Here is a 72,089-nt window from a genome sequence, read left to right on the forward strand (position 1 = left end):
TAAGATTGGCGTGTGTGAGTAGGGGGACCCTCTTAAACTTCTATCATAGTATTGTGGAAAGTATCCTGACTTATGGGATTGTTGTTTGGTATGGGAACTGTACTGCAGCTGAAAAGGCTCCTGAAGAAATCTAGATCTATTTTAGTGGATCCCACTCATCTTATCCATGCTCTTTTTGAGAAATTGTCTTCTAATAGGCGTTTTAGAGCTGTGCTCTCTCACACAAAAAGATTGCACAATAGTTTTTTCCCAACTGCGGTGTGTATGTTAAACAACTGAAATAATTTTAATCGATTAATGCTGTTATGATGTTTTCCTCTTTTACTATTTTAATAGTAGTGTAACTGCTGCCTGTTTTACTATGCGGTATAGTGGTGCTTGTTTTTTTCATTTACATCACTTGTGCTGTTAATGGCATTAAAGTATTATTATTATTATTATTATTATTATTATTCGTAAGCAGCTGCATTAGCGTCCATTTCTTAATCAGGCCATATTAGTGCTGTCCACACTAACAAAACTCTTTAATACAAACATGATTCAGATGGTCCATGGCGTGATTGTGTCTGTGCATGACCCCATTTTGTAGGATCGAAAGTGAATTTAAACCTGCAGCATGATTGACATGCATCTTAAAATCCCAATGTTGGGATAGGTATAAATAATATTATGTGCCAGTATTAAAAAATTGAAAAATAGAAACTGTAACAAAATTAAAATAATATACAATAACATATTAAAATATTTACCTGAATAACATCTTACTCATCATCATCAACGAAACGTCTTGAGGCTTGTGCTTAGTCTTCATTGTCATCTTTTTCAGTGCTTACTTTCTCTTTAGACACTTATTTATGCATGATATCTCCAAGGTCCTTTTTTACCACATCCTTCAAAAAGATCTTTTTGGCTCCATGCTTTTTTGGAGATTCACACCGTTATACTGAGTATTTTTTAATTTCTGTTATATTTTTCAAAATTTCTTCAAAACAAATTATTTGGATTTTCAAGATATGGTTTTCCAAAATTGAGAAAAAACTTCTGAAGCTTTCAAGCTATTTTTGAATAATCTCAAACTCAGTGCTGACCTGACTTTCACTGGTATCCAATGTTGTAGTTAGCAAACTGTTTATTTCTGTAGAGGAATGTAGAGAAGGTGGCAAATAACTATTTGACCTGGAATTTAGGTTTTCAAACTGTGTAGCCCCTGAGCATTGAGTAGCTTTTCTTTAATCTCTTGTTTTCTTTGGTTGAATTTTGATGGATTACTTACTTTTGTTGTTTCGGCTCCTTGGTTTAGAGTGTCAGTATTTTCTTGAATGGAGAAATCAGATTCTTCACTTACAACAGTGTTTCCCAAAGTTTTTCGAATCGCAGCACCCTAGAGTATCGGCATTTTTGCCACGGCACCCCTGGGCCAAACGTTTCTTATAGAGAAATTCAGCAAAAATTATATGAAGTAAATTGTGCTTATATGTCACCCTTATGTTCAGTTATGCGGTGGTTCACAGGGCTGCACTTCTTTTTGTCCACATAATATTGGATTGGCAGCCATTACCACTGATTTTTCCTATCACGCTGACTAAAAATCATTTTATTTGGTACTGGACCACCAAACCGAGGCACCCCTGCAAGTGCCCTGAGGCACCCCAGGGTGCCACGGCACACAGTTTGGGAAGCCACTGACTTACAACATGAGTAGTCAGCGGTGGAACTTTTTTGATTTTTGCATCTCTGCAAACAAAACAACATCCTAGCTTTATTTATTTTTGTATATGCCATTTAAAATTAGATAAATTGACACTAAAATGTATGTATATATATATATATATACACATACATATTTTTATATATATATATATATATATATATATATATATATATATATATATATATAAATAGATTTACATAAAAAACCCTTAGGATTCATAATCCCAACAAAAATAACCAATTTAAACACATATCATTTGAAACATGTCAAAATAGTGTAAAAAAAAATTGCAGATGCAAATGAGATTACAAACACTTCACTTGCACATGATCAATTAAACTTATTTTGGAAAATTGCTGAAACAAAGTATGCATTGGGTTGCAATTAAAAAACATTAACACTGGAAACAAATTGACTACCCTAATAAATAAAGTAATTTGGATAAAATTATTAAAGAAGGCTAGCAAGAAATTAAGTCACAACACGTACGAAATTTAAAATAGAATGAAAACCCTAAAGGCATCTGGGAGACAAATTTTATATATAACTTTATTAGTTGAAAAATGCAGCAAAAAAGTTCTATATAATACTTCCTTCGGGCTTCTCTCAATAATTAGACAATTTGTTAATCTATATCAATGATAATAATTACAAAAATTATAGGAAATGTTAAAGAAAATTAGCTTTTCCCTGAAGGTAAACTTTAACTCCAAATTCTTCTAATGCACCTTTCGTAATTTTTGGAACAACATCAGCTTCATTTTTTCTATTTTTCTGACCAAGTTTTTTTTAGAATATCTGTTTTCTGGATTTTTTGGGAATTTCTTAGACAGTACAAACATAAAAAAATTAAAAATCGGGGGGCGTGGCCTAGCAAGCAATGAGGGAAGACGCGTTCTGAGTGAGCTCCTTCCTGGCCTTCTTTAAAAGCTCCGTTCCTGCGGTCACTGACACCCCTGCTTGCTCCCACATTGGTTCTGAACTTGCCTGTACTGAGGGGGAAGGTCCGCGGAATCGGAAGGCATTTTTAAATGCGTTTGCGGGTTGCGGCCTTCCCGCCCTCCTGAAGCCGGGGGCTGGATTTCCGGACCTGGTGCGGCGGTGCCTCTACGTCCGCGGCGCCTGACCCTGCCGCTACACAGGGGATCGGCTGACCCTCCCTCCGTGTGAGTGATATCAGGTGGTCTCCTTACCTCCGCTGGCTTGAACTGCTGCAGACACCCGCCGGGAAGCCCGTGCTGCGCTCCAGCTCTGACGCGCTCGGCGCGACCTCCCTGGAGCCGGGTGTGGATCTTGGCCTTCTCTTCCTCCTGACGCCGGAAACTATACCTACGGGCAGGTAACGGAGGTGTCTCTGGGTCCGCATCACCTGATTTTACCGCTGCATTCGGGGATTACTGAGGCTGGTTTTCCCTTTAACACCTGCTGGGGACCCTGTCCTACGCCCTTACCCTGCTCCCCCTGGTGTGGCCCTCCTGTGGCCCTGTGGAATCCTGATACCTATTAGATCCTGATTTGGGCTGTGGATCTGCAGAAATTGGCTGTGCCCCCAGTAGTGCCGAGGTGTTTGCTCTGGAGGCAATATTCCGGATAGTGGTAGCTCATATCTCTCCTTTACCAGCTTAGTCCCCTTAGCACTGCTTTTATTGTATATGCCTTGGGGGCTTGTATATCATCCTCTTCCCCATTCTGCCTATGGGCTGTTATACTACCATCTTGGCTAGCCTTCACCTGCTCACCAAACGCTTCCTAGGTATTCTATCCCCTTTTTCAGTGGAACTATAGTATGAGCCCGGTGGCTCTATGTGATCGTTTCCGGCTTGCTATGTGGTCTTACTAACAGGGGAATGTGCCACACGCCATCCATCTATCTAACACACTGCATGCACTTATGATTCCTCCTCAAGTCTTTTCCTGATGGGCAGGACCAAGAGTTTCGCAGAAAAAAGATCCTCGGACACCGAAGGTCGATTCTTCTCAACCTAAGCTTCGCTCATATCTATCAATTTCACATATTGCGGATTCACCTGTTGCCGATTCCATACCTGTGCAGATTCCCTCCCCTACCATGGCTCGTTCTCCCGCACCCAGTGACCTCCATGCTCAATTGTCTCAACTGCAAGGGGAAATCACAGAAGTATTAACACATGTCCGTTCTCTACCCTCTAAACAAGACATGCAGGCATTGGAGTCTCGAATCCAGGACTCAATGCAAACAGATCTCGTTAGTACAAGCTGATGTTAAACATCTTGGATCCCGCATGGTTACTCTTGAAGAGGAGAAAGAGTCAGTTGACAACCAGTTATCTCATCTTCACGATTTAGTCTCCCAACAAGCCTCAGACATGAGGACAATGCAAATCAGATTGGATGACCTGGACAACAGAGGTCGCAGAAATAATATTCGTGTCCAGGGGCTTCCTGAGGATGTCCCTCCATCTGGTCTGATTGATGCCCTAAATAAAATTTTTGGAGAAATACTGGAACTTGACCCTAATGATCCTGTGGAATTTGATCGTGCTCACAGAGCTCTGCGTCCGAAGGGTCTTGCAACTGACCGTCCGAGAGACGTTATTTGCCGTGTCCACTACTTCTCACAAAAAGAAGAGATTATACGTAAAGTCCGTAATCTGGAAGGTGTGGAATTTAATGGTACACATCTACAAATTTTTCAAGACCTCTCATGGAGGACTCTCCAACAGCGGCGGTACCTCTTACAGATTCTTTGCGTAAACAAGAAATTAAATATAGATGGGGATTTCCGTTCTCTCTACAGGTCACTCATGCCGGTAAACATCTAATTCTCCAGTCTCCTGAGGATTTACCTGATTTCTGTTCTGCTTTAGGCGTGGAGCTTATTACACTTCCTGATTGGCAGGCTTTTTCACTTCCTCTACTTGCTCCTCCTGGACGTCCGAGAAGAGACCGTTGGCAACAAGTTCAGCATCATAAAAAGAAACCTAAAGGTCCTGATTCCCCTCCAGCATCGGGCCCCACCTGATCTATGTTCAGCTTATTAGAGGGTTCCCCTTCATTGAGACGATACTCATTTTTGGCTCTTCATTTTAATTATTTTTTGTAGAAGTGTTATTACAGAAATGTTTAGAGTTGGGCCGTCCGGCCTCTTTTGTTATTAGAGGCTTAATAGAGCTCTTTCATTTATGTGTTTCTTTCTCCTTCTTCCCAAGGTTCGTTTGTAGTCAGATATGTCAGAGTAACTGAGTGATATATCTTTTTTCAAATTAATATGTTAGCATATGTCTTTTCTCTACATACCTGTTTTAAAAAAAAAAGAGGGAGGGAGAAGAGAGGGAAAACAGAAAAAATATATATTCTGACTACATTTAATTCTTTTTTTTGAGGAGTTTTATGAGTGTGTTTATTTAATTTATACTGATAATGTTGTGTGTTTCTATTTGATTGTGAGTTTTGTTTTTTTATTGGATGGCGTGGGCACTCCGCCCCTGTGTGCCCCCTACCGCTAATTCTTTCCCGTGACAAGGGTTCCCTGGCGGTCCCCTTATTGTCCGGTAGCGGTTTTGTTTTTTTTTCTTTTTCATCTCATAAATGTATTGCTATACTAACGCAATTTTAGTTTTTTGTGTCTCCCCATCATTCCTGCATGTTCTTTCCCTTTTTCCCTTTCTCTCCCTCCTCTCTTATTTAGTCCCTCTACTAAATTTTTTGTTTTATCTGATGTCTTCCTCTCGGTCATGTTGCCTTAGCCCTATTCTCCACATATGGCTGCTTCATTACGTATAGTCTCTATTAATGCCAGGGGATTGAATATCCCAGAGAAGAGAACCCAAGCCCTTCGTTCTTTTCATGCAGATAAAGCAGATATCGTTTTTGTACAGGAGATCCACTTCCGTCAATCCTCCTCCGCTCCTAGACTTAATAATCAATTTTACCCCATAACATATTATAGTAATTATTCCCAATCAAAATCTAAGGGTGTTGCTATTCTTTTCGCTAAACATCTACCTGTTACCAATGCTGAAGTACATGACTTGGAGGAGGGGAGATGCTTACTGGTTAAGTGCTCTATTTTTAATCAACCTTTTACATTTGTTAATATTTACGCACCGAACCAGGGCCAGCCATCCTTTCTTGAGAGGGTTCTGGATAAAATTGATTCACTCCAACAGGGGATCTTGATGGTAGGTGGAGACTTTAATTGGGTTCTGGATCATCTACTAGACACCTCGTCGGGTTCCTCATCAGTCCCTTGCCAAACTTCAAGGAAGGTAAGACGGTTGCTTTACACTCATCAGCTGTCTGACATTTGGCGTATCTCACATCCATTAGATAGAGACTACTCATATTATTCTAGTCCCCACCAATCCTATTCCAGGATAGATTACATATTAGTTGGCCATAGATTTTTACATTTGATTCAAGACACTTTTATAGGAGTGACAACCTGGTCTGACCATGCTCCGGTAGGGGTGGACATCTCCCTTGGATTTTCTGATCCAATCACTAGATCTTGGCGTTTCAATGAGTTCCTTTTGTCTGACCCTTACTGTAGATCCCAGTTAGAAGAGGCCATTGATACATATCTGGATTGTAACATCACCCCAGATGTATCTGGCCTCACTATATGATAAGCCCACAAATGCGTCCTTAGAGGAAAATGCATCCAACTCGGTTCCAATTTAAAGAAACAAAGGTTGGGGCAGATAGATCATTTATTGCAGAGAATACAGGTTTTAGAATCTACTCATAAAACTTCCCTTTCCTCTGATGTGTATGTGGACTTAGTTCGAGCTCGTTCAGCCTTAAATAAACTTCTACTCGAAAAGGTCAAACATTCTTTCCGAAAATGCCGTAATCGATACTATCGTTGGTGTAATAAACCCGGAAAGATGTTGGCTAGAGCTTTGCGAGCTCGGAGAGCTCGTTCCTTTATCCCTTCTATCAAAGATGGGAGGGGAATAGTTTTACATGATACTCATAAGATTGCAGAAGCTTTCTGCTCATATTATTCTGCGTTATATAATTTGCCTGCCCCTTCTGCATTTCCTGATGTCCTTGGGAAACAACAGGCCATAGAGGCCTACCTCAATAGAATTGGATTTCCCAAGCTGGACGACCTTGCCAGTGGAGACTTAGAGAGACCTTTTACTTTAACTGAGTTGTTGGAAGCTATTAAATCCACCCCTTCCGGGAAAAGTCCTGGCCCTGATGGTTTTTCTATCAATTACTACAAAGCCTTTAAGGACAAACTTGCTCCCCCATTGTTGGAGGCTTTCAATTCGGTTTCTGATAAGACCCCCTTTTCAGGCCAATCCCTAGAATCCCACATTACGGTCATTCCTAAGGAAGGCAAGGACCCCTCCCTCTGTCCCAGTTACCGTCCAATCTCCCTCCTTAACATAGATATTAAACTATATGCGAAACTTTTATCAAACAGATTAAAACACTTTTTACCTTCTCTCATTCACAATGACCAGGTGGGGTTTGTACCGGGTCGGGAAGCTAAGGACAATACATCCAAAATTATAGCCCTTATTCATTATATCTTGTCTTCTAGCACTCCAGCAATCCTACTGTCTACTGATGCCGAGAAGGCATTCGATAGAATAGATTGGAGTTTTATGTCTGGAATATTAAGACACTTGGGACTCGGTCCTATTTGCCTTCAACGCGTTCTTGCTCTTTATCATTCTCCCTCTGCCCGCATTAGGGTTAACGGCTCCCTCTCTAACTCCTTTTTCATTAATAATGGTACTAGGCAGGGCTGTCCTTTGTCCCCCCTGATTTTTGTTGTGTGTATGGAGGCTCTGGCAAGGTCGATCAGAATGAATCCAAATGTATCGGGCTTTAGATTACATAACGATGAATATAAATTAGCTCTATTTGCTGATGACTTATTGGCCACGATTACTAATCCTGTTATTTCTCTACCAAATTTGGTGGAGGAATCTAGGATATTTGGTGATCTCTCCAACTTTAAAGTCAACTATTCTAAATCGGTGGCCTTAAATATTACGGCTTCCCCACAGATGGTTTCAGGCCTTAAATAAGCGTTCCCTTTCACCTGGCACCCCTCCCAACTTACATATCTAGGAGTTAATATTACTAGAGATCTTTCCCGCCTATTTGAGGCCAATTTCACTCCCCTTCTGAGCAGGATACGCTCGGATTTGAGACTATGGAAATCAGGTCCCTTCTCATGGTTTGGGAGGCTGGGCATTCTCAAAATGAATTCGCTCCCCAAGATCCTTTAATTATTACAAACCCTTCCAATTAAATTACCTCCGCGATGGTTCCTGGAAGTCCAGGCTCTTATTAGAGATTTTGTATGGGGTGGCGGCAGGCCGCGGTTGAAATTAGATGTTATGTCCCGCCATAAAGAACGGGGTGGCCTACGCCTCCCAAATATTAAAGGTTATCATCAGGCCTGTATCCTACAAAGAATTTTGTCCTGGTCCAGATCAGGCACCTCTAAACAATGGGTGCACATTGAGAATCAGACGCTGAAGATCCCTCTTTCAATAGCCCCTTGGCTCTCTGTCCTTCCCAAAATCTCCCACCCGACCATTGGCCCTACGTTAAGCTCTTGGAAAACACTGCGTAAATCCCCCTCTATATCATCACCTCACTCCCCCCTCGCCTCATTCCTGTTTAATGAACAATTCCTCCCGGGCCTTGACATTAGGATTTTTCATCCATGGTTAGCGGTGGGACTTTTTAGGTTCGGACAGCTGGTGAGTGGTGGTAGCTTTGTACCTTTTGATGAGGTCTGTGGGAAGTGGAATTTATCCTCTCGGGAATATTGGCGCTACCTCCAGGTACGGCATTTTCTGCAGTCTCTTGGTCCCCTCAAATCTTTATGCTTACCCGGTAAGCCGTTTGAGCAATTATGTATTAGCCCTATCCCTCCAATTCACACTATCTCGCTGATTTATAATTTTCTTTTAGCAGATGCTAGCCGCTCTTTCCCCAATTTTACCAAGGTATGGGAACGAGAGCTCTGAGTCGACCTAACTGACGATGAGTGGGAGAAAATATTTAAGTTGGCTCACGCGTGCTCTCCTAGTGTTGGTGTTAGGGAGACTCAATATAAGCTGTTATCACGTTGGTATAGATGCCCAGATATTCTCTCTAAGATGGGAATTGGGGTCCCGAATATATGCTGGCGCTGCTCTGGGGCTCTAGGCAATCCATTCCATATATGGTGGCAGTGCCCTATCCTTCAGCCTTTCTGGACTGAAGTTCTCAGCCTTTCCGCAAAAATTTTAGACGAACCGGTCCCTACAGAGCCAACATTTTGGTTGTTTCACCTATCATCAAGGCCCCTTTCACAGTACAAGAAAACTTTATTATGTCATTTGAATAATGCTGCTAAAGCAGTTATTCCGGTGAAATGGCGCTCCTCCTCTCCTCCAACAGTCATGGACTGGTTTACTAGGCTGGATCTATATATGGATATGGATGACATAATGTCCTCTGTTGATGGTGATTATGAGTCTTTTAGAGATACTTGGGGTCGCTGGATGGATTTCAAGGACTCAGTGTTCTTCAAAAGTATCTTTTCCGCTTCCCGCCCTCCAGTGTCCTAGATTAGTATCAAATATTATTTGATAACATATTCTGATAATCCTTGTGTATCTTCACATGGTTTAGACATTAATTAACAGCTATACCTCTCATTACATTTCTCTTAATTCCCTCCCATTAAGTACTGATAAATTTGAGACTATATTATATGATATGAGGTGACTGCTATTTTTTGTTTTACTATATTGATTCCCCTTCTTTCCTCCCCCCTCTCCCCTTGTTGTCTTGTTTTGTCTGTCTATTTGTGTTATGTCTTTTTTATGTTTCTTTTTTCTATATAAATGGGTCTTATGTTGTGATATTTCATGATGCCACTGGCACTTTTTGTGATTGAGGTTTGCCGTTCTCCAGTGTCGTATCTCTACTATAGTGTCTCTCCCGGCAACGACCCGGATACTGTATCTATGTAATTGTATTGTTATTTTATTGACTTTTCTACAATAAATACAATTTGCACTAAAAAAATAAAAAATCAGAAAAACTAAAGGAAAAAAAATTGTACTACAAAAGATTTTATATATATATAGATATATATATTGTGACACAGTCAGATTAGGGGCCCCCTCTCCTGGGTAGAAGGACTCCTTTCTTACACACACACACAGCAGCAGGGAAGCAGCACACCAGTCTGGATGCGAGTGCAAGCTGGTCGGCGCCAGTCTTTATTGTCCAATGTCAGAAATAACATAAAGAAAACAAACATAAATCCTAGCCCTGTCGGGGCACTAACTTCACAAGTGACTTCCCTCACTACAAGAACCTGGCAGGGCCTAATGCCCTCGCCAGCAACAAAGGCACAGCACAGCACTTACAAATAGGTTTTCAAGTGTCTCTGAGCAAACTCCCTGCCTGCTCTTCCAGGTGAGACACTTAGCCTTCAACAAACTAGGCTTATATTGGCCACTCTCAGGTGGGAACCCTAACAAGCCTGTTACCAGGCTGCGAGAACCAAAACCTGGAGTGGCCGTGGGTGGAGCCCTCCCTCTCCTCTCACCCACAACCCCCAGGTCCCAAACCGGCATTGCAAAAAGCCGAGACTCAAGCCTGTTACACAGCAGACTTTCTCCTGGGGGTTTAAAACACATAAGACAGGAATCTGGGACAAATGTACCTGCCACAGACCACTTTACCAGTGATCCTATCACATATCCCCCTCTTTGTTTCGACCTGTGGGCCGGAACAACTGAAGCCCCCAAACAGTGAACGCGTGACAACGCGTCTGCATTGGCCAGCTGGCTTCCTGGCCTGTGTTCCACTGAAAACTTAAAAGTTTGTAACGCCAAGAACCACCTCGTAATTCTCGCATTACTGTCCTTATTTTCGGACATCCACTTCAAAGGGGCATGATCAGTGATCAATTTGAACTTTCTTCCAACCAAGTAGTACCTGAGAGCCTCTAACGCCCACTTTATGGTCAACGCCTCCTTCTCCACTGTGGCATAGTTTCTCTCATGTACATTCAACTTTCTACTTAGATAGAAAATAGGGTGTTCCTCACCCTCCTTGTTCTGGGACAGGACCGCTCCTATACCTACTTCTGATGCATCGGTTTGTACTATGAATTCCCTGTCAAAATTAGGAGTCATCAGGACTGGTTGGGAACACAACGCTACTTTCAACTCCTGAAAAGCTTTTTCTGCCTCAGGACTCCATTCTACCATGACTTTTTGTTTGCCTTTGGTCAGGTCAGTCAGTGGGACTGCCATGGTGGCAAAGTTGGGTATAAACCTCCTGTAGTACCCCGTAATTCCCAAGAAGGCTCTCACCTGCTTCTTATTCAGAGGCCGTGGCCAGTTTTGTATGGCATCAACCTTATTGAGCTGAGGCTTTATCAGGCCTCTGCCAATGGTGTATCCCAGATATTTTACTTCCTCCATGCCTAGACAACACTTTTTTGGGTTGGCTGTCAAACCTGCCTTATAGATGGAGTCCAACACTGCTTGTACCCTGGGTGAGACTGCCAATCAGGACTATGAATGACCACGTCATCCAGATAAGCAGCCGCATACCGTCTATGGGGCCTTAGAATCCTGTCCATCATTCTTTGGAAGGTAGCAGGTGCCCCATGTAGCCCGAAGGGCAACATCTTGTACTGAAACAAGCCCTCTGGCGCTGAAAAAGCTGTCTTTTGTTTGGCACTCTCGGTTAACGGTACTTGCCAATACCCTTTGGTCAGGTCAAGAGTGGTTAAATACCTTGCCGTCCCAAGTCTCTCAATCAGTTCATCCACTCTTGGCATCGGGTAGGCATCGGTGTTTCAACTTTCGGAAGTCATTGCAGAAACGCACACTCCCGTCGGGCTTTGGAATCAACACAATGGGACTTGACCATTCACTATGTGATTCTTCAATAACCCGTAACTCTAGCATATTTTTAATTTCTTTCGACACCGATTCTCTTTGTGCTTCTGGTAACCTATAGGGCTTTAGATTAACTTTAACCCCTGGGTCAGTGATGATGTCATGTTTAATGACCGAGGTTTTCCCAGGTACGTCAGAGAACAGCACCCTATTTCTGATCAGAAACTCCTTGACCTCTTGTTGTTGAATTGCCGACAGGGTTTTTGCCACTGTCACTTCGGGAACTAAGGGCCCTGGATTTACTGGAGGGGCTCGTACCGTTCTATCTTTCCAGGGCTTTAACAGATTTATATGGTATATCTGTTCCGGCTTTCTTTTCCCCGGCTGGTAAACTTTGTAATTGACCTGCCCCACTCTTTCTAAGATTTCAAAGGGCCCTTGCCATTTAGCCAAAAGTTTATTTTCCACAGTGGGAACCAATACTAACACTCTGTCCAGAGGAGCAAAGCTGCGTAACCGAGCATTGCGGTTGTATACCCTCTGCTGTGCCTGTTGAGCCTGTTCCAGGTGCTCTCTCACTATCGGCACTACCGCAGCAATTCTCTCCTGCATTTGAGAAACATACTCAATCACGGTTTTGTAAGGACTAGACTGCCCCTCCCATGTCTCTTTGGCAATGTCTAGTAACCCCCTTGGGTGTCTCCCATACAACAAGTCGAAGGGTGAAAACCCGGTGGAGGACTGGGGAACTTCTCTTATGGCCAACAATAAATACGGCAATAAGTAATCCCAATCCCTACCATCCTTGTCGACCACTTTCCTAAGCATGTGTTTTAACGTCTTGTTAAACCTCTCGACCAGCCCATCGGTTTGGGGGTGATAAACTGAAGTTCTTAACTGTTCAATTTTGAACAGGCGACATAACTCTTTCATGACTTTTGACATAAACGGTGTACCCTGGTCAGTTAGTATCTCCTTAGGTATACCCAGCCTGCTAAAGACATGAACTAGCTCTCTGGCAATGGTCTTGGTTGACGTATTGCGCAACGGGATCGCTTCCGGGTACCTGGTAGCGTAATCCATTATGACCAGAATATACTGGTGTCCCCTGGCAGACTTCATTAAGGGTCCAACCAAATCCATCGCTATTCTTTCAAACGGCACCTCTATAATAGGCAATGGAACTAGTGGACCCTTAAAATGTGGCCTGGGAGCATGATACTGACACTCAGGGCAGGATGCGCAAAAGTCAGATACCTCTTTATGAAGCCCGGGCCAGAAAAACCTCTGCATTATTCGCTCAGTGGTTTTCTCTACCCCTAGATGGCCTGCCGTTATATATAACCATGGGCCAGATCCAACACTGTTCTTCTGTAGGCTTTGGGAACTATTAGTTGTTCCACAATATCTTCCCCCTTCTTAGTCACCTGATATAACAAATCCTGACACATTGCCATGTGGGGATAGGACAAAGGACTATCAGGGTCTACGGGTTTACCATCAACTACTTTTACATTCTCCCTGGCTTTTACCAAAGTAGGGTCATTCAACTGCTCCACGGCAAAGACCTCTCTTCTGACCTCTAAATCAGGCAGACGATCACCTGGCCCAACAAAACTTCCCACCTCAATGGGAGGCACATCAGTTGGCGGGCCACCGTCACGCTCCGCATTCTCTAGTTCGCCAATCATAGTAGAAAAAGGGAATATCTCTGACTCAGAAGAAACTCCCTCCTCCACTACATCGACAACCTTCTCAAATGGATCGGGGTTGTTCACCTCTGGAACAAAACGGCTTTCCCACAACTTCCAGAAGTGAGCAAAGTCTCTCCCCAATATTGCATCGTACATCAGACCATGCACCAAACCCACAGAAACTATAGCAGAACCACATGGTGTCTCGATGTTCACCTCGGCAGTAACATAATATCGAGTATCCCCATGTATGCAGGTCACACCAACAGTTTTCCCCTCACGCCGCAAGGGGTTCACCAGCTCAGCTTTTATAAGTGTCACCAAGCTACCAGAGTCTAACAGTGCCTCTACTCGGTTGCCATCTACAGTGAGTACACACATGTGCTTATCAGTCTCAGCCTGCCGGTCAGCCGTACAGACTATCTGTGCAAAGAAAGACCCCCTGCGGTAGACATGAGCAGTATCACATTGCATAGGTTCAGTTGTAAGTGAACAATTAGCGGCAATATGGCCGAAGCCACCACATCAGAAACACTGAGTCATATTAATGTCTAGTCGTTTACGGGGCAAGAACCTTCCCGGCCTGGCAGGCCTGTCTCCAGGTTCTACACCCTCAGTCTTAGGTACATTCCACCGCCCAGCACCCTTCTCCCCTGGAACAGTCTTACCAGTGTCTGTGGGAGTTCGCCGGTGCGCCATCGGGGCTCGGTGGGGCATACTCATTAGCTCCTCAGCCGCCACGTACCTCTCCACCAGCTCGACCAACTGGTCCGCGGACTTAGGGTCTGCATGGCTCACCCACTTGCGCAGAGTCACAGGTAATGATCGCAGGTACCGGTCCATCATGACCCTTTCCACGATCTGTGGTCCCGTCAGCGTCTCGGGCTGTAGCCATTTTGAGGACAGATGGACGAGGTCATGCATCTGTGAACGGGGAGGCTTGTCCATATGGAACTCCCAGCGGTGGACCCGTTGGGCACGAACAAAGGTGGTGACTCCCAAGCAAGTTAGGATCTAATGTTTTAGTTTTTTATAGTCCTTGGCATCAGCCAGGCTTAAGTCGAAATAGGCCTTTTGTGGCTCCCCAGACAGAAAAGGTGCCACCAGACTTGCCCACTGCTCCTTGGGCCAACTCTCCCTTCCGGCCGTTCTTTCAAATGCGGTGAGATAGGCCTCCACATCATCGCCCGAAGTAATCTTTTGGAGGAAGTGACTGGCTCGTATGGAGTGAGTGGTGGTGGGAGGACCAGTAATAACATCTCTGGGCTGGGCGACCAGGTGCTGTACCACCTCTTTTATGGCCTGGCAGGTTTCCTCAATGGCAACCTGTTGTTGCCTCTGGGCTCTCTCCAAGGCCAACAGTTGCACCCTGGTGGATTCCTGCTGAAGTTTGTTCGTCTCCTGCTGAGCTGCTGTAGCTTGGAGCAAGGCCTTAATAATGTCCTCCATTTTGTCCTGGGGTGTAGGTTGGAAGCTGAACCTTGCCTCTCTGAGCATGGGCTGACGCCTCCTCTATGGGACTCCAAGGACACAGCGTTATTTCCACACTCACAAATTGGGTGTCTGTCCCTTTAATTTTTAAATGGAAAGTTTTCCTCTCGCTGCAACTTCAGTGTGTGTGGGTGCCCGCATTCTCCACCATATTGTGACACAGTCAGATTAGGGGCCCCCTCTCCTGGGTAGAAGGACTCCTTTCTTACACACACACACAGCAGCAGGGAAGCAGCACACCAGTCTGGATGCGAGTGCAAGCTGGTCGGCGCCAGTCTTTATTGTCCAATGTCAGAAATAACATAAAGAAAACAAACATAAATCCTAGCCCTGTCGGGGCACTAACTTCACAAGTGACTTCCCTCACTTCAAGAACCTGGCAGGGCCTAATGCCCTCGCAAGCAACAAAGGCACAGCACTTACAAATAGGTTTTCAAGTGTCTCTGAGCAAACTCCCTGCCTGCTCTCCCAGGTGAGACACTTAGCCTTCAACAAACTAGGCTTATATTGGCCACTCTCAGGTGGGAACCCTAACAAGCCTGTTACCAGGCTGCGAGAACCAAAACCTGGAGTGGCCGTGGGTGGAGCCCTCCCTCTCCTCTCACCCACAACCCCCAGGTCCCAAACCGGCTTTTCAAAAAGCCGAGACTCAAGCCTGCTACACTGCAGACTTTCTCCTGGGGGTTTAAAACACATAAGACAGGAATCTGGGACAAATGTACCTGCCACAGACCACTTTACCAATGATCCTATCACAATATATATATATATATATTAATGACTTACTTACCTGAATAATGAGCTTGCAATTCTGTGTCAATGCCAACAACAGAATTGGGTGAATTTATTTCCCAATCACACATCTTTAGAAACAATGAACGTCCACCGCCGAATCTTTTGGAATGCAAATGCACACAATTTTTTTTTTATTTACAACACCCCCAATTAAAGCTTCATTTTCTAAGTTACTAAAGTGCAGAGGTTTTCCTTAAATTTTGTTGGGGTATGAATCTTCAACATCAGATTCTTCCCCATCAAGGGATGATTCTTTGGGATGGTAGTGAGATGTAGTACTGGACAAAACTTCATCAATAAATGATGAATCTGAAATCATAATCTATAGATAAAAATTATAAAAAGTTAAATTTTTTGAACAAAAAAAAGGGAGAGGTGGGAATAGGGGGAGAGGGTAGAGGAAGGAAGGGGAGAGGAGGTTGATGGAGGGTACAGGAAAAGGTGGAGAAAGGGGGAATCAAAAGATGATGGGGTAAGAATAGGTAAAAATGAGAGGGTTATAATCGTGGAAGGGGAAAAGGGGGAGATTACAACAGGGAACAGGGAGAGGGGGGTTATAGAGGGGATGGGATGAAGAAGGAGATGGAAGGGGGAAGGGCTGAAGACAGGTTAAAAGGGGGAGGGGGGAGATAAGGAGTGTGAAGCTAAAGGGGAGCAGGGGGGAAGGGATGGGCAAGGTAGTTGGGAGGAGAGGAAAGGAAAAGAAGGGGGGAGGGAAAGGGAAGAAGGTGAAGGAATGAGAAGGGAAAAGGGGAAGAAAGGAGAAGGAAAAAGGGGATGGAAAGAGAAGGAAAACATGGGAAGGAAGGAGGGTAAGAAAGGAGCGGAGGGGGAAATAGGGGAGGGGGAGAGAGGGAAGGCAAGAAGACAGGGAGGATAGAGGTATGATGGGGGAAGGAAGTGGAAGAGGGGATAGTGGAAGTGAAGTGGTGGGAAGCAGGGAAAAGGAAGGGAAGTGGGTGGATAGAAAGGGAAAGGGGGAGTAAAAGTGTAGAGGAAGGGGAGGGATGTGATAGGAAGGGGAGAGGAGGGGTAGAAAGAGGGAAGGGAGAGGGATAAGTTGACAGGGGAGGTTTCAGGATGATAGCTCCCAAAAAAAAAGCCCATGCATAACTACAATAATAAAAATGCAATGAATTAAACTGTAAAAATCAATAATTAGATACATAAAAACTCTGCCATACTACTCTTCTAATTTATCCAAAAATATTGCAAATACTACAATAAACTTAAACAAATACAGCACCAATTAACTTTGAAAATATGAAGGAAGGGAAGGAGGGGAAGGAAAGGAGGGGGAAGGGGAGGAGAAGAAAGGGGAAAAGGACGAGAAGGTAGAGGAAGGACAGGAGGGGAAGGGAAAGAGGAGAGGAATGGAATGAAAAGAAAGAGGGGGTGAGGAAGTGAAAGGAAGGAAAGAGGTGAGGGGAAGGGAAAGAGGTGAGGGAAAAAGGACAGGAAGGGGTGGGGGGAGGATAGGAGGAGGGAAAAAAGGGGAGGGGAAACGGGGCCGGTAACAGAAATCATTGGGCCTGGCACACCCATTTTTTTAGGGGCCCTCATCCCTGGGAGGTACAGGCCAGTTGCTTGACAATCTGTCTTACCTATATGTGGTTTCTCTGGGGAACTTCTGAGCCTTATTCTATGTCTGCCTGCCACGGCTCCTCTGCTTGGGTGTCATTCCGTGGTGCGGTGCGTGTGACGTCATGACATCACGTGCACTGTGCCACAGCAAACAGAAACTTTATTACACTGCCCAGTGCTGGTGCAATACAGCAGCTCCCTGCCCAGGGGCTGGCTGGCGACTTTCAGTCTGGGGGGGGCAAACACAAGCATGTGGCCCCGGCTTTTCTACTAGTGAACTGTGATGAGAAAAAATTCAGACTCCAAGGGGTTAATTTACTAATCGATAAGTTCTAAAACCTGGAGCTTTTTTATCATTTTAATGCCCAAAAACTAAAAAAGCAATGCTTTTACTAGCAAAACACAAAAAATTGTCCATTAACGTGATAAAAAACACCGGGTTTTAGAACCCGACGCTTAGTAAATAAACCCCCAATTCTGATCATCTTGCCTCGCTTATTAAAATGCATATGCCATATCTAACCTCCCTCTTGTTTAAAATCAGCCCCCAGATTTCAGACTCAAACCTTTCTTATAAAAAAAATGAATACCCCAGATATGACCCCCAACTCACCTGATTAAAAGCTATACCTTAAATTTGACCCCCCCCCGCACTTTCTCCGTCATGAAAAATCAAAGATTTGCCCCCACCCCAAACAACAATTTCCTCATTAAAAAATTATGCATTAGATCTGCCCCTCCCCTCACATAAGCAAACAACTCCATAATGGAAAATAATGCCGCAGATCCCCTCTCATTTGAACTCTTATGCAAAATGCGCCTCGTCTTTTTATTAGACGTCCTCCCTATCTCATTACAAATAGTGCCTAGACCTGAAAGAAATGCTGCCCCAGCTTAATAAATGGAACCTCTGATCTACATTATGTGGTGACACAACCATATCACATCGTTACCCTGCTGCCATCAGTCCCTCTAGAATAGGGGTGGGCTGTCTCTTCCTGCAGTTTTCTGAACTCTGATTGGTGGACAGCTCCAGCAAATCAGTGTGGGGAGACATCCCACCAATGTGACTGGCAGATGGCTGGAGCCAAGAACTAATCAGCATTTAGCCAAACACAACCGGACACTGCGGCTGCAGGACAGGTGTGAGACAGACGGCCGGGAGATAGATAGAAGATACTGCCTGGTCGCTCTGACTGCATTAATTACATAACTGTGGTGGGGAATGGGAGGTGGAGGGGAATGGGAGGTGGAGGGAAACAGAAGTGGAAAAGGGAGGTTTGAGGATGATACCCCAGGCATAAAACTATCAGTTTAGCTTGTTAATAATAATCCACAGTGCGGTAGCAGGGCTATGTCACGCAGAAGGGACAGGAAGTGCAGCACTGCCAAGGAGCATCCTCAGGACACTCAGAACGGCTGTACTTACAGGCAGCAGGGTGCAGGACATGTTTGGAGCAGTATTGCCCCAGTGACATTGGCTGCAGGGTACCGTTCCAGGCACAGTGCTATCCAAAGTCAAGGACCATACGGGCAGGGATAGTACCCCCCACAAAGCCTTCATTCTGTGTGGTGGCACCGGTCGTACAGCCCTAGTTACGGGTCTGATAATCCAGTTTGTTGACAGTATCCCACATACACGCACATTAAATAGCGAGCTGCAAGAACAAGGGGTGCGTATAAAACCAAAGTGGTGGACAACAATGTAATTATAAAATAAATGTATTTATACACCAAGAGGTACAGGCAGCCTGGCTCCTGCTTTCATGCTTTTAATGGGGCTGAAGTTTAAACAGTTTAGACTGCAGCAATGAGAAGCAGGAATGATTTGGATTATGAGGGGTCAACCTTATCCAGCCCTCTCCACCCTGTGCCACCCTCTCCATCCTATGCCGTCCTCACCCTGCCCCTCTCCACCCTGTGCCGCCTTCACCCTGCCCCTCTCCACCCTGTGACATCTTTACCCCACCTCTCTATGCCCATAGCACACTGTATGCTGCCCGCCATGTCACTGCTAAGATTCCACCCAGAGTGGAGGGCACACTGACTGATGTCAACAGCTGCCTTGCCCAGGCCTGCAGTGCTTTGTGATTAATCTGATGGTCAGTGCCAGCAAGTCCCGATCAGAGACTCACACCGACTGCCAGCCCATAACACACACAGACTCTTGTCAGTGAGTGTCTTAAAAGTTACACGACTCACACCTCGGTGATCCCGGCGGGCAGCGTCGGAGACTGCCAGATTCACTACAGCGCAAGTTGTGCAACTTTTGCGTGACACACATTGATAACATTCAGTGTATAGTGCGGACAGACAGTGCCGAGTTTCAGGTGTAAAGATCCTGTACTTGCTATTTCATGCTTTGCTCCTAACTTTATGTTTTAAAGGGAGAGACATATGTAACATATACTGTCCTATATAGGCCCGTATTCAATTTGGAGCGAAAGTCAGTTTCCGCGTGTTTTGGTCGAAAACTTTTCGCCGATTACGTCATTTTCGCCTGTTTTGATTTTATTCCGTATTCAATTTGAAAGACTTTCCGCCTAGGCAGTCAATGCAATGTAATAGGAGAAATAGTTTCGCCTATGAATACGGGGCGGAAAAAGTGCAGAATTGGGTTTTTGGGGTGCAACGTTGCGGGAACCCCCATGCAGCCTTCAGACAGTCCCCCCAAAGGTAAACTGTGTCAAAAAAATAAAAAAAAAACACTTAAGGACACAATCACTTTTTTTTTTTTCATTGCAGGGGCTTGCGGCAGGGGGATTTTTCACGATTTTTTCAACTTGACTTTAGCAACTTTTAAAGATGCTGACCCCCATTTTCAAGTACCCCAAATTTGCTGGGATAAGTTATTTTATCCAAAAAATACTTCTGAATACTATTCTGCATCACTTATACAAAAACGCTATTTAGCAGCTATTGAGCCCGTTTAAAAACACCAAATACCTTCAGCAAGCCAAATCGGGGGGTACCATAGGGAACACCCATGTCAGAGCATCTTTTGGGGGGTGTCAGGCTGATTTCCCCAAATCTGACAGGACTTTCCGCTTGTTTAAGTTTCGCCGGGTCCTGTTTTCGCCTACTTTCAAATTGAATACAGCGATACGCGGGCACGCATGCGATACTTTTCCGCCTGCAAAACACACGATTTAGGCGAAAAGTCCAGGAGGCGAAAAAGTATCGCGGCTCGGCTCAAATTGAATACGGGCCATAGTGAGAAGTGACGCTGTAATGTCACATGTCCCAGGACTCATCTGGATATAAAGATCATCTTCTGCGAGAACATTTTTCTATGTACTTACAGGAAGTATATCATAATTCCCCAAGGAGTTTATGGCCTGTGTATAAACTCTGCCTGCACCCTTGTTCCTTAATGTGATAATGACCCATGACTCTGTGAATTCCTCACTTTTTATAGATCAGGGCACATAATTATTAGAGGGAGAGAGATTATTTGGGAGGGACCATCCTGTCTGGGCAGCAGTGTATTCAGTTCTAAATCCCATCCTAAAAGGCCCAATCTGACTATTGTCACAGATGCTCTAAGAATGGAACAGAGCCCGGAGTCAATCTCTGTCATGGTTAGAGAGCTCCCAGCAATTTGCATAAAATATAGAAGGCTTTATACACACACAATCCTATTTACTGAGCGACTCGGAGCCAGGAAATTGCTGCAGAGTTTTCCCTCATAATGATATTCATCCTTTTATAACCTGAAAATAAATTGAAGAGCGCAATTTGCCAGCAAATTGTTAACAAATTGACCTTTCTGAACCTCAGACTAAATAGTCCCTGGGAAATGAAGAGCTGCAGGTTGTTACTGCTGCAAATCTAAAGGGAGGTCGCAGCCCAGGGTTAACCCTGTAAATCCTTTAATAACACTCTTAGCTGTGACTCCTGTCCTCACAGGATAATTATGCAGCTACTGCCTCAGAGGAATTAAGATCCTTTCATCAATTAACAAAAGATCTTATACTGGCTCCTACTGATGGGGACTTGACTAAATGACTCTGGTGGATGTTCACTGTGATAGAACAAATGCTAAAATTACATCTTATAGAGAAGTGGGAGTAATGTTGTGGGGTCGCATAACGTGAGATAAGACGGGCAGGAATATCTAACGCTACACTATGGCGTATAAAAGACTGTAGCTTTCTGCTCTGCTGCTGCTGCTATTCTGCACCGTATTGTAAAACTAAACTATAACTATAAGTGTAGCATTCGTCAGACTCCAATTAGCTTAATTAGAAAAGGAATCTATATTAACTGGTAGGAGTCATTCCCTGGAGCTGACAGGTTCCCTAATAGCGGAAGTACAGAGATGTACGACCTTTGTAGGGTCTGAGGACAGCCATATGATAAGTGACGGAGCTGCAATGTAACGTAACCTGCTGAGACATGACAAATACTTACGATCGCATCCCTAGATAGTAACACATACCAGCATCTCTGTAGTAACAAATAACCCCATTGCCTCTGTAGTAATGTCTCCCTATCACCTATGTAATAAGACATCTCCCCATCCTCTCTGTAATAAGACATCTCCCCATCTCCTCTGTAGTAACACATCTCCCCATCCCCTCTGTAGTAACACATCTCCCCATCCCCTCTGTAATAACGCATCTCCCCATACCCTCTGTAATAACACATCTCCCCATCCCCTCTGTAATAACGCATCTCCCCATACCCTCTGTAATAACATCACCCCATCCCCTCTGTAATAACACATCTCCCCATCTCCTCTGTAATAACACATCCCCCCATCTCCTCTGTAATAACACATCCCCCCATCCCATCTGTAATAACATCTCCCCATACCCTCTGTAATAACACATCTCCCCATCTCCTCTGTAGTAACACATCTCCCCATCCCCTCTGTAATAACACATCTCCCTATCCCCTCTGTAGTAACACATCTCCCCATCCCCTCTGTAGTAACACATCTCCCCATCCCCTCTGTAATAACACATATCCCCATCCCCTCTGTAATAACACATCTCCCCATCCCCTCTGTAATAACGCATCTCCCCATCCCCTCTGTAATAACGCATCTCCCCATACCCTCTGTAATAACATCACCCCATCCCCTCTGTAATAACACATCTCCCCATCTCCTCTGTAATAACACATCCCCCCATCCCATCTGTAATAACATCTCCCCATCCCATCTGTAATAACACATCTCCCCATCCCCTCTGTAATAACATCTCCCCATCCCCTCTGTAATAACACATCTCCCCATCTCCTCTGTAGTAACACATCTCCCCATCCCCTCTGTAATAACACATCTCCCCATCCCCTCTGTAATAACACATCTCCCCATCTCCTCTGTAATAACACATCTCCCCATCCCCTCTGTAATAACACATCTCCCCATCCCCTCTGTAGTAACACATCTCCCCATCCCCTCTGTAGTAACACATCTCCCCATCCCCTCTGTAATAACACATCTCCCCATCCCCTCTGTAATAACACATCTCCCCATCTCCTCTGTAGTAAAACATCTTCCCATCCCCTCTGTAATAACACATTTCCCCATCCCCTCTGTAATAACACATCTCCCCATCCACTCTGTAATAACACATCTCCCCATCCCCTCTGTAATAACATCTCCCCATCCTCACTGTAATAACACATCTCCCTATCCCCTCTGTAATAACACATCTCCCCATCTCCTCTGTAATAACACATCTCCCCATCCCCTCTGTAATAACACATCTCCCCATCCCCTCTGTAATAACACATCTCCCAATCCCCTCTGTAATAACATCTCCCCATTCCCTCTGTAATAACACATCTCCCTATCCCCTCTGTAATAACACATCTCCCCATCTCCTCTGTAGTAACACATCTCCCCATCCTCACTGTAATAACACATCTCCCCATCCCCTCTGTAATAACACATCTCCCCATCCCCTCTGTAATAACACATCTCCCCATCCCCTCTGTAGTAACACATCTCCCCATCCCCTCTGTAGTAACACATCTCCCCATCCCCTCTGTAATAACACATCTCCCCATCCCCTCTGTAATAACACATCTCCCCATCTCCTCTGTAGTAAAACATCTCCCCATCCCCTCTGTAATAACACATTTCCCCATCCCCTCTGTAATACCACATCTCCCCATCCACTCTGTAATAACACATCTCCCCATCCCCCCTGTAATAACATCTCCCCATCCTCACTATAATAACACATTTCCCTATCCCCTCTGTAATAACACATCTCCCCATCTCCTCTGTAATAACACATCTCCCCATCCCCTCTGTAATAACACATCTCCCCATCCCCTCTGTAATAACACATCTCCCCATTCCCTCTGTAATAACACATCTCCCTATCCCCTCTGTAGTAACACATCTATATGCCTCTAACTTCTGTAATAACACATCTCCCCATCCCCTCTGTAATAACACATCTCCCCATCCTCTCTGTAATAACACATCTCCCCATCTCCTCTGTAATAACACATCTCCCCAACTCCTCTGTAGTAACACATCTCCCAATCTCCTCTGTAATAACAAATCTCCCCATCCCCCCTGTAATAACACATCTCCCCATCCCCCCTGTAATAACACATCTCCCCATGTCCTCTGTAGTAACACATCTATACGCCTCTAACTTCTGTAATAACACATCTCCCCATCCCCTCTGTAATAACACATCTCCCCATCCTCTCTGTAATAACACATCTCCCCATCTCCTCTGTAATAACACATCTCCCCATCTCCTCTGTAATAACACAATTCCCCATCTCCTCTGTAGTAACACATCTCCCTATCTCCTCTGTAATAACACATCTCCCCATCTCCTCTGTAGTAAAACATCTCCCCATCCCCTCTGTAATAACACATCTCCCCATCCCCTCTGTAATAACACATCTCCCCATCTTCTCTGTTGTAACACATCTCCCCATCCCCTCTGTAATAACATCTCCCCATCCTCACTGTAATAACACATCTCCCTATCCCCTCTGTAATAACACATCTCCCCATCCCCTCTGTAATAACACATCTACCCATCTCCTCTGTAGTAACACATCTCCCCATTCCCTCTGTAGTAACACATCTCCCCATCCCCTCTGTAATAACACATCTCCCCATCTCCTCTGTAATAACACATCTCCCCATCCCCTCTGTAATAACACATCTCCCCATCCCCTCTGTAATAACACATCTCCCCATCCTCTCTGTAGTAACACATCTCCCCATCTCCTCTGTCGTAACACATCTCCCCATCTCCTCTGTCGTAACACATCTCCCCATCTCCTATGTAGTAACACATCTTCCCATCCCCTCTGTATTAAAACATCTCCCCATCTCCTCTGTAATAACACATCTCCCCATCCTCTCTGTAATAACACATCTCCCCATCCCCTCTGTAATAACACATCTCCCCATCTCCTCTGTAATAACATCTCCCCATCCCCTCTGTAATAACACATCTCTCCATCTCCTCTGTAATAACACATCTCCCCATCCCCTCTGTAATAACACATCTCCCCATCCTCTCTGTAATAACACATCTCCCCATCCCCTCTGTAATAACACATCTCCCCATCCTCTCCGTAATAACACATCTCCCCGTCCCCTCCGAAATAACACATCTCCCCATCTCCTCCGTATTACCGCATCTCCCCATCTCCTCCGTAATAACACAACTCCCCATCTCCTCCGTAATAACACATCTCCCCATCTCCTCCGTAGTAACACATCTCCCCACCACCTCTGTAATAACACATCTCCCCATCCTCTCTGTAATAACACATCTCCCCATCTCCTCCGTAATAACACATCTCCCCATCTCCTCCGTAGTAACACATCTCTCTATCTCCTCTGTAGTAAAACATCTCCCCATCCCCTCAGTATTAACATCTCCCCATCCCCTCTGTAATAACACATCTCCCCATCCTCTCTGTAATAACACATCTCTCCATTTCCTCTGTAAGAACACATCTCCCCATCCCCTCTGTAATAACACATCTCCCCATCCCCTCTGTAATAACACATCTCTCCATCTCCTCTGTAATAACACATCTCCCCATCCCCTTTGTAATAACACATCTCCCCATCCTCTCTATAATAACACATCTCCCCATCCCCTCCGTAATAACACATCTCCCCATCCTCTCCGTAATAACACATCTCCCCGTCCCCTCCGAAATAACACATCTCCCCATCTCCTCCGTATTACCGCATCTCCCCATCTCCTCCGTAATAACACAACTCCCCATCTCCTCCGTAATAACACATCTCCCATCTCCTCCGTAGTAACACATCTCCCCACCACCTCTGTAATAACACATCGCCCCATCCCCTCTGTAATAACACATCTCCCCATCCCCTCTGTAGTAACACATCTCCCCATCCCCTCTGTAGTAACACATCTCCCCATCCCCTCTGTAATAACACATCTCCCCATCCCCTCTGTAATAACACATCTCCCCATCTCCTCTGTAGTAAAACATCTCCCCATCCCCTCTGTAATAACACATTTCCCCATCCCCTCTGTAATACCACATCTCCCCATCCACTCTGTAATAACACATCTCCCCATCCCCTCTGTAATAACATCTCCCCATCCTCACTATAATAACACATCTCGCTATCCCCTCTGTAATAACACATCTCCCCATCTCCTCTGTAATAACACATCTCCCCATCCCCTCTGTAATAACACATCTCCCCATCCCCTCTGTAATAACACATCTCCTCATTCCCTCTGTAATAACACATCTCCCTATCCCCTCTGTAGTAACACATCTATATGCCTCTAACTTCTGTAATAACACATCTCCCCATCCCCTCTGTAATAACACATCTCCCCATCCTCTCTGTAATAACACATCTCCCCATCTCCTCTGTAATAACACATCTCCCCATCTCCTCTGTAGTAACACATCTCCCCATCTCCTCTGTAATAACACATCTCCCCATCCCCCCTGTAATAACACATCTCCCCATGTCCTCTGTAGTAACACATCTATACGCCTCTAACTTCTGTAATAACACATCTCCCCATCCCCTCTGTAATAACACATCTCCCCATCCTCTCTGTAATAACACATCTCCCCATCTCCTCTATAATAACACATCTCCCCATCTCCTCTGTAATAACACAATTCCCCATCTCCTCTGTAGTAACACATCTCCCCATCTCCTCTGTAATAACACATCTCCCCATCTCCTCTGTAGTAAAACATCTCCCCATCCCCTCTGTAATAACACATCTAGCCATCCCCTCTGTAATAACACATCTCCCCATCTCCTCTGTTGTAACACATCTCCCCATCCCCTCTGTAATAACATCTCCCCATCCTCACTATAATAACACATCTCCCTATCCCCTCTGCAATAACACATCTCCCCATCCCCTCTGTAATAACACATCTACCCATCTCCTCTGTAGTAACACATCTACCCATCTCCTCTGTAGTAACACATCTCCCCATTCCCTCTGTAGTAACACATCTCCCCATCCCCTCTGTAATAACACATCTCCCCATCTCCTCTGTAATAACACATCTCCCCATCCCCTCTGTAATAACACATCTCCCCATCCCCTCTGTAATAACACATCTCCCCATCCTCTCTGTAGTGACACATCTCCCCATCTCCTCTGTCGTAACACATCTCCCCATCTCCTCTGTCGTAACACATCTCCCCATCTCCTCTGTAGTAACACATCTTCCCATCCCCTCTGTATTAAAACATCTCCCCATCTCCTCTGTAATAACACATCTCCCCATCCTCTCTGTAATAACACATCTCCCCATCCCCTCTGTAATAACACATCTCCCCATCTCCTCTGTAATAACATCTCCCCATCCCCTCTGTAATAACACATCTCTCCATCTCCTCTGTAATAACACATCTCCCCATCCCCTTTGTAATAACACATCTCCCCATCCTCTCTGTAATAACACATCTCCCCATCCCCTCTGTAATAACACATCTCCCCATCCTCTCCGTAATAACACATCTCCCCGTCCCCTCCGAAATAACACATCTCCCCATCTCCTCCGTATTACCGCATCTCCCCATCTCCTCCGTAATAACACAACTCCCCATCTCCTCCGTAATAACACATCTCCAAATCTCCGTAGTAACACATCTCCCCACCACCTCTGTAATAACACATCTCCCCATCCTCTCCGTAATAACACATCTCCCCATCTCCTCCGTAATAACACATCTCCCCATCTCCTCCGTAGTAACACATCTCCCTATCTCCTCTGTAGTAAAACATCTCCCCATCCCCTCAGTATTAACATCTCCCCATCCCCTCTGTAATAACACATCTCCCCATCCTCTCTGTAATAACACATCTCTCCATTTCCTCTGTAAGAACACATCTCCCCATCCCCTCTGTAATAACACATCTCCCCTTCCCCTCTGTAATAACACATCCCACCTTCCTCTCTGTAATAACACATCTCTCCATCTCCTCTGTAATAACACATCTCCCCATCCCCTCTGTAATAACACATCTCCCCATCTCTTCCGTAATAACATCTCCCCATCCCCTCCGTAATAAGACATCTCCCCATCCCCTCTGTAATAACACATCTCCCCATCCCCCCTGTAATAACACATCTCCCCATCTCCTCTGTAGTAACACATCTCCTCTGTAATAACACATCTCCCCATCCCCCCTGTAATAACACATCTCCCCATCTCCTCTGTAGTAACACATCTCCCCATCCTCTCTGTAGTAACACATCTCCCATCCTCTCTGTAATAACACATCTCCCCATCCCCTCTGTAATAACACATCTCCCCATCTACTCTGTAATAACACATCTACCCATCTCCTCTGTAATAACACATCTCCCCATCCCCTCTGTAATAACACATCTCCCCATCCCCTCTGTAATAACACATCTCCCCATCCTCTCTGTAGTAACACATCTCCCCATCTCCTCTGTCGTAACACATCTCCCCATCTCCTCTGTCGTAACACATCTCCCCATCTCCTATGTAGTAACACATCTTCACATCCCCTCTGTAATAAAACATCTCCCCATCTCCTCTGTAATAACACATCTCCCCATCCTCTCTGTAATAACACATCTCCCCATCCCCTCTGTAATAACACATCTCCCCATCCCCTCTGTAATAACATCTCCCCATCCTCACTGTAATAACACATCTCCCCATGTCCTCTGTAGTAACACATCTATACGCCTCTAACTTCAGTAATAACACATCTCCCCATCTCCTCTGTAATAACACATCTCCCCATCCTCTCTGTAATAACACATCTCCCCATCTCCTCTGTAATAACACATCTCGCCATCCCCCCTGCAATAACACATCTCCCCATCTCCTCTGTAATAACACATCTCGCCATCTCCTCTGTAGTAACACATCTCCCAATCTCCTCTGTAAAAACACATCTCCCCATCCCCTCTGTAATAAAACATCTCCCCATCTCCTCTGTAATAACACATCTCCCCATCTCCTCTGTAATAACACAATTCCCCATCTCCTCTGTAGTAACACATCTCCCTATCTCCTCTGTAGTAACACATCTCCCTATCTCCTCTGTAATAACACATCTCCCCATCTCCTCTGTAGTAAAACATGTCCCCATCCCCTCTGTAATAACACATCTACCCATCCCCTCTGTAATAACACATCTCCCCATCTCCTCTGTAGTAAAACATCTCCCCATCCCCTCTGTAATAACACATCTCCCCATCCCCTCTGTAATAACATCTCCCCATCCCCTCTGTAATAACACATCTCCCCATCTCCTCTGTCGTAACACATCTCCCCATCCCCTCTGTATTAACATCTCCCCATCTCCTCTGTAATAACACATCTCCCCATCCTCTCTGTAATAACACATCTCCCCATCCCCTCTGTAATAACACATCTCCCCATCTCCTCTGTAATAACATCTCCCCATCCCCTCTGTAATAACACATCTCTCCATCTCCTCTGTAATAACACATCTCCCCATCCCCTTTGTAATAACACATCTCCCCATCCTCTCTGTAATAACACATCTCCCCATCCCCTCTGTAATAACACATCTCCCCATCCTCTCCGTAATAACACATCTCCCCGTCCCCTCCGAAATAACACATCTCCCCATCTCCTCCGTATTACCGCATCTCCCCATCTCCTCCGTAATAACACAACTCCCCATCTCCTCCGTAATAACACATCTCCAAATCTCCTCCGTAGTAACACATCTCCCTACCACCTCTGTAATAACACATCTCCCCATCCTCTCCGTAATAACACATCTCCCCATCTCCTCCGTAATAACACATCTCCCCATCTCCTCCGTAGTAACACATCTCCCTATCTCCTCTGTAGTAAAACATCTCCCCATCCCCTCAGTATTAACATCTCCCCATCCCCTCTGTAATAACACATCTCCCCATCCTCTCTGTAATAACACATCTCTCCATTTCCTCTGTAAGAACACATCTCCCCATCCCCTCTGTAATAACACATCTCCCCTTCCCCTTTGTAATAACACATCCCACCTTCCTCTCTGTAATAACACATCTCTCCATCTCCTCTGTAATAACACATCTCCCCATCCCCTCTGTAATAACACATCTCCCCATCTCTTCCGTAATAACATCTCCCCATCCCCTCCGTAATAAGACATCTCCCCATCCCCTCTGTAATAACACATCTCCCCATCCCCCCTGTAATAACACATCTCCCCATCTCCTCTGTAGTAACACATCTCCTCTGTAATAACACATCTTCCCATCACCCTGTAATAACACATCTCCCCATCTCCTCTGTAGTAACACATCTCCTCTGTAATAACACATCTCCCCATCCCCCCTGTAATAACACATCTCCCCATCTCCTCTGTAGTAACACATCTCCCCATCCTCTCTGTAGTAACACATCTCCCATCCTCTCTGTAATAACACATCTCCCCATCCCCTCTGTAATAACACATCTCCCCATCTACTCTGTAATAACACATCTACCCATCTCCTCTGTAATAACACATCTCCCCATCCCCTCTGTAATAACACATCTCCCCATCCCCTCTGTAATAACACATCTCCCCATCCTCTCTGTAGTAACACATCTCCCCATCTCCTCTGTCGTAACACATCTCCCCATCTCCTCTGTCGTAACACATCTCCCCATCTCCTATGTAGTAACACATCTTCACATCCCCTCTGTAATAAAACATCTCCCCATCTCCTCTGTAATAACACATCTCCCCATCCTCTCTGTAATAACACATCTCCCCATCCCCTCTGTAATAACACATCTCCCCATCCCCTCTGTAATAACATCTCCCCATCCTCACTGTAATAACACATCTCCCCATGTCCTCTGTAGTAACACATCTATACGCCTCTAACTTCAGTAATAACACATCTCCCCATCTCCTCTGTAATAACACATCTCCCCATCCTCTCTGTAATAACACATCTCCCCATCTCCTCTGTAATAACACATCTCGCCATCCCCCCTGCAATAACACATCTCCCCATCTCCTCTGTAATAACACATCTCGCCATCTCCTCTGTAGTAACACATCTCCCAATCTCCTCTGTAAAAACACATCTCCCCATCCCCTCTGTAATAAAACATCTCCCCATCTCCTCTGTAATAACACATCTCCCCATCTCCTCTGTAATAACACAATTCCCCATCTCCTCTGTAGTAACACATCTCCCTATCTCCTCTGTAGTAACACATCTCCCTATCTCCTCTGTAATAACACATCTCCCCATCTCCTCTGTAGTAAAACATGTCCCCATCCCCTCTGTAATAACACATCTACCCATCCCCTCTGTAATAACACATCTCCCCATCTCCTCTGTAGTAAAACATCTCCCCATCCCCTCTGTAATAACACATCTCCCCATCCCCTCTGTAATAACATCTCCCCATCCCCTCTGTAATAACACATCTCCCCATCTCCTCTGTCGTAACACATCTCCCCATCCCCTCTGTATTAACATCTCCCCATCCCCTCTGTAATAACACATCTCCCCATCTCCTCTGTAATAACACATCTCCCCACCCCCTCTGTAATAACACATCTCCCCATCCCCTCTGTAACAACACATCTCCCCATCCTCTCTGTAATAACACATCTCTCCATCTCCTCTGTAATAACACATCTCCCCATCCCCTCTGTAATAACACATCTCCCTATCTCCTCTGTAGTAACATCTCCCCATCCCCTCTGTAATAACACATCTCCATATCCCCTCTGTAATAACACATCTCTCCATCTCCTCTGTAATAACACATCTCCCCATCCCCTCTGTAAAAACATCTCCCCATCCCCTCTGTAATAACACATCTCCCCATCTCCTCTGTTATAACACATCTCCCCATCCTCACTGTAATAACACATCTCCCCATCCCCTCTGTAATAACACATCTCCCCATCTCCTCTGTAATAACACATCTCCCCAACCCCTCTGAAATAACACATCTCCCCATCCCCTCTGTAATAACACATCTCCCCATCCCCTCTGTAATAACACATCTCCCCATCCTCTCTGTAGTAACACATCTCCCCATCTCCTCTGTCGTAACACATCTCCCCATCTCCTCTGTCGTAACACATCTACCCATCTCCTATGTAGTAACACATCTTCCCATCCCCTATGTAATAAAACATCTCCCCATCTCCTCTGTAATAACACATCTCCCCATCCTCTCTGTAATAACACATCTCTCCATCTCCTCTGTAATAACACATCTCCCCATCCCCTCTGTAATAACATCTCCCCATCCCCTCTGTAATAACACATCTCCCCATCCTCTCTGTAATAACACATCTCCCCATCTCCTCTGTAATAACACATCTCCCCATCTCCTCTGTAATAACACAATTCCCCATCTCCTCTGTAGTAACACATCTCCCCATCTCCTCTGTAGTAACACATCTCCCCATCTCCTCTGTAGTAACACATCTCCCCATCTCCTCTGTAGTAAAACATGTCCCCATCCCCTCTGTAATAACACATCTACCCATCCCCTCTCTAATAACACATCTCCCCATCTCCTCTGTAGTAAAACATCTCCCCATCCCTTCTGTAATAACACATCTCCCCATCCCCTCTGTAATAACATCTCCCCATCCCCTCTGTAATAACACATCTCCCCATCTCCTCTGTAATAACACATCTCCCCATCCCCTCTGTAATAACACATCTCCCCATCCTCTCTGTAATAACACATCTCTCCATCTCCTCTGTAATAACACATCTCCCCATCCCCTCTGTAATAACACATCTCCCTATCTCCTCTGTAGTAACATCTCCCCATCCCCTCTGTAATAACACATCTCCCTATCCCCTCTGTAATAACACATCTCTCCATCTCCTCTGTAATAACACATCTCCCCATCCCCTCTGTAAAAACATCTCCCCATCCCCTCTGTAATAACACATCTCCCCATCTCCTCTGTTATAACACATCTCCCCATCCTCACTGTAATAACACATCTCCCCATCTCCTCTGTAATAACACATCTATCCAACCCCTCTGTAATAACACATCTCCCCATCCCCTCTGTAATAACACATCTCCCCATCCCCTCTGTAATAACAAATCTCCCCATCCTCTCTGTAGTAACACATCTCCCCATCTCCTCTGTCGTAACACATCTCCCCATCTCCTCTGTCGTAACACATCTACCCATCTCCTATGTAGTAACACATCTTCCCATCCCCTATGTAATAAAACATCTCCCCATCCCCTCTGTAATAACACATCTCCCCATCTCCTCTGTAATAACACATCTCCCCATCCCCTCTGTAATAACACATCTCCCCATCCCCTCTGTAATAACACATCTCCCCATCCTCTCTGTAGTAACACATCTCCCCATCTCCTCTGTCATAACACATCTCCCCATCTCCTCTGTCGTAACACATCTCCCCATCTCCTATGTAGTAACACATCTTCCCATCCCCTCTGTATTAAAACATCTCCCCATCTCCTCTGTAATAACACATCTCCCCATCCCCTCTGTAATAACACATCTCCCCATCTCCTCTGTAGTAACACATCTCCCCATCCCCTCTGTAATAACACATCTCCCCATCCCCTCTGTAATAACACATCTCCCCATCTCCTCTGTAATAACACATCTCCCCATCCCCTCTGTAATAACACATCTCCCCATCCCCTCTGTAGTAACACATCTCCCCATCCCCTCTGTAGTAACACATCTCCCCATCCCCTCTGTAATAACACATCTCCCCATCCCCTCTGTAATAACACATCTCCCCATCTCCTCTGTAGTAAAACATCTTCCCATCCCCTCTGTAATAACACATTTCCCCATCCCCTCTGTAATAACACATCTCCCCATCCACTCTGTAATAACACATCTCCCCATCCCCTCTGTAATAACATCTCCCCATCCTCACTGTAATAACACATCTCCCTATCCCCTCTGTAATAACACATCTCCCCATCTCCTCTGTAATAACACATCTCCCCATCCCCTCTGTAATAACACATCTCCCCATCCCCTCTGTAATAACACATCTCCCAATCCCCTCTGTAATAACATCTCCCCATTCCCTCTGTAATAACACATCTCCCTATCCCCTCTGTAATAACACATCTCCCCATCTCCTCTGTAGTAACACATCTCCCCATCCTCACTGTAATAACACATCTCCCCATCCCCTCTGTAATAACACATCTCCCCATCCCCTCTGTAATAACACATCTCCCCATCCCCTCTGTAGTAACACATCTCCCCATCCCCTCTGTAGTAACACATCTCCCCATCCCCTCTGTAATAACACATCTCCCCATCCCCTCTGTAATAACACATCTCCCCATCTCCTCTGTAGTAAAACATCTCCCCATCCCCTCTGTAATAACACATCTCTCCATCTCCTCTGTAATAACACATCTCCCCATCCCCTCTGTAAAAACATCTCCCCATCCCCTCTGTAATAACACATCTCCCCATCTCCTCTGTTATAACACATCTCCCCATCCTCACTGTAATAACACATCTCCCCATCTCCTCTGTAATAACACATCTATCCAACCCCTCTGTAATAACACATCTCCCCATCCCCTCTGTAATAACACATCTCCCCATCCCCTCTGTAATAACAAATCTCCCCATCCTCTCTGTAGTAACACATCTCCCCATCTCCTCTGTCGTAACACATCTCCCCATCTCCTCTGTCGTAACACATCTACCCATCTCCTATGTAGTAACACATCTTCCCATCCCCTATGTAATAAAACATCTCCCCATCCCCTCTGTAATAACACATCTCCCCATCTCCTCTGTAATAACACATCTCCCCATCCCCTCTGTAATAACACATCTCCCCATCCCCTCTGTAATAACACATCTCCCCATCCTCTCTGTAGTAACACATCTCCCCATCTCCTCTGTCATAACACATCTCCCCATCTCCTCTGTCGTAACACATCTCCCCATCTCCTATGTAGTAACACATCTTCCCATCCCCTCTGTATTAAAACATCTCCCCATCTCCTCTGTAATAACACATCTCCCCATCCCCTCTGTAATAACACATCTCCCCATCTCCTCTGTAGTAACACATCTCCCCATCCCCTCTGTAATAACACATCTCCCCATCCCCTCTGTAATAACACATCTCCCCATCTCCTCTGTAATAACACATCTCCCCATCCCCTCTGTAATAACACATCTCCCCATCCCCTCTGTAGTAACACATCTCCCCATCCCCTCTGTAGTAACACATCTCCCCATCCCCTCTGTAATAACACATCTCCCCATCCCCTCTGTAATAACACATCTCCCCATCTCCTCTGTAGTAAAACATCTTCCCATCCCCTCTGTAATAACACATTTCCCCATCCCCTCTGTAATAACACATCTCCCCATCCACTCTGTAATAACACATCTCCCCATCCCCTCTGTAATAACATCTCCCCATCCTCACTGTAATAACACATCTCCCTATCCCCTCTGTAATAACACATCTCCCCATCTCCTCTGTAATAACACATCTCCCCATCCCCTCTGTAATAACACATCTCCCCATCCCCTCTGTAATAACACATCTCCCAATCCCCTCTGTAATAACATCTCCCCATTCCCTCTGTAATAACACATCTCCCTATCCCCTCTGTAATAACACATCTCCCCATCTCCTCTGTAGTAACACATCTCCCCATCCTCACTGTAATAACACATCTCCCCATCCCCTCTGTAATAACACATCTCCCCATCCCCTCTGTAATAACACATCTCCCCATCCCCTCTGTAGTAACACATCTCCCCATCCCCTCTGTAGTAACACATCTCCCCATCCCCTCTGTAATAACACATCTCCCCATCCCCTCTGTAATAACACATCTCCCCATCTCCTCTGTAGTAAAACATCTCCCCATCCCCTCTGTAATAACACATTTCCCCATCCCCTCTGTAATACCACATCTCCCCATCCACTCTGTAATAACACATCTCCCCATCCCCCCTGTAATAACATCTCCCCATCCTCACTATAATAACACATTTCCCTATCCCCTCTGTAATAACACATCTCCCCATCTCCTCTGTAATAACACATCTCCCCATCCCCTCTGTAATAACACATCTCCCCATCCCCTCTGTAATAACACATCTCCCCATTCCCTCTGTAATAACACATCTCCCTATCCCCTCTGTAGTAACACATCTATATGCCTCTAACTTCTGTAATAACACATCTCCCCATCCCCTCTGTAATAACACATCTCCCCATCCTCTCTGTAATAACACATCTCCCCATCTCCTCTGTAATAACACATCTCCCCAACTCCTCTGTAGTAACACATCTCCCAATCTCCTCTGTAATAACAAATCTCCCCATCCCCCCTGTAATAACACATCTCCCCATCCCCCCTGTAATAACACATCTCCCCATGTCCTCTGTAGTAACACATCTATACGCCTCTAACTTCTGTAATAACACATCTCCCCATCCCCTCTGTAATAACACATCTCCCCATCCTCTCTGTAATAACACATCTCCCCATCTCCTCTGTAATAACACATCTCCCCATCTCCTCTGTAATAACACAATTCCCCATCTCCTCTGTAGTAACACATCTCCCTATCTCCTCTGTAATAACACATCTCCCCATCTCCTCTGTAGTAAAACATCTCCCCATCCCCTCTGTAATAACACATCTCCCCATCCCCTCTGTAATAACACATCTCCCCATCTTCTCTGTTGTAACACATCTCCCCATCCCCTCTGTAATAACATCTCCCCATCCTCACTGTAATAACACATCTCCCTATCCCCTCTGTAATAACACATCTCCCCATCCCCTCTGTAATAACACATCTACCCATCTCCTCTGTAGTAACACATCTCCCCATTCCCTCTGTAGTAACACATCTCCCCATCCCCTCTGTAATAACACATCTCCCCATCTCCTCTGTAATAACACATCTCCCCATCCCCTCTGTAATAACACATCTCCCCATCCCCTCTGTAATAACACATCTCCCCATCCTCTCTGTAGTAACACATCTCCCCATCTCCTCTGTCGTAACACATCTCCCCATCTCCTCTGTCTTAACACATCTCCCCATCTCCTATGTAGTAACACATCTTCCCATCCCCTCTGTATTAAAACATCTCCCCATCTCCTCTGTAATAACACATCTCCCCATCCTCTCTGTAATAACACATCTCCCCATCCCCTCTGTAATAACACATCTCCCCATCTCCTCTGTAATAACATCTCCCCATCCCCTCTGTAATAACACATCTCTCCATCTCCTCTGTAATAACACATCTCCCCATCCCCTCTGTAATAACACATCTCCCCATCCTCTCTGTAATAACACATCTCCCCATCCCCTCTGTAATAACACATCTCCCCATCCTCTCCGTAATAACACATCTCCCCGTCCCCTCCGAAATAACACATCTCCCCATCTCCTCCGTATTACCGCATCTCCCCATCTCCTCCGTAATAACACAACTCCCCATCTCCTCCGTAATAACACATCTCCCCATCTCCTCCGTAGTAACACATCTCCCCACCACCTCTGTAATAACACATCTCCCCATCCTCTCTGTAATAACACATCTCCCCATCTCCTCCGTAATAACACATCTCCCCATCTCCTCCGTAGTAACACATCTCTCTATCTCCTCTGTAGTAAAACATCTCCCCATCCCCTCAGTATTAACATCTCCCCATCCCCTCTGTAATAACACATCTCCCCATCCTCTCTGTAATAACACATCTCTCCATTTCCTCTGTAAGAACACATCTCCCCATCCCCTCTGTAATAACACATCTCCCCATCCCCTCTGTAATAACACATCTCTCCATCTCCTCTGTAATAACACATCTCCCCATCCCCTTTGTAATAACACATCTCCCCATCCTCTCTATAATAACACATCTCCCCATCCCCTCCGTAATAACACATCTCCCCATCCTCTCCGTAATAACACATCTCCCCGTCCCCTCCGAAATAACACATCTCCCCATCTCCTCCGTATTACCGCATCTCCCCATCTCCTCCGTAATAACACAACTCCCCATCTCCTCCGTAATAACACATCTCCCATCTCCTCCGTAGTAACACATCTCCCCACCACCTCTGTAATAACACATCTCCCCATCCCCTCTGTAATAACACATCTCCCCATCCCCTCTGTAGTAACACATCTCCCCATCCCCTCTGTAGTAACACATCTCCCCATCCCCTCTGTAATAACACATCTCCCCATCCCCTCTGTAATAACACATCTCCCCATCTCCTCTGTAGTAAAACATCTCCCCATCCCCTCTGTAATAACACATTTCCCCATCCCCTCTGTAATACCACATCTCCCCATCCACTCTGTAATAACACATCTCCCCATCCCCTCTGTAATAACATCTCCCCATCCTCACTATAATAACACATCTCGCTATCCCCTCTGTAATAACACATCTCCCCATCTCCTCTGTAATAACACATCTCCCCATCCCCTCTGTAATAACACATCTCCCCATCCCCTCTGTAATAACACATCTCCCCATTCCCTCTGTAATAACACATCTCCCTATCCCCTCTGTAGTAACACATCTATATGCCTCTAACTTCTGTAATAACACATCTCCCCATCCCCTCTGTAATAACACATCTCCCCATCCTCTCTGTAATAACACATCTCCCCATCTCCTCTGTAATAACACATCTCCCCATCTCCTCTGTAGTAACACATCTCCCCATCTCCTCTGTAATAACACATCTCCCCATCCCCCCTGTAATAACACATCTCCCCATGTCCTCTGTAGTAACACATCTATACGCCTCTAACTTCTGTAATAACACATCTCCCCATCCCCTCTGTAATAACACATCTCCCCATCCTCTCTGTAATAACACATCTCCCCATCTCCTCTATAATAACACATCTCCCCATCTCCTCTGTAATAACACAATTCCCCATCTCCTCTGTAGTAACACATCTCCCCATCTCCTCTGTAATAACACATCTCCCCATCTCCTCTGTAGTAAAACATCTCCCCATCCCCTCTGTAATAACACATCTAGCCATCCCCTCTGTAATAACACATCTCCCCATCTCCTCTGTTGTAACACATCTCCCCATCCCCTCTGTAATAACATCTCCCCATCCTCACTATAATAACACATCTCCCTATCCCCTCTGCAATAACACATCTCCCCATCCCCTCTGTAATAACACATCTACCCATCTCCTCTGTAGTAACACATCTACCCATCTCCTCTGTAGTAACACATCTCCCCATTCCCTCTGTAGTAACACATCTCCCCATCCCCTCTGTAATAACACATCTCCCCATCTCCTCTGTAATAACACATCTCCCCATCCCCTCTGTAATAACACATCTCCCCATCCCCTCTGTAATAACACATCTCCCCATCCTCTCTGTAGTGACACATCTCCCCATCTCCTCTGTCGTAACACATCTCCCCATCTCCTCTGTCGTAACACATCTCCCCATCTCCTATGTAGTAACACATCTTCCCATCCCCTCTGTATTAAAACATCTCCCCATCTCCTCTGTAATAACACATCTCCCCATCCCCTCTGTAATAACACATCTCCCCATCTCCTCTGTAGTAACACATCTCCCCATCCCCTCTGTAATAACACATCTCCCCATCCCCTCTGTAATAACACATCTCCCCATCTCCTCTGTAATAACACATCTCCCCATCCCCTCTGTAATAACACATCTCCCCATCCCCTCTGTAGTAACACATCTCCCCATCCCCTCTGTAGTAACACATCTCCCCATCCCCTCTGTAATAACACATCTCCCCATCCCCTCTGTAATAACACATCTCCCCATCTCCTCTGTAGTAAAACATCTTCCCATCCCCTCTGTAATAACACATTTCCCCATCCCCTCTGTAATAACACATCTCCCCATCCACTCTGTAATAACACATCTCCCCATCCCCTCTGTAATAACATCTCCCCATCCTCACTGTAATAACACATCTCCCTATCCCCTCTGTAATAACACATCTCCCCATCTCCTCTGTAATAACACATCTCCCCATCCCCTCTGTAATAACACATCTCCCCATCCCCTCTGTAATAACACATCTCCCAATCCCCTCTGTAATAACATCTCCCCATTCCCTCTGTAATAACACATCTCCCTATCCCCTCTGTAATAACACATCTCCCCATCTCCTCTGTAGTAACACATCTCCCCATCCTCACTGTAATAACACATCTCCCCATCCCCTCTGTAATAACACATCTCCCCATCCCCTCTGTAATAACACATCTCCCCATCCCCTCTGTAGTAACACATCTCCCCATCCCCTCTGTAGTAACACATCTCCCCATCCCCTCTGTAATAACACATCTCCCCATCCCCTCTGTAATAACACATCTCCCCATCTCCTCTGTAGTAAAACATCTCCCCATCCCCTCTGTAATAACACATTTCCCCATCCCCTCTGTAATACCACATCTCCCCATCCACTCTGTAATAACACATCTCCCCATCCCCCCTGTAATAACATCTCCCCATCCTCACTATAATAACACATTTCCCTATCCCCTCTGTAATAACACATCTCCCCATCTCCTCTGTAATAACACATCTCCCCATCCCCTCTGTAATAACACATCTCCCCATCCCCTCTGTAATAACACATCTCCCCATTCCCTCTGTAATAACACATCTCCCTATCCCCTCTGTAGTAACACATCTATATGCCTCTAACTTCTGTAATAACACATCTCCCCATCCCCTCTGTAATAACACATCTCCCCATCCTCTCTGTAATAACACATCTCCCCATCTCCTCTGTAATAACACATCTCCCCAACTCCTCTGTAGTAACACATCTCCCAATCTCCTCTGTAATAACAAATCTCCCCATCCCCCCTGTAATAACACATCTCCCCATCCCCCCTGTAATAACACATCTCCCCATGTCCTCTGTAGTAACACATCTATACGCCTCTAACTTCTGTAATAACACATCTCCCCATCCCCTCTGTAATAACACATCTCCCCATCCTCTCTGTAATAACACATCTCCCCATCTCCTCTGTAATAACACATCTCCCCATCTCCTCTGTAATAACACAATTCCCCATCTCCTCTGTAGTAACACATCTCCCTATCTCCTCTGTAATAACACATCTCCCCATCTCCTCTGTAGTAAAACATCTCCCCATCCCCTCTGTAATAACACATCTCCCCATCCCCTCTGTAATAACACATCTCCCCATCCTCTCTGTAGTAACACATCTCCCCATCTCCTCTGTCATAACACATCTCCCCATCTCCTCTGTCGTAACACATCTCCCCATCTCCTATGTAGTAACACATCTTCCCATCCCCTCTGTATTAAAACATCTCCCCATCTCCTCTGTAATAACACATCTCCCCATCCCCTCTGTAATAACACATCTCCCCATCTCCTCTGTAGTAACACATCTCCCCATCCCCTCTGTAATAACACATCTCCCCATCCCCTCTGTAATAACACATCTCCCCATCTCCTCTGTAATAACACATCTCCCCATCCCCTCTGTAATAACACATCTCCCCATCCCCTCTGTAGTAACACATCTCCCCATCCCCTCTGTAGTAACACATCTCCCCATCCCCTCTGTAATAACACATCTCCCCATCCCCTCTGTAATAACACATCTCCCCATCTCCTCTGTAGTAAAACATCTTCCCATCCCCTCTGTAATAACACATTTCCCCATCCCCTCTGTAATAACACATCTCCCCATCCACTCTGTAATAACACATCTCCCCATCCCCTCTGTAATAACATCTCCCCATCCTCACTGTAATAACACATCTCCCTATCCCCTCTGTAATAACACATCTCCCCATCTCCTCTGTAATAACACATCTCCCCATCCCCTCTGTAATAACACATCTCCCCATCCCCTCTGTAATAACACATCTCCCAATCCCCTCTGTAATAACATCTCCCCATTCCCTCTGTAATAACACATCTCCCTATCCCCTCTGTAATAACACATCTCCCCATCTCCTCTGTAGTAACACATCTCCCCATCCTCACTGTAATAACACATCTCCCCATCCCCTCTGTAATAACACATCTCCCCATCCCCTCTGTAATAACACATCTCCCCATCCCCTCTGTAGTAACACATCTCCCCATCCCCTCTGTAGTAACACATCTCCCCATCCCCTCTGTAATAACACATCTCCCCATCCCCTCTGTAATAACACATCTCCCCATCTCCTCTGTAGTAAAACATCTCCCCATCCCCTCTGTAATAACACATCTCTCCATCTCCTCTGTAATAACACATCTCCCCATCCCCTCTGTAAAAACATCTCCCCATCCCCTCTGTAATAACACATCTCCCCATCTCCTCTGTTATAACACATCTCCCCATCCTCACTGTAATAACACATCTCCCCATCTCCTCTGTAATAACACATCTATCCAACCCCTCTGTAATAACACATCTCCCCATCCCCTCTGTAATAACACATCTCCCCATCCCCTCTGTAATAACAAATCTCCCCATCCTCTCTGTAGTAACACATCTCCCCATCTCCTCTGTCGTAACACATCTCCCCATCTCCTCTGTCGTAACACATCTACCCATCTCCTATGTAGTAACACATCTTCCCATCCCCTATGTAATAAAACATCTCCCCATCCCCTCTGTAATAACACATCTCCCCATCTCCTCTGTAATAACACATCTCCCCATCCCCTCTGTAATAACACATCTCCCCATCCCCTCTGTAATAACACATCTCCCCATCCTCTCTGTAGTAACACATCTCCCCATCTCCTCTGTCATAACACATCTCCCCATCTCCTCTGTCGTAACACATCTCCCCATCTCCTATGTAGTAACACATCTTCCCATCCCCTCTGTATTAAAACATCTCCCCATCTCCTCTGTAATAACACATCTCCCCATCCCCTCTGTAATAACACATCTCCCCATCTCCTCTGTAGTAACACATCTCCCCATCCCCTCTGTAATAACACATCTCCCCATCCCCTCTGTAATAACACATCTCCCCATCTCCTCTGTAATAACACATCTCCCCATCCCCTCTGTAATAACACATCTCCCCATCCCCTCTGTAGTAACACATCTCCCCATCCCCTCTGTAGTAACACATCTCCCCATCCCCTCTGTAATAACACATCTCCCCATCCCCTCTGTAATAACACATCTCCCCATCTCCTCTGTAGTAAAACATCTTCCCATCCCCTCTGTAATAACACATTTCCCCATCCCCTCTGTAATAACACATCTCCCCATCCACTCTGTAATAACACATCTCCCCATCCCCTCTGTAATAACATCTCCCCATCCTCACTGTAATAACACATCTCCCTATCCCCTCTGTAATAACACATCTCCCCATCTCCTCTGTAATAACACATCTCCCCATCCCCTCTGTAATAACACATCTCCCCATCCCCTCTGTAATAACACATCTCCCAATCCCCTCTGTAATAACATCTCCCCATTCCCTCTGTAATAACACATCTCCCTATCCCCTCTGTAATAACACATCTCCCCATCTCCTCTGTAGTAACACATCTCCCCATCCTCACTGTAATAACACATCTCCCCATCCCCTCTGTAATAACACATCTCCCCATCCCCTCTGTAATAACACATCTCCCCATCCCCTCTGTAGTAACACATCTCCCCATCCCCTCTGTAGTAACACATCTCCCCATCCCCTCTGTAATAACACATCTCCCCATCCCCTCTGTAATAACACATCTCCCCATCTCCTCTGTAGTAAAACATCTCCCCATCCCCTCTGTAATAACACATTTCCCCATCCCCTCTGTAATACCACATCTCCCCATCCACTCTGTAATAACACATCTCCCCATCCCCCCTGTAATAACATCTCCCCATCCTCACTATAATAACACATTTCCCTATCCCCTCTGTAATAACACATCTCCCCATCTCCTCTGTAATAACACATCTCCCCATCCCCTCTGTAATAACACATCTCCCCATCCCCTCTGTAATAACACATCTCCCCATTCCCTCTGTAATAACACATCTCCCTATCCCCTCTGTAGTAACACATCTATATGCCTCTAACTTCTGTAATAACACATCTCCCCATCCCCTCTGTAATAACACATCTCCCCATCCTCTCTGTAATAACACATCTCCCCATCTCCTCTGTAATAACACATCTCCCCAACTCCTCTGTAGTAACACATCTCCCAATCTCCTCTGTAATAACAAATCTCCCCATCCCCCCTGTAATAACACATCTCCCCATCCCCCCTGTAATAACACATCTCCCCATGTCCTCTGTAGTAACACATCTATACGCCTCTAACTTCTGTAATAACACATCTCCCCATCCCCTCTGTAATAACACATCTCCCCATCCTCTCTGTAATAACACATCTCCCCATCTCCTCTGTAATAACACATCTCCCCATCTCCTCTGTAATAACACAATTCCCCATCTCCTCTGTAGTAACACATCTCCCTATCTCCTCTGTAATAACACATCTCCCCATCTCCTCTGTAGTAAAACATCTCCCCATCCCCTCTGTAATAACACATCTCCCCATCCCCTCTGTAATAACACATCTCCCCATCTTCTCTGTTGTAACACATCTCCCCATCCCCTCTGTAATAACATCTCCCCATCCTCACTGTAATAACACATCTCCCTATCCCCTCTGTAATAACACATCTCCCCATCCCCTCTGTAATAACACATCTACCCATCTCCTCTGTAGTAACACATCTCCCCATTCCCTCTGTAGTAACACATCTCCCCATCCCCTCTGTAATAACACATCTCCCCATCTCCTCTGTAATAACACATCTCCCCATCCCCTCTGTAATAACACATCTCCCCATCCCCTCTGTAATAACACATCTCCCCATCCTCTCTGTAGTAACACATCTCCCCATCTCCTCTGTCGTAACACATCTCCCCATCTCCTCTGTCTTAACACATCTCCCCATCTCCTATGTAGTAACACATCTTCCCATCCCCTCTGTATTAAAACATCTCCCCATCTCCTCTGTAATAACACATCTCCCCATCCTCTCTGTAATAACACATCTCCCCATCCCCTCTGTAATAACACATCTCCCCATCTCCTCTGTAATAACATCTCCCCATCCCCTCTGTAATAACACATCTCTCCATCTCCTCTGTAATAACACATCTCCCCATCCCCTCTGTAATAACACATCTCCCCATCCTCTCTGTAATAACACATCTCCCCATCCCCTCTGTAATAACACATCTCCCCATCCTCTCCGTAATAACACATCTCCCCGTCCCCTCCGAAATAACACATCTCCCCATCTCCTCCGTATTACCGCATCTCCCCATCTCCTCCGTAATAACACAACTCCCCATCTCCTCCGTAATAACACATCTCCCCATCTCCTCCGTAGTAACACATCTCCCCACCACCTCTGTAATAACACATCTCCCCATCCTCTCTGTAATAACACATCTCCCCATCTCCTCCGTAATAACACATCTCCCCATCTCCTCCGTAGTAACACATCTCTCTATCTCCTCTGTAGTAAAACATCTCCCCATCCCCTCAGTATTAACATCTCCCCATCCCCTCTGTAATAACACATCTCCCCATCCTCTCTGTAATAACACATCTCTCCATTTCCTCTGTAAGAACACATCTCCCCATCCCCTCTGTAATAACACATCTCCCCATCCCCTCTGTAATAACACATCTCTCCATCTCCTCTGTAATAACACATCTCCCCATCCCCTTTGTAATAACACATCTCCCCATCCTCTCTATAATAACACATCTCCCCATCCCCTCCGTAATAACACATCTCCCCATCCTCTCCGTAATAACACATCTCCCCGTCCCCTCCGAAATAACACATCTCCCCATCTCCTCCGTATTACCGCATCTCCCCATCTCCTCCGTAATAACACAACTCCCCATCTCCTCCGTAATAACACATCTCCCATCTCCTCCGTAGTAACACATCTCCCCACCACCTCTGTAATAACACATCTCCCCATCCCCTCTGTAATAACACATCTCCCCATCCCCTCTGTAGTAACACATCTCCCCATCCCCTCTGTAGTAACACATCTCCCCATCCCCTCTGTAATAACACATCTCCCCATCCCCTCTGTAATAACACATCTCCCCATCTCCTCTGTAGTAAAACATCTCCCCATCCCCTCTGTAATAACACATTTCCCCATCCCCTCTGTAATACCACATCTCCCCATCCACTCTGTAATAACACATCTCCCCATCCCCTCTGTAATAACATCTCCCCATCCTCACTATAATAACACATCTCGCTATCCCCTCTGTAATAACACATCTCCCCATCTCCTCTGTAATAACACATCTCCCCATCCCCTCTGTAATAACACATCTCCCCATCCCCTCTGTAATAACACATCTCCCCATTCCCTCTGTAATAACACATCTCCCTATCCCCTCTGTAGTAACACATCTATATGCCTCTAACTTCTGTAATAACACATCTCCCCATCCCCTCTGTAATAACACATCTCCCCATCCTCTCTGTAATAACACATCTCCCCATCTCCTCTGTAATAACACATCTCCCCATCTCCTCTGTAGTAACACATCTCCCCATCTCCTCTGTAATAACACATCTCCCCATCCCCCCTGTAATAACACATCTCCCCATGTCCTCTGTAGTAACACATCTATACGCCTCTAACTTCTGTAATAACACATCTCCCCATCCCCTCTGTAATAACACATCTCCCCATCCTCTCTGTAATAACACATCTCCCCATCTCCTCTATAATAACACATCTCCCCATCTCCTCTGTAATAACACAATTCCCCATCTCCTCTGTAGTAACACATCTCCCCATCTCCTCTGTAATAACACATCTCCCCATCTCCTCTGTAGTAAAACATCTCCCCATCCCCTCTGTAATAACACATCTAGCCATCCCCTCTGTAATAACACATCTCCCCATCTCCTCTGTTGTAACACATCTCCCCATCCCCTCTGTAATAACATCTCCCCATCCTCACTATAATAACACATCTCCCTATCCCCTCTGCAATAACACATCTCCCCATCCCCTCTGTAATAACACATCTACCCATCTCCTCTGTAGTAACACATCTACCCATCTCCTCTGTAGTAACACATCTCCCCATTCCCTCTGTAGTAACACATCTCCCCATCCCCTCTGTAATAACACATCTCCCCATCTCCTCTGTAATAACACATCTCCCCATCCCCTCTGTAATAACACATCTCCCCATCCCCTCTGTAATAACACATCTCCCCATCCTCTCTGTAGTGACACATCTCCCCATCTCCTCTGTCGTAACACATCTCCCCATCTCCTCTGTCGTAACACATCTCCCCATCTCCTATGTAGTAACACATCTTCCCATCCCCTCTGTATTAAAACATCTCCCCATCTCCTCTGTAATAACACATCTCCCCATCCCCTCTGTAATAACACATCTCCCCATCTCCTCTGTAGTAACACATCTCCCCATCCCCTCTGTAATAACACATCTCCCCATCCCCTCTGTAATAACACATCTCCCCATCTCCTCTGTAATAACACATCTCCCCATCCCCTCTGTAATAACACATCTCCCCATCCCCTCTGTAGTAACACATCTCCCCATCCCCTCTGTAGTAACACATCTCCCCATCCCCTCTGTAATAACACATCTCCCCATCCCCTCTGTAATAACACATCTCCCCATCTCCTCTGTAGTAAAACATCTTCCCATCCCCTCTGTAATAACACATTTCCCCATCCCCTCTGTAATAACACATCTCCCCATCCACTCTGTAATAACACATCTCCCCATCCCCTCTGTAATAACATCTCCCCATCCTCACTGTAATAACACATCTCCCTATCCCCTCTGTAATAACACATCTCCCCATCTCCTCTGTAATAACACATCTCCCCATCCCCTCTGTAATAACACATCTCCCCATCCCCTCTGTAATAACACATCTCCCAATCCCCTCTGTAATAACATCTCCCCATTCCCTCTGTAATAACACATCTCCCTATCCCCTCTGTAATAACACATCTCCCCATCTCCTCTGTAGTAACACATCTCCCCATCCTCACTGTAATAACACATCTCCCCATCCCCTCTGTAATAACACATCTCCCCATCCCCTCTGTAATAACACATCTCCCCATCCCCTCTGTAGTAACACATCTCCCCATCCCCTCTGTAGTAACACATCTCCCCATCCCCTCTGTAATAACACATCTCCCCATCCCCTCTGTAATAACACATCTCCCCATCTCCTCTGTAGTAAAACATCTCCCCATCCCCTCTGTAATAACACATTTCCCCATCCCCTCTGTAATACCACATCTCCCCATCCACTCTGTAATAACACATCTCCCCATCCCCCCTGTAATAACATCTCCCCATCCTCACTATAATAACACATTTCCCTATCCCCTCTGTAATAACACATCTCCCCATCTCCTCTGTAATAACACATCTCCCCATCCCCTCTGTAATAACACATCTCCCCATCCCCTCTGTAATAACACATCTCCCCATTCCCTCTGTAATAACACATCTCCCTATCCCCTCTGTAGTAACACATCTATATGCCTCTAACTTCTGTAATAACACATCTCCCCATCCCCTCTGTAATAACACATCTCCCCATCCTCTCTGTAATAACACATCTCCCCATCTCCTCTGTAATAACACATCTCCCCAACTCCTCTGTAGTAACACATCTCCCAATCTCCTCTGTAATAACAAATCTCCCCATCCCCCCTGTAATAACACATCTCCCCATCCCCCCTGTAATAACACATCTCCCCATGTCCTCTGTAGTAACACATCTATACGCCTCTAACTTCTGTAATAACACATCTCCCCATCCCCTCTGTAATAACACATCTCCCCATCCTCTCTGTAATAACACATCTCCCCATCTCCTCTGTAATAACACATCTCCCCATCTCCTCTGTAATAACACAATTCCCCATCTCCTCTGTAGTAACACATCTCCCTATCTCCTCTGTAATAACACATCTCCCCATCTCCTCTGTAGTAAAACATCTCCCCATCCCCTCTGTAATAACACATCTCCCCATCCCCTCTGTAATAACACATCTCCCCATCTTCTCTGTTGTAACACATCTCCCCATCCCCTCTGTAATAACATCTCCCCATCCTCACTGTAATAACACATCTCCCTATCCCCTCTGTAATAACACATCTCCCCATCCCCTCTGTAATAACACATCTACCCATCTCCTCTGTAGTAACACATCTCCCCATTCCCTCTGTAGTAACACATCTCCCCATCCCCTCTGTAATAACACATCTCCCCATCTCCTCTGTAATAACACATCTCCCCATCCCCTCTGTAATAACACATCTCCCCATCCCCTCTGTAATAACACATCTCCCCATCCTCTCTGTAGTAACACATCTCCCCATCTCCTCTGTCGTAACACATCTCCCCATCTCCTCTGTCTTAACACATCTCCCCATCTCCTATGTAGTAACACATCTTCCCATCCCCTCTGTATTAAAACATCTCCCCATCTCCTCTGTAATAACACATCTCCCCATCCTCTCTGTAATAACACATCTCCCCATCCCCTCTGTAATAACACATCTCCCCATCTCCTCTGTAATAACATCTCCCCATCCCCTCTGTAATAACACATCTCTCCATCTCCTCTGTAATAACACATCTCCCCATCCCCTCTGTAATAACACATCTCCCCATCCTCTCTGTAATAACACATCTCCCCATCCCCTCTGTAATAACACATCTCCCCATCCTCTCCGTAATAACACATCTCCCCGTCCCCTCCGAAATAACACATCTCCCCATCTCCTCCGAAATAACACATCTCCCCATCTCCTCCGTATTACCGCATCTCCCCATCTCCTCCGTAATAACACAACTCCCCATCTCCTCCGTAATAACACATCTCCCCATCTCCTCCGTAGTAACACATCTCCCCACCACCTCTGTAATAACACATCTCCCCATCTCCTCCGTAATAACACATCTCCCCATCTCCTCCGTAGTAACACATCTCTCTATCTCCTCTGTAGTAAAACATCTCCCCATCCCCTCAGTATTAACATCTCCCCATCCCCTCTGTAATAACACATCTCCCCATCCTCTCTGTAATAACACATCTCTCCATTTCCTCTGTAAGAACACATCTCCCCATCCCCTCTGTAATAACACATCTCCCCATCCCCTCTGTAATAACACATCTCTCCATCTCCTCTGTAATAACACATCTCCCCATCCCCTTTGTAATAACACATCTCCCCATCCTCTCTATAATAACACATCTCCCCATCCCCTCCGTAATAACACATCTCCCCATCCTCTCCGTAATAACACATCTCCCCGTCCCCTCCGAAATAACACATCTCCCCATCTCCTCCGTATTACCGCATCTCCCCATCTCCTCCGTAATAACACAACTCCCCATCTCCTCCGTAATAACACATCTCCCATCTCCTCCGTAGTAACACATCTCCCCACCACCTCTGTAATAACACATCTCCCCATCCCCTCTGTAATAACACATCTCCCCATCCCCTCTGTAGTAACACATCTCCCCATCCCCTCTGTAGTAACACATCTCCCCATCCCCTCTGTAATAACACATCTCCCCATCCCCTCTGTAATAACACATCTCCCCATCTCCTCTGTAGTAAAACATCTCCCCATCCCCTCTGTAATAACACATTTCCCCATCCCCTCTGTAATACCACATCTCCCCATCCACTCTGTAATAACACATCTCCCCATCCCCTCTGTAATAACATCTCCCCATCCTCACTATAATAACACATCTCGCTATCCCCTCTGTAATAACACATCTCCCCATCTCCTCTGTAATAACACATCTCCCCATCCCCTCTGTAATAACACATCTCCCCATCCCCTCTGTAATAACACATCTCCCCATTCCCTCTGTAATAACACATCTCCCTATCCCCTCTGTAGTAACACATCTATATGCCTCTAACTTCTGTAATAACACATCTCCCCATCCCCTCTGTAATAACACATCTCCCCATCCTCTCTGTAATAACACATCTCCCCATCTCCTCTGTAATAACACATCTCCCCATCTCCTCTGTAGTAACACATCTCCCCATCTCCTCTGTAATAACACATCTCCCCATCCCCCCTGTAATAACACATCTCCCCATGTCCTCTGTAGTAACACATCTATACGCCTCTAACTTCTGTAATAACACATCTCCCCATCCCCTCTGTAATAACACATCTCCCCATCCTCTCTGTAATAACACATCTCCCCATCTCCTCTATAATAACACATCTCCCCATCTCCTCTGTAATAACACAATTCCCCATCTCCTCTGTAGTAACACATCTCCCCATCTCCTCTGTAATAACACATCTCCCCATCTCCTCTGTAGTAAAACATCTCCCCATCCCCTCTGTAATAACACATCTAGCCATCCCCTCTGTAATAACACATCTCCCCATCTCCTCTGTTGTAACACATCTCCCCATCCCCTCTGTAATAACATCTCCCCATCCTCACTATAATAACACATCTCCCTATCCCCTCTGCAATAACACATCTCCCCATCCCCTCTGTAATAACACATCTACCCATCTCCTCTGTAGTAACACATCTACCCATCTCCTCTGTAGTAACACATCTCCCCATTCCCTCTGTAGTAACACATCTCCCCATCCCCTCTGTAATAACACATCTCCCCATCTCCTCTGTAATAACACATCTCCCCATCCCCTCTGTAATAACACATCTCCCCATCCCCTCTGTAATAACACATCTCCCCATCCTCTCTGTAGTGACACATCTCCCCATCTCCTCTGTCGTAACACATCTCCCCATCTCCTCTGTCGTAACACATCTCCCCATCTCCTATGTAGTAACACATCTTCCCATCCCCTCTGTATTAAAACATCTCCCCATCTCCTCTGTAATAACACATCTCCCCATCCTCTCTGTAATAACACATCTCCCCATCCCCTCTGTAATAACACATCTCCCCATCTCCTCTGTAATAACATCTCCCCATCCCCTCTGTAATAACACATCTCTCCATCTCCTCTGTAATAACACATCTCCCCATCCCCTTTGTAATAACACATCTCCCCATCCTCTCTGTAATAACACATCTCCCCATCCCCTCTGTAATAACACATCTCCCCATCCTCTCCGTAATAACACATCTCCCCGTCCCCTCCGAAATAACACATCTCCCCATCTCCTCCGTATTACCGCATCTCCCCATCTCCTCCGTAATAACACAACTCCCCATCTCCTCCGTAATAACACATCTCCAAATCTCCTCCGTAGTAACACATCTCCCCACCACCTCTGTAATAACACATCTCCCCATCCTCTCCGTAATAACACATCTCCCCATCTCCTCCGTAATAACACATCTCCCCATCTCCTCCGTAGTAACACATCTCCCTATCTCCTCTGTAGTAAAACATCTCCCCATCCCCTCAGTATTAACATCTCCCCATCCCCTCTGTAATAACACATCTCCCCATCCTCTCTGTAATAACACATCTCTCCATTTCCTCTGTAAGAACACATCTCCCCATCCCCTCTGTAATAACACATCTCCCCTTCCCCTCTGTAATAACACATCCCACCTTCCTCTCTGTAATAACACATCTCTCCATCTCCTCTGTAATAACACATCTCCCCATCCCCTCTGTAATAACACATCTCCCCATCTCTTCCGTAATAACATCTCCCCATCCCCTCCGTAATAAGACATCTCCCCATCCCCTCTGTAATAACACATCTCCCCATCCCCCCTGTAATAACACATCTCCCCATCTCCTCTGTAGTAACACATCTCCTCTGTAATAACACATCTTCCCATCACCCTGTAATAACACATCTCCCCATCTCCTCTGTAGTAACACATCTCCTCTGTAATAACACATCTCCCCATCCCCCCTGTAATAACACATCTCCCCATCTCCTCTGTAGTAACACATCTCCCCATCCTCTCTGTAGTAACACATCTCCCATCCTCTCTGTAATAACACATCTCCCCATCCCCTCTGTAATAACACATCTCCCCATCTACTCTGTAATAACACATCTACCCATCTCCTCTGTAATAACACATCTCCCCATCCCCTCTGTAATAACACATCTCCCCATCCCCTCTGTAATAACACATCTCCCCATCCTCTCTGTAGTAACACATCTCCCCATCTCCTCTGTCGTAACACATCTCCCCATCTCCTCTGTCGTAACACATCTCCCCATCTCCTATGTAGTAACACATCTTCACATCCCCTCTGTAATAAAACATCTCCCCATCTCCTCTGTAATAACACATCTCCCCATCCTCTCTGTAATAACACATCTCCCCATCCCCTCTGTAATAACACATCTCCCCATCCCCTCTGTAATAACATCTCCCCATCCTCACTGTAATAACACATCTCCCCATGTCCTCTGTAGTAACACATCTATACGCCTCTAACTTCAGTAATAACACATCTCCCCATCTCCTCTGTAATAACACATCTCCCCATCCTCTCTGTAATAACACATCTCCCCATCTCCTCTGTAATAACACATCTCGCCATCCCCCCTGCAATAACACATCTCCCCATCTCCTCTGTAATAACACATCTCGCCATCTCCTCTGTAGTAACACATCTCCCAATCTCCTCTGTAAAAACACATCTCCCCATCCCCTCTGTAATAAAACATCTCCCCATCTCCTCTGTAATAACACATCTCCCCATCTCCTCTGTAATAACACAATTCCCCATCTCCTCTGTAGTAACACATCTCCCTATCTCCTCTGTAGTAACACATCTCCCTATCTCCTCTGTAATAACACATCTCCCCATCTCCTCTGTAGTAAAACATGTCCCCATCCCCTCTGTAATAACACATCTACCCATCCCCTCTGTAATAACACATCTCCCCATCTCCTCTGTAGTAAAACATCTCCCCATCCCCTCTGTAATAACACATCTCCCCATCCCCTCTGTAATAACATCTCCCCATCCCCTCTGTAATAACACATCTCCCCATCTCCTCTGTCGTAACACATCTCCCCATCCCCTCTGTATTAACATCTCCCCATCTCCTCTGTAATAACACATCTCCCCATCCTCTCTGTAATAACACATCTCCCCATCCCCTCTGTAATAACACATCTCCCCATCTCCTCTGTAATAACATCTCCCCATCCCCTCTGTAATAACACATCTCTCCATCTCCTCTGTAATAACACATCTCCCCATCCCCTTTGTAATAACACATCTCCCCATCCTCTCTGTAATAACACATCTCCCCATCCCCTCTGTAATAACACATCTCCCCATCCTCTCCGTAATAACACATCTCCCCGTCCCCTCCGAAATAACACATCTCCCCATCTCCTCCGTATTACCGCATCTCCCCATCTCCTCCGTAATAACACAACTCCCCATCTCCTCCGTAATAACACATCTCCAAATCTCCTCCGTAGTAACACATCTCCCCACCACCTCTGTAATAACACATCTCCCCATCCTCTCCGTAATAACACATCTCCCCATCTCCTCCGTAATAACACATCTCCCCATCTCCTCCGTAGTAACACATCTCCCTATCTCCTCTGTAGTAAAACATCTCCCCATCCCCTCAGTATTAACATCTCCCCATCCCCTCTGTAATAACACATCTCCCCATCCTCTCTGTAATAACACATCTCTCCATTTCCTCTGTAAGAACACATCTCCCCATCCCCTCTGTAATAACACATCTCCCCTTCCCCTCTGTAATAACACATCCCACCTTCCTCTCTGTAATAACACATCTCTCCATCTCCTCTGTAATAACACATCTCCCCATCCCCTCTGTAATAACACATCTCCCCATCTCTTCCGTAATAACATCTCCCCATCCCCTCCGTAATAAGACATCTCCCCATCCCCTCTGTAATAACACATCTCCCCATCCCCCCTGTAATAACACATCTCCCCATCTCCTCTGTAGTAACACATCTCCTCTGTAATAACACATCTTCCCATCACCCTGTAATAACACATCTCCCCATCTCCTCTGTAGTAACACATCTCCTCTGTAATAACACATCTCCCCATCCCCCCTGTAATAACACATCTCCCCATCTCCTCTGTAGTAACACATCTCCCCATCCTCTCTGTAGTAACACATCTCCCATCCTCTCTGTAATAACACATCTCCCCATCCCCTCTGTAATAACACATCTCCCCATCTACTCTGTAATAACACATCTACCCATCTCCTCTGTAATAACACATCTCCCCATCCCCTCTGTAATAACACATCTCCCCATCCCCTCTGTAATAACACATCTCCCCATCCTCTCTGTAGTAACACATCTCCCCATCTCCTCTGTCGTAACACATCTCCCCATCTCCTCTGTCGTAACACATCTCCCCATCTCCTATGTAGTAACACATCTTCACATCCCCTCTGTAATAAAACATCTCCCCATCTCCTCTGTAATAACACATCTCCCCATCCTCTCTGTAATAACACATCTCCCCATCCCCTCTGTAATAACACATCTCCCCATCCCCTCTGTAATAACATCTCCCCATCCTCACTGTAATAACACATCTCCCCATGTCCTCTGTAGTAACACATCTATACGCCTCTAACTTCAGTAATAACACATCTCCCCATCTCCTCTGTAATAACACATCTCCCCATCCTCTCTGTAATAACACATCTCCCCATCTCCTCTGTAATAACACATCTCGCCATCCCCCCTGCAATAACACATCTCCCCATCTCCTCTGTAATAACACATCTCGCCATCTCCTCTGTAGTAACACATCTCCCAATCTCCTCTGTAAAAACACATCTCCCCATCCCCTCTGTAATAAAACATCTCCCCATCTCCTCTGTAATAACACATCTCCCCATCTCCTCTGTAATAACACAATTCCCCATCTCCTCTGTAGTAACACATCTCCCTATCTCCTCTGTAGTAACACATCTCCCTATCTCCTCTGTAATAACACATCTCCCCATCTCCTCTGTAGTAAAACATGTCCCCATCCCCTCTGTAATAACACATCTACCCATCCCCTCTGTAATAACACATCTCCCCATCTCCTCTGTAGTAAAACATCTCCCCATCCCCTCTGTAATAACACATCTCCCCATCCCCTCTGTAATAACATCTCCCCATCCCCTCTGTAATAACACATCTCCCCATCTCCTCTGTCGTAACACATCTCCCCATCCCCTCTGTATTAACATCTCCCCATCTCCTCTGTAATAACACATCTCCCCATCCTCTCTGTAATAACACATCTCCCCATCCCCTCTGTAATAACACATCTCCCCATCTCCTCTGTAATAACATCTCCCCATCCCCTCTGTAATAACACATCTCTCCATCTCCTCTGTAATAACACATCTCCCCATCCCCTTTGTAATAACACATCTCCCCATCCTCTCTGTAATAACACATCTCCCCATCCCCTCTGTAATAACACATCTCCCCATCCTCTCCGTAATAACACATCTCCCCGTCCCCTCCGAAATAACACATCTCCCCATCTCCTCCGTATTACCGCATCTCCCCATCTCCTCCGTAATAACACAACTCCCCATCTCCTCCGTAATAACACATCTCCAAATCTCCTCCGTAGTAACACATCTCCCCACCACCTCTGTAATAACACATCTCCCCATCCTCTCCGTAATAACACATCTCCCCATCTCCTCCGTAATAACACATCTCCCCATCTCCTCCGTAGTAACACATCTCCCTATCTCCTCTGTAGTAAAACATCTCCCCATCCCCTCAGTATTAACATCTCCCCATCCCCTCTGTAATAACACATCTCCCCATCCTCTCTGTAATAACACATCTCTCCATTTCCTCTGTAAGAACACATCTCCCCATCCCCTCTGTAATAACACATCTCCCCTTCCCCTTTGTAATAACACATCCCACCTTCCTCTCTGTAATAACACATCTCTCCATCTCCTCTGTAATAACACATCTCCCCATCCCCTCTGTAATAACACATCTCCCCATCTCTTCCGTAATAACATCTCCCCATCCCCTCCGTAATAAGACATCTCCCCATCCCCTCTGTAATAACACATCTCCCCATCCCCCCTGTAATAACACATCTCCCCATCTCCTCTGTAGTAACACATCTCCTCTGTAATAACACATCTTCCCATCACCCTGTAATAACACATCTCCCCATCTCCTCTGTAGTAACACATCTCCTCTGTAATAACACATCTCCCCATCCCCCCTGTAATAACACATCTCCCCATCTCCTCTGTAGTAACACATCTCCCCATCCTCTCTGTAGTAACACATCTCCCATCCTCTCTGTAATAACACATCTCCCCATCCCCTCTGTAATAACACATCTCCCCATCTACTCTGTAATAACACATCTACCCATCTCCTCTGTAATAACACATCTCCCCATCCCCTCTGTAATAACACATCTCCCCATCCCCTCTGTAATAACACATCTCCCCATCCTCTCTGTAGTAACACATCTCCCCATCTCCTCTGTCGTAACACATCTCCCCATCTCCTCTGTCGTAACACATCTCCCCATCTCCTATGTAGTAACACATCTTCACATCCCCTCTGTAATAAAACATCTCCCCATCTCCTCTGTAATAACACATCTCCCCATCCTCTCTGTAATAACACATCTCCCCATCCCCTCTGTAATAACACATCTCCCCATCCCCTCTGTAATAACATCTCCCCATCCTCACTGTAATAACACATCTCCCCATGTCCTCTGTAGTAACACATCTATACGCCTCTAACTTCAGTAATAACACATCTCCCCATCTCCTCTGTAATAACACATCTCCCCATCCTCTCTGTAATAACACATCTCCCCATCTCCTCTGTAATAACACATCTCGCCATCCCCCCTGCAATAACACATCTCCCCATCTCCTCTGTAATAACACATCTCGCCATCTCCTCTGTAGTAACACATCTCCCAATCTCCTCTGTAAAAACACATCTCCCCATCCCCTCTGTAATAAAACATCTCCACATCTCCTCTGTAATAACACATCTCCCCATCTCCTCTGTAATAACACAATTCCCCATCTCCTCTGTAGTAACACATCTCCCTATCTCCTCTGTAGTAACACATCTCCCTATCTCCTCTGTAATAACACATCTCCCCATCTCCTCTGTGTAAAACATGTCCCCATCCCCTCTGTAATAACACATCTACCCATCCCCTCTGTAATAACACATCTCCCCATCTCCTCTGTAGTAAAACATCTCCCCATCCCCTCTGTAATAACACATCTCCCCATCCCCTCTGTAATAACATCTCCCCATCCCCTCTGTAATAACACATCTCCCCATCTCCTCTGTCGTAACACATCTCCCCATCCCCTCTGTATTAACATCTCCCCATCTCCTCTGTAATAACACATCTCCCCATCCTCTCTGTAATAACACATCTCCCCATCCCCTCTGTAATAACACATCTCCCCATCTCCTCTGTAATAACATCTCCCCATCCCCTCTGTAATAACACATCTCTCCATCTCCTCTGTAATAACACATCTCCCCATCCCCTTTGTAATAACACATCTCCCCATCCTCTCCGTAATAACACATCTCCCCATCCCCTCTGTAATAACACATCTCCCCATCCTCTCCGTAATAACACATCTCCCCGTCCCCTCCGAAATAACACATCTCCCCATCTCCTCCGTATTACCGCATCTCCCCATCTCCTCCGTAATAACACAACTCCCCATCTCCTCCGTAATAACACATCTCCAAATCTCCTCCGTAGTAACACATCTCCCCACCACCTCTGTAATAACACATCTCCCCATCCTCTCCGTAATAACACATCTCCCCATCTCCTCCGTAATAACACATCTCCCCATCTCCTCCGTAGTAACACATCTCCCTATCTCCTCTGTAGTAAAACATCTCCCCATCCCCTCAGTATTAACATCTCCCCATCCCCTCTGTAATAACACATCTCCCCATCCTCTCTGTAATAACACATCTCTCCATTTCCTCTGTAAGAACACATCTCCCCATCCCCTCTGTAATAACACATCTCCCCTTCCCCTTTGTAATAACACATCCCACCTTCCTCTCTGTAATAACACATCTCTCCATCTCCTCTGTAATAACACATCTCCCCATCCCCTCTGTAATAACACATCTCCCCATCTCTTCCGTAATAACATCTCCCCATCCCCTCCGTAATAAGACATCTCCCCATCCCCTCTGTAATAACACATCTCCCCATCCCCCCTGTAATAACACATCTCCCCATCTCCTCTGTAGTAACACATCTCCTCTGTAATAACACATCTTCCCATCACCCTGTAATAACACATCTCCCCATCTCCTCTGTAGTAACACATCTCCTCTGTAATAACACATCTCCCCATCCCCCCTGTAATAACACATCTCCCCATCTCCTCTGTAGTAACACATCTCCCCATCCTCTCTGTAGTAACACATCTCCCATCCTCTCTGTAATAACACATCTCCCCATCCCCTCTGTAATAACACATCTCCCCATCTACTCTGTAATAACACATCTACCCATCTCCTCTGTAATAACACATCTCCCCATCCCCTCTGTAATAACACATCTCCCCATCCCCTCTGTAATAACACATCTCCCCATCCTCTCTGTAGTAACACATCTCCCCATCTCCTCTGTCGTAACACATCTCCCCATCTCCTCTGTCGTAACACATCTCCCCATCTCCTATGTAGTAACACATCTTCACATCCCCTCTGTAATAAAACATCTCCCCATCTCCTCTGTAATAACACATCTCCCCATCCTCTCTGTAATAACACATCTCCCCATCCCCTCTGTAATAACACATCTCCCCATCCCCTCTGTAATAACATCTCCCCATCCTCACTGTAATAACACATCTCCCCATGTCCTCTGTAGTAACACATCTATACGCCTCTAACTTCAGTAATAACACATCTCCCCATCTCCTATGTAGTAACACATCTTCCCATCCCCTATGTAATAAAACATCTCCCCATCTCCTCTGTAATAACACATCTCCCCATCCTCTCTGTAATAACACATCTCTCCATCTCCTCTGTAATAACACATCTCCCCATCCCCTCTGTATTAACATCTCCCCATCCCCTCTGTAATAACACATCTCCCCATCCTCTCTGTAATAACACATCTCCCCATCTCCTCTGTAATAACACATCTCCCCATCTCCTCTGTAATAACACAATTCCCCATCTCCTCTGTAGTAACACATCTCCCCATCTCCTCTGTAGTAACACATCTCCCCATCTCCTCTGTAGTAACACATCTCCCCATCTCCTCTGTAGTAAAACATGTCCCCATCCCCTCTGTAATAACACATCTACCCATCCCCTCTCTAATAACACATCTCCCCATCTCCTCTGTAGTAAAACATCTCCCCATCCCTTCTGTAATAACACATCTCCCCATCCCCTCTGTAATAACATCTCCCCATCCCCTCTGTAATAACACATCTCCCCATCTCCTCTGTAATAACACATCTCCCCATCCCCTCTGTAATAACACATCTCCCCATCCTCTCTGTAATAACACATCTCTCCATCTCCTCTGTAATAACACATCTCCCCATCCCCTCTGTAATAACACATCTCCCTATCTCCTCTGTAGTAACATCTCCCCATCCCCTCTGTAATAACACATCTCCCTATCCCCTCTGTAATAACACATCTCTCCATCTCCTCTGTAATAACACATCTCCCCATCCCCTCTGTAAAAACATCTCCCCATCCCCTCTGTAATAACACATCTCCCCATCTCCTCTGTTATAACATATCTCCCCATCCTCACTGTAATAACACATCTCCCCATCTCCTCTGTAATAACACATCTCCCCAACCCCTCTGTAATAACACATCTCCCCATCCCCTCTGTAATAACACATCTCCCCATCCCCTCTGTAATAACACATCTCCCCATCCTCTCTGTAGTAACACATCTCCCCATCTCCTCTGTCGTAACACATCTCCCCATCTCCTCTGTCGTAACACATCTACCCATCTCCTATGTAGTAACACATCTTCCCATCCCCTATGTAATAAAACATCTCCCCATCCCCTCTGTAATAACACATCTCCCCATCTCCTCTGTAATAACACATCTCCCCATCCCCTCTGTAATAACACATCTCCCCATCCCCTCTGTAATAACACATCTCCCCATCCTCTCTGTAGTAACACATCTCCCCATCTCCTCTGTCATAACACATCTCCCCATCTCCTCTGTCGTAACACATCTCCCCATCTCCTATGTAGTAACACATCTTCCCATCCCCTCTGTATTAAAACATCTCCCCATCTCCTCTGTAATAACACATCTCCCCATCCCCTCTGTAATAACACATCTCCCCATCCCCTCTGTAATAACACATCTCCCCATCTCCTCTGTAATAACATCTCCCCATCCCCTCTGTAATAACACATCTCTCCATCCCCTCTGTAATAACACATCTCCCCATCCCCTCTGTACTAACACATCTCCCCATCCTCTCTGTAATAACACATCTCCCCGTCCTCTCTGTAATAACACATCTCCCCATCCCCTCTGTAATAACACATCTCCCCGTCCCCTCCGTATTAACACATCTCCCCGTCTCCTCCGTAGTACCGCATCTCCCCATCTCCTCCGTAATAACACAACTCCCCATCTCCTCCGTAATAACACCTCCCCATCTCCTCCGTAGTAACACATCTCCCCACCACCTCTGTAATAACACATCCCCCCATCCTCTCTGTAATAACACATCTCCCCATCTCCTCCGTAATAACACATCTCCCCATCTCCTCCGTAGTAACACATCTCCCTATCTCCTCTGTAGTAAAACATCTCCCCATCCCCTCAGTATTAACATCTCCCCATCCCCTCTGTAATAACACATCTCCCCGTCCCCTCCGAAATAACACATCTCCCCATCTCCTCCGTATTACCGCATCTCCCCATCTCCTCCGTAATAACACAACTCCCCATCTCCTCCGTAATAACACATCTCCCCATCTCCTCCGTAGTAACACATCTCCCCACCACCTCTGTAATAACACATCTCCCCATCCTCTCCGTAATAACACATCTCCCCATCTCCTCCGTAATAACACATCTCCCCATCTCCTCCGTAGTAACACATCTCCCTATCTCCTCTGTAGTAAAACATCTCCCCATCCCCTCAGTATTAACATCTCCCCATCCCCTCTGTAATAACACATCCCACCTTCCTCTCTGTAATAACACATCTCTCCATCTCCTCTGTAATAACACATCTCCCCATCCCCTCTGTAATAACACATCTCCCCATCTCTTCCGTAATAACATCTCCCCATCCCCTCCGTAATAAGACATCTCCCCATCCCCTCTGTAATAACACATCTCCCCATCCCCCCTGTAATAACACATCTCCCCATCTCCTCTGTAGTAACACATCTCCTCTGTAATAACACATCTTCCCATCACCCTGTAATAACACATCTCCCCATCTCCTCTGTAATAACACATCTCCCTATCCCCCCTGTAATAACACATCTCCCCATCTCCTCTGTAGTAACACATCTCCCCATCCTCTCTGTAGTAACACATCTCCCATCCTCTCTGTAATAACACATCTCCCCATCCCCTCTGTAATAACACATCTCCCCATCTACTCTGTAATAACACATCTCCCCATCCCCTCTGTAATAACACATCTCCCCATCCCCTCTGTAATAACACATCTCCCCATCCTCTCTGTAGTAACACATCTCCCCATCTCCTCTGTCGTAACACATCTCCCCATCTCCTCTGTCGTAACACATCTCCCCATCTCCTATGTAGTAACACATCTTCACATCCCCTCTGTAATAAAACATCTCCCCATCTCCTCTGTAATAACACATCTCCCCATCCTCTCTGTAATAACACATCTCCCCATCCCCTCTGTAATAACACATCTCCCCATCTCCTCTGTAATAACATCTCCCCATCCCCTCTGTAATAACACATCTCCCCATCTCCTCTGTAGTAACACATCTCCCCATCCCCTCTGTAATAACACATCTCCCCATCCCCTCTGTAATAACACATCTCCCCATCTCCTCTGTAATAACACATCTCCCCATCCCCTCTGTAATAACACATCTCCCCATCCCCTCTGTAGTAACACATCTCCCCATCCCCTCTGTAGTAACACATCTCCCCATCCCCTCTGTAATAACACATCTCCCCATCCCCTCTGTAATAACACATCTCCCCATCTCCTCTGTAGTAAAACATCTTCCCATCCCCTCTGTAGTAACACATTTCCCCATCCCCTCTGTAATAACACATCTCCCCATCCACTCTGTAATAACACATCTCCCCATCCCCTCTGTAATAACATCTCCCCATCCTCACTGTAATAACACATCTCCCTATCCCCTCTGTAATAACACATCTCCCCATCTCCTCTGTAATAACACATCTCCCCATCCCCTCTGTAATAACACATCTCCCCATCTCCTCTGTAGTAACACATCTCCCCATCCTCACTGTAATAACACATCTCCCCATCCCCTCTGTAAAAACACATCTCCCCATCCCCTCTGTAATAAAACATCTCCCCATCTCCTCTGTAATAACACATCTCCCCATCTCCTCTGTAATAACACAATTCCCCATCTCCTCTGTAGTAACACATCTCCCTATCTCCTCTGTAGTAACACATCTCCCTATCTCCTCTGTAATAACACATCTCCCCATCTCCTCTGTAGTAAAACATGTCCCCATCCCCTCTGTAATAACACATCTACCCATCCCCTCTGTAATAACACATCTCCCCATCTCCTCTGTAGTAAAACATCTCCCCATCCCCTCTGTAATAACACATCTCCCCATCCCCTCTGTAATAACATCTCCCCATCCCCTCTGTAATAACACATCTCCCCATCTCCTCTGTCGTAACACATCTCCCCATCCCCTCTGTATTAACATCTCCCCATCCCCTCTGTAATAACACATCTCCCCATCTCCTCTGTAATAACACATCTCCCCACCCCCTCTGTAATAACACATCTCCCCATCCCCTCTGTAACAACACATCTCCCCATCCTCTCTGTAATAACACATCTCTCCATCTCCTCTGTAATAACACATCTCCCCATCCCCTCTGTAATAACACATCTCCCTATCTCCTCTGTAGTAACATCTCCCCATCCCCTCTGTAATAACACATCTCCATATCCCCTCTGTAATAACACATCTCTCCATCTCCTCTGTAATAACACATCTCCCCATCCCCTCTGTAAAAACATCTCCCCATCCCCTCTGTAATAACACATCTCCCCATCTCCTCTGTTATAACACATCTCCCCATCCTCACTGTAATAACACATCTCCCCATCCCCTCTGTAATAACACATCTCCCCATCTCCTCTGTAATAACACATCTCCCCAACCCCTCTGAAATAACACATCTCCCCATCCCCTCTGTAATAACACATCTCCCCATCCCCTCTGTAATAACACATCTCCCCATCCTCTCTGTAGTAACACATCTCCCCATCTCCTCTGTCGTAACACATCTCCCCATCTCCTCTGTCGTAACACATCTACCCATCTCCTATGTAGTAACACATCTTCCCATCCCCTATGTAATAAAACATCTCCCCATCTCCTCTGTAATAACACATCTCCCCATCCTCTCTGTAATAACACATCTCTCCATCTCCTCTGTAATAACACATCTCCCCATCCCCTCTGTAATAACATCTCCCCATCCCCTCTGTAATAACACATCTCCCCATCCTCTCTGTAATAACACATCTCCCCATCTCCTCTGTAATAACACATCTCCCCATCTCCTCTGTAATAACACAATTCCCCATCTCCTCTGTAGTAACACATCTCCCCATCTCCTCTGTAGTAACACATCTCCCCATCTCCTCTGTAGTAACACATCTCCCCATCTCCTCTGTAGTAAAACATGTCCCCATCCCCTCTGTAATAACACATCTACCCATCCCCTCTCTAATAACACATCTCCCCATCTCCTCTGTAGTAAAACATCTCCCCATCCCTTCTGTAATAACACATCTCCCCATCCCCTCTGTAATAACATCTCCCCATCCCCTCTGTAATAACACATCTCCCCATCTCCTCTGTAATAACACATCTCCCCATCCCCTCTGTAATAACACATCTCCCCATCCTCTCTGTAATAACACATCTCTCCATCTCCTCTGTAATAACACATCTCCCCATCCCCTCTGTAATAACACATCTCCCTATCTCCTCTGTAGTAACATCTCCCCATCCCCTCTGTAATAACACATCTCCCTATCCCCTCTGTAATAACACATCTCTCCATCTCCTCTGTAATAACACATCTCCCCATCCCCTCTGTAAAAACATCTCCCCATCCCCTCTGTAATAACACATCTCCCCATCTCCTCTGTTATAACACATCTCCCCATCCTCACTGTAATAACACATCTCCCCATCTCCTCTGTAATAACACATCTCCCCAACCCCTCTGTAATAACACATCTCCCCATCCCCTCTGTAATAACACATCTCCCCATCCCCTCTGTAATAACACATCTCCCCATCCTCTCTGTAGTAACACATCTCCCCATCTCCTCTGTCGTAACACATCTCCCCATCTCCTCTGTCGTAACACATCTACCCATCTCCTATGTAGTAACACATCTTCACATCCCCTCTGTAATAAAACATCTCCCCATCTCCTCTGTAATAACACATCTCCCCATCCTCTCTGTAATAACACATCTCCCCATCCCCTCTGTAATAACACATCTCCCCATCTCCTCTGTAATAACATCTCCCCATCCCCTCTGTAATAACACATCTCCCCATCTCCTCTGTAGTAACACATCTCCCCATCCCCTCTGTAATAACACATCTCCCCATCCCCTCTGTAATAACACATCTCCCCATCTCCTCTGTAATAACACATCTCCCCATCCCCTCTGTAATAACACATCTCCCCATCCCCTCTGTAATAACATCTCCCCATCTCCTCTGTAATAACACATCTCCCCATCCACTCTGTAATAACACATCTCCCCATCCCCTCTGTAATAACATCTCCCCATCCTCACTGTAATAACACATCTCCCTATCCCCTCTGTAATAACACATCTCCCCATCTCCTCTGTAATAACACATCTCCCCATCCCCTCTGTAATAACACATCTCCCCATCCCCTCTGTAATAACACATCTCCCAATCCCCTCTGTAATAACATCTCCCCATTCCCTCTGTAATAACACATCTCCCTATCCCCTCTGTAATAACACATCTCCCCATCTCCTCTGTAGTAACACATCTCCCCATCCTCACTGTAATAACACATCTCCCCATCCCCTCTGTAAAAACACATCTCCCCATCCCCTCTGTAATAAAACATCTCCCCATCTCCTCTGTAATAACACATCTCCCCATCTCCTCTGTAATAACACAATTCCCCATCTCCTCTGTAGTAACACATCTCCCTATCTCCTCTGTAGTAACACATCTCCCTATCTCCTCTGTAATAACACATCTCCCCATCTCCTCTGTAGTAAAACATGTCCCCATCCCCTCTGTAATAACACATCTACCCATCCCCTCTGTAATAACACATCTCCCCATCTCCTCTGTAGTAAAACATCTCCCCATCCCCTCTGTAATAACACATCTCCCCATCCCCTCTGTAATAACATCTCCCCATCCCCTCTGTAATAACACATCTCCCCATCTCCTCTGTCGTAACACATCTCCCCATCCCCTCTGTATTAACATCTCCCCATCCCCTCTGTAATAACACATCTCCCCATCTCCTCTGTAATAACACATCTCCCCACCCCCTCTGTAATAACACATCTCCCCATCCCCTCTGTAACAACACATCTCCCCATCCTCTCTGTAATAACACATCTCTCCATCTCCTCTGTAATAACACATCTCCCCATCCCCTCTGTAATAACACATCTCCCTATCTCCTCTGTAGTAACATCTCCCCATCCCCTCTGTAATAACACATCTCCATATCCCCTCTGTAATAACACATCTCTCCATCTCCTCTGTAATAACACATCTCCCCATCCCCTCTGTAAAAACATCTCCCCATCCCCTCTGTAATAACACATCTCCCCATCTCCTCTGTTATAACACATCTCCCCATCCTCACTGTAATAACACATCTCCCCATCCCCTCTGTAATAACACATCTCCCCATCTCCTCTGTAATAACACATCTCCCCAACCCCTCTGAAATAACACATCTCCCCATCCCCTCTGTAATAACACATCTCCCCATCCCCTCTGTAATAACACATCTCCCCATCCTCTCTGTAGTAACACATCTCCCCATCTCCTCTGTCGTAACACATCTCCCCATCTCCTCTGTCGTAACACATCTACCCATCTCCTATGTAGTAACACATCTTCCCATCCCCTATGTAATAAAACATCTCCCCATCTCCTCTCTAATAACACATCTCCCCATCCTCTCTGTAATAACACATCTCTCCATCTCCTCTGTAATAACACATCTCCCCATCCCCTCTGTAATAACATCTCCCCATCCCCTCTGTAATAACACATCTCCCCATCCTCTCTGTAATAACACATCTCCCCATCTCCTCTGTAATAACACATCTGCCCATCTCCTCTGTAATAACACAATTCCCCATCTCCTCTGTAGTAACACATCTCCCCATCTCCTCTGTAGTAACACATCTCCCCATCTCCTCTGTAGTAACACATCTCCCCATCTCCTCTGTAGTAAAACATGTCCCCATCCCCTCTGTAATAACACATCTACCCATCCCCTCTCTAATAACACATCTCCCCATCTCCTCTGTAGTAAAACATCTCCCCATCCCTTCTGTAATAACACATCTCCCCATCCCCTCTGTAATAACATCTCCCCATCCCCTCTGTAATAACACATCTCCCCATCTCCTCTGTAATAACACATCTCCCCATCCCCTCTGTAATAACACATCTCCCCATCCTCTCTGTAATAACACATCTCTCCATCTCCTCTGTAATAACACATCTCCCCATCCCCTCTGTAATAACACATCTCCCTATCTCCTCTGTAGTAACATCTCCCCATCCCCTCTGTAATAACACATCTCCCTATCCCCTCTGTAATAACACATCTCTCCATCTCCTCTGTAATAACACATCTCCCCATCCCCTCTGTAAAAACATCTCCCCATCCCCTCTGTAATAACACATCTCCCCAATTCCTCTGTTATAACACATCTCCCCATCCTCACTGTAATAACACATCTCCCCATCTCCTCTGTAATAACACATCTCCCCAACCCCTCTGTAATAACACATCTCCCCATCCCCTCTGTAATAACACATCTCCCCATCCCCTCTGTAATAACACATCTCCCCATCCTCTCTGTAGTAACACATCTCCCCATCTCCTCTGTCGTAACACATCTCCCCATCTCCTCTGTCGTAACACATCTACCCATCTCCTATGTAGTAACACATCTTCCCATCCCCTATGTAATAAAACATCTCCCCATCCCCTCTGTAATAACACATCTCCCCATCTCCTCTGTAATAACACATCTCCCCATCCCCTCTGTAATAACACATCTCCCCATCCCCTCTGTAATAACACATCTCCCCATCCTCTCTGTAGTAACACATCTCCCCATCTCCTCTGTCATAACACATCTCCCCATCTCCTCTGTCGTAACACATCTCCCCATCTCCTATGTAGTAACACATCTTCCCATCCCCTCTGTATTAAAACATCTCCCCATCTCCTCTGTAATAACACATCTCCCCATCCCCTCTGTAATAACACATCTCCCCATCCCCTCTGTAATAACACATCTCCCCATCTCCTCTGTAATAACATCTCCCCATCCCCTCTGTAATAACACATCTCTCCATCCCCTCTGTAATAACACATCTCCCCATCCCCTCTGTACTAACACATCTCCCCATCCTCTCTGTAATAACACATCTCCCCGTCCTCTCTGTAATAACACATCTCCCCATCCCCTCTGTAATAACACATCTCCCCGTCCCCTCCGTATTAACACATCTCCCCGTCTCCTCCGTATTACCGCATCTCCCCATCTCCTCCGTAATAACACAACTCCCCATCTCCTCCGTAAAAACACCTCCCCATCTCCTCCGTAGTAACACATCTCCCCACCACCTCTGTAATAACACATCCCCCCATCCTCTCTGTAATAACACATCTCCCCATCTCCTCCGTAATAACACATCTCCCCATCTCCTCCGTAGTAACACATCTCCCTATCTCCTCTGTAGTAAAACATCTCCCCATCCCCTCAGTATTAACATCTCCCCATCCCCTCTGTAATAACACATCTCCCCGTCCCCTCCGAAATAAAACATCTCCCCATCTCCTCCGTATTACCGCATCTCCCCATCTCCTCCGTAATAACACAACTCCCCATCTCCTCCGTAATAACACATCTCCCCATCTCCTCCGTAGTAACACATCTCCCCACCACCTCTGTAATAACACATCTTCCCATCCTCTCCGTAATAACACATCTCCCCATCTCCTCCGTAATAACACATCTCCCCATCTCCTCCGTAGTAACACATCTCCCTATCTCCTCTGTAGTAAAACATCTCCCCATCCCCTCAGTATTAACATCTCCCCATCCCCTCTGTAATAACACATCCCACCTTCCTCTCTGTAATAACACATCTCTCCATCTCCTCTGTAATAACACATCTCCCCATCCCCTCTGTAATAACACATCTCCCCATCTCTTCCGTAATAACATCTCCCCATCCCCTCCGTAATAAGACATCTCCCCATCCCCTCTGTAATAACACATCTCCCCATCCCCCCTGTAATAACACATCTCCCCATCTCCTCTGTAGTAACACATCTCCTCTGTAATAACACATCTTCCCATCACCCTGTAATAACACATCTCCCCATCTCCTCTGTAGTAACACATCTCCTCTGTAATAACACATCTCCCTATCCCCCCTGTAATAACACATCTCCCCATCTCCTCTGTAGTAACACATCTCCCCATCCTCTCTGTAGTAACACATCTCCCATCCTCTCTGTAATAACACATCTCCCCATCCCCTCTGTAATAACACATCTCCCCATCTACTCTGTAATAACACATCTCCCCATCCCCTCTGTAATAACACATCTCCCCATCCCCTCTGTAATAACACATCTCCCCATCCTCTCTGTAGTAACACATCTCCCCATCTCCTCTGTCGTAACACATCTCCCCATCTCCTCTGTCGTAACACATCTCCCCATCTCCTATGTAGTAACACATCTTCACATCCCCTCTGTAATAAAACATCTCCCCATCTCCTCTGTAATAACACATCTCCCCATCCTCTCTGTAATAACACATCTCCCCATCCCCTCTGTAATAACACATCTCCCCATCTCCTCTGTAATAACATCTCCCCATCCCCTCTGTAATAACACATCTCCCCATCTCCTCTGTAGTAACACATCTCCCCATCCCCTCTGTAATAACACATCTCCCCATCCCCTCTGTAATAACACATCTCCCCATCCCCTCTGTAATAACACATCTCCCCATCCCCTCTGTAGTAACACATCTCCCCATCCCCTCTGTAGTAACACATCTCCCCATCCCCTCTGTAATAACACATCTCCCCATCCCCTCTGTAATAACACATCTCCCCATCTCCTCTGTAGTAAAACATCTTCCCATCCCCTCTGTAGTAACACATTTCCCCATCCCCTCTGTAATAACACATCTCCCCATCCACTCTGTAATAACACATCTCCCCATCCCCTCTGTAATAACATCTCCCCATCCTCACTGTAATAACACATCTCCCTATCCCCTCTGTAATAACACATCTCCCCATCTCCTCTGTAATAACACATCTCCCCATCCCCTCTGTAATAACACATCTCCCCATCCCCTCTGTAATAACACATCTCCCAATCCCCTCTGTAATAACATCTCCCCATTCCCTCTGTAATAACACATCTCCCTATCCCCTCTGTAATAACACATCTCCCCATCTCCTCTGTAGTAACACATCTCCCCATCCTCACTGTAATAACACATCTCCCCATCCCCTCTGTAAAAACACATCTCCCCATCCCCTCTGTAATAAAACATCTCCCCATCTCCTCTGTAATAACACATCTCCCCATCTCCTCTGTAATAACACAATTCCCCATCTCCTCTGTAGTAACACATCTCCCTATCTCCTCTGTAGTAACACATCTCCCTATCTCCTCTGTAATAACACATCTCCCCATCTCCTCTGTAGTAAAACATGTCCCCATCCCCTCTGTAATAACACATCTACCCATCCCCTCTGTAATAACACATCTCCCCATCTCCTCTGTAGTAAAACATCTCCCAATCCCCTCTGTAATAACACATCTCCCCATCCCCTCTGTAATAACATCTCCCCATCCCCTCTGTAATAACACATCTCCCCATCTCCTCTGTCGTAACACATCTCCCCATCCCCTCTGTATTAACATCTCCCCATCCCCTCTGTAATAACACATCTCCCCATCTCCTCTGTAATAACACATCTCCCCACCCCCTCTGTAATAACACATCTCCCCATCCCCTCTGTAACAACACATCTCCCCATCCTCTCTGTAATAACACATCTCTCCATCTCCTCTGTAATAACACATCTCCCCATCCCCTCTGTAATAACACATCTCCCTATCTCCTCTGTAGTAACATCTCCCCATCCCCTCTGTAATAACACATCTCCATATCCCCTCTGTAATAACACATCTCTCCATCTCCTCTGTAATAACACATCTCCCCATCCCCTCTGTAAAAACATCTCCCCATCCCCTCTGTAATAACACATCTCCCCATCTCCTCTGTTATAACACATCTCCCCATCCTCACTGTAATAACACATCTCCCCATCCCCTCTGTAATAACACATCTCCCCATCTCCTCTGTAATAACACATCTCCCCAACCCCTCTGAAATAACACATCTCCCCATCCCCTCTGTAATAACACATCTCCCCATCTACTCTGTAATAACACATCTCCCCATCCCCTCTGTAATAACACATCTCCCCATCCCCTCTGTAATAACACATCTCCCCATCCTCTCTGTAGTAACACATCTCCCCATCTCCTCTGTCGTAACACATCTCCCCATCTCCTCTGTCGTAACACATCTCCCCATCTCCTATGTAGTAACACATCTCCCCATCCTCTCTGTAGTAACACATCTCCCCATCTCCTCTGTCGTAACACATCTCCCCATCTCCTCTGTCGTAACACATCTCCCCATCTCCTATGTAGTAACACATCTTCACATCCCCTCTGTAATAAAACATCTCCCCATCTCCTCTGTAATAACACATCTCCCCATCCTCTCTGTAATAACA

The sequence above is a fragment of the Taudactylus pleione genome, unplaced genomic scaffold (assembly GCF_031769625.1).
Source record: "Taudactylus pleione unplaced genomic scaffold, aTauple2 ptg001494l, whole genome shotgun sequence".
Taxonomy (NCBI): domain Eukaryota; kingdom Metazoa; phylum Chordata; class Amphibia; order Anura; family Myobatrachidae; genus Taudactylus; species Taudactylus pleione.